This window comes from Phoca vitulina, unplaced genomic scaffold (assembly GCF_004348235.1).
Source record: "Phoca vitulina isolate PV1807 unplaced genomic scaffold, GSC_HSeal_1.0 scaffold43, whole genome shotgun sequence".
Classification (NCBI taxonomy): domain Eukaryota; kingdom Metazoa; phylum Chordata; class Mammalia; order Carnivora; family Phocidae; genus Phoca; species Phoca vitulina.
The window spans coordinates 2,480,017-2,552,105 of NW_022589746.1; the positions used below are offsets into that span (position 1 = coordinate 2,480,017).

General features: G+C 37.8%; 1 protein-coding gene across 1 annotated transcript; it reads left to right on the forward strand.

Annotated features, from left to right (window-relative positions):
• Nucleotides 1–24,156: 24,156 nt before the first annotated feature.
• On the forward strand, nt 24,157–57,351 carry TSNAX (translin associated factor X). Its single transcript, XM_032430290.1, has 6 exons — nt 24,157–24,833; nt 25,298–25,402; nt 27,719–27,833; nt 30,298–30,428; nt 51,637–51,764; nt 55,499–57,351. Exons 1-6 carry the CDS (start codon nt 24,818–24,820, stop codon nt 55,874–55,876), a joined length of 873 nt encoding a protein of 290 aa, XP_032286181.1. The 5' UTR covers nt 24,157–24,817; the 3' UTR covers nt 55,877–57,351.
• The last annotated feature ends 14,738 nt before the right edge of the window (nt 57,352–72,089 follow it).

Consider the following 72,089-nt stretch of genomic DNA (forward strand, 5'->3'; position numbering starts at 1 on the left):
AGTAGGCCAAGTGGTTTACCAGTAATATAGATAAAAATAAAACTTGTTTGAAGTCAGGTAGCTTGACTAATCACATAAGGAATTTGTTTTACACTTGTACACACCCTTCAACAGAATTTTCAGTTACTCAGACTTAAAATTGAGAAAGGCAGATACTTTCTATTGTTGATGGTTTAATTCATTTGAAAACATTGCATGACAAGAGTTAGATATAGATCCAAATCAAGGCAACATGTATTTATCAAGGGGCCATTATATGCAAGGAACTGTGCTTGAAGAAGAGGAGGAGGAGGAAAACAAAAGAGAAGGAGGAGAAGAAGAATAAAGCAAAGAAAGAGAAAAAGTATCTCCTTTGGGCTGGGGAGCGGGGAGTATTTGATCTTTCCCTGAAGCTTGTTTTAAAGAGCCCAGGTCAGCGGTGCCCTTGTAAGAGTGAGTAAAGTCAGACTGAGCTTCCAAATGACTGCATCTTTCAAAGTATGTTTCATCCAAGAAACTCACAATGTTTGACAATCAAGTTTATCTTTGAAACTGAAGAGAAACTAGACAATTTCTGCGAAGAGGAGACTCCTGGCTCCTGATAAGGAATATCGGCTGGGGGTTCCATCTCCCCAAAGCAGAAGTGAGAGTGAAGTGAGGCTCTGAGGATCCAACCTTAAGATTATGAGAAACCCCAGTAGAGGTGGGAGGATTCAAAAACTGGTGTGAGTGTGGAGATGGGATGGGAAGCAGGGGCCTCAGCCTGGGGCGGAGAATGGACTGGGTCCAGAGAGCCAGACCAGAGCTTTTCAATTCTACACTTGCTTCTCCCCCACACTGCCTTGGGAAGATCACATGGAAGTAAGAGCCGGGCCAGCTGTTGTCTCAGGAAACCATCAGGGCAGCCCAGAAGCCTGCTGGGGTGTGGTGAGGTGCTGAGGGAGACAGGTACTAACTGACCAGGCTTCCCTAAGCACCCACACCTGCACCCACTCCCACCCTCAACACCGGGACTGGTATGTCACGTGCCAAGAAGATTGTTTCTTCCCAGCACAGGAGCGTGTTGCTGTGACTTAAGAGCAAAGCCTGACCAACCAGGAGTTCCTGGGTGTGGTGGCAGGAAATAGGGCTGGAGACTGTGGCCTCGTGGTACCTGGGGTTCTCTGCCCTGAGGCTCATCTCCTCTATTATCTTAAAGTCACCGAGAGGAAGATAGACTAGGCCTGGGCACTGACTCTTCTCTAACATGTATATAGTTACCTAGAAAAACAACAAAACTGAATAGCATACACTACATGAATTCGGAAAGCAGAATTATTGGTACAGATGGATCATGAATTTCAAATAAGCGACAAATATTCTCACAGAAGATATTAGTAATATAAAGCTGGTATGAGAGGTAAAAAGAAAGAGCAGGTAGAAACGACAGTTATGAAAAATATAATAGAGCACACAATAATGATAATAATAATAGTAAGAGCTAGAATGTATGTATTATTTACTTTGTACCAGGCAATGCTCTATGCTTACACATTAAGTTCTCACAACAACTCTATGAGGTAGGTACTACTATGATTTCTACTTTACAGATGAAGAAATAGGCACAAAGAGATTAAGAAAATTGCTCAGGTTGGGGCTAGGATTTAAACACAGATATTCTGGGGGCGCCTGGCTGGTTCAGTCAGTAGAGCATGTGACTCTTGATCTCGGGGTTGTACGTTTGAGCCCCACATTGGGGTGTAGAGATTGCTTAAACATAAAATCTTTAAAAAAACAAAATAAAGATAAACAGATATTCTGGCTCCATAAAACAAATAGCAGATGGATACAGCCAAAGCAAGAATTAGTGAACAAGATTGATGGATGTGGTAGAGACGAAGTTTCACTCTTGCGTGGACAAGACTTAAGAATGGAGAATGAGAGTGATTCATAGCAAGTGTGGTAGGCTGTCGTGCTCTCTGGTACTTGACCTCTGCTCTGTTTTGCTCTGCCCAGACATTCCTTCCATGGAGGAACGCACTCCACTGGCCACTGCTGAGATCCTAAATGAAAGTTCTATGAGACGTGTGAAACAACAAGAAATAAAATTAAAGCTGAAGTTAATCAAATGCTAGTGGAAAATTGCTGGAGAAATAAGAAAGAACAGAAGATTAAGGGATAGCTATTCAAGACAGAGTTGGGACAATTTGAGAACCAAGAAAACTGGAAGAGATTGAAACATGCTAGATATATTTAAATCCACAAGCTCATAATTACACTCTCCCCTCCCCCAGTTAAGCTCCTCATAGGTCACTGTTAGAGGATGTAGTAAGGCAATACATCATTTAGAAAACTGGTAAATAAAGGGAAAGAATCAGGCATTTATTCTGCCTTTCCTTTACACACTCTGAACTCATAGATGAGAGGAAGTTGTTTTTTAGAGAAGTATTCAAGCTAATAAGCAGAGCAAGCAACTGAATTGAATATTATTCATTTGCAATAAATTAATGGATCTTATCATTGCTCATCAATAGCTGCTAACATTGCACAAAAAGAAACAAACATGTACCTCCTCGTGGAAGAACATAACACCATCTTTGAAGTAGCTGCCAAAAAATTTAACCTGAATCTCAGAAACTACCAAAACACAGATCATTGTCTATGACGAGAGAAGAACATGTTAAACCACACCATGGAAGTGCAATCAGCAAAATCCAGAGTACAGAAAACTCTATTGCATATGTAATCCAGTTTTTCAACAAATAAACAATCCTACAGTGTATTTTGTGGTTAAAAAATAAAGATACACTTAATAAAGAAACTCTCTTATAGCTCTTCAAATATGACCAGTAGAGACATTTCTGCTTGACTAGTTTTACTGATTGTATAGAATTTGAAGATGATTTCAAATAACAAGAAATAAGCAGTACATTTAAAAAACAGCTCTTAACATTAAACAAAATGTGTTTTCCTTGCCTCCTTTTCTAAAAGGCTTTTCTAAAGCCTCCTTTTCTAAAAAAACATAGCTTTTAGGCTTTTAGCATATACAGAGACTGGTAAATAAGTAAACATGTTGGTTGTTCTATTTTTCTACCATCTTTTTCAAAAGACCAAAACAAAAGGACTCTAAAATAAAATATTTTATTAATAAAAATAATAAAGAGCCACAATTTGATTGGCTGACAACTAGCCTGAAAGCAATGCAAGTCAGAATATAATGCAATGATATTTTAAATGGCTGAAAGAAAATAACTCCCAGCTTAGATTTCTTTATCCAGAGGAAATATTCTTCAACAAGAGCAAAAAAAAAAAATTTTTTTGGCCAAAAAAAATTGATAGAATTGGCCATGAATAGTCCTGCACTCAACACCAAAAAACCATATAATTCAATTAAAAGATGGGCAGAGGGGGTTGCCTGGGTAGCTCAGTCAGTTAAGCATCCAACTCTTGATCTCAGCTCAGGTCTTGATCTCGGGGTTGTGAGTTCAGGTCCCATGTGGGGCTCCACACTGGGCATGGAGCCTAGTAAAAAAACAAAAAAACAAAACATGGGCAGAGGACCTGAATAGAAGACATACGTGTGGCCAACAGACACATGAAAAGATGCTCAACATGATTAATCATCAGGGAAATGCAAATGAAAGCCACAATAAGATATCATTGTACACCTGTCAGAATGGCTAGAATCAAAAAGACAAAATACAACAAGTGTTGGTAAGGATACAGACCCACACCCATTATTCAGGCAAGAGAAAATACAATCCCAAATGGAAAACTGGAAATGCAAGAAGAAATAAAGAGTAGTGAAAATGGTAAATATTTCAGTTAATCCAATCAATACCAATTATCTAAACTAATAATAACATTAATAATAGCTTGTGGGATTTAAAATACATAAAACATTTAAAATATGACAATAGTAGCATATAAATTAAAAGGAGGAAAATGGTACTCGCATTGTTCAAGAGGAAGGTAAAAGTAACAGTAGGTTTTTATAAGTCTAGGGTATATGCTGCAATCTTTTTTTTTTAAGATTTTATTTATTTGAGAGAGAAAGAAAGAGAGAGCTTTGCAGGGGGGAGGGGCAGAGGGAGAGGGAGAAGCAGACTCCCCACTGAGCAGGGAGCCTGATGTGGGACTCTAACCCAGGACCCTGGGATGATGACCTGAGCTGAAGGCAGACGCTTAATCGACTGAGCCAGCCAGGTGCCCCTATTCTGCAATCTTTAGGGAACCACTAACAGAACAGTAAAATATATAATTGCAAGACTAAGAAATGGAAGAGGGTTGGGGGAAAGGATTTTAAAAAATTAAGTCAATCCAAAAGAATGCAAGTAAGGAATAAAGGAGTGACACTGAGTAGATGAAACTAAAAAAAAAAGCAAATAGAGAGGTGGTAGATTTAAAATGAATAATATGTCAGGGGCACCTAGCTGGCTCAGTTGGTGGAGCACGCAACTCTGGATCTTGGGGTCGTGAGTTTGAGCCCCACGTTGGGCGTAGAGATTATTAAAAAAAAAAAAAGGCAATTTAAAGTGAATATATCAAGGGGTACCTGGGTGGCTCAGTCGGTTAAGTGGCCAGCTCTTGATTTTGGCTCAGGTCATGATCTTGGGGTCCTGGGATTGAGCCCATGTTGGGTTCCTTGCTCAGTGGGGAGTTTGCTTGAGGATTCTCCCTCTCCCTCTGCCCCTCCCACTGCTCACACACACTCTCTCTCTGTCTCTATAAAATAAATAAATCTTTAAAAAAAAAAGTATGTCAGTAATTACATTAAATGTAATCATATTAACTGGTCCAATTAAAATACAAGGATAGGTGCATTGAATAAAAGAAGAAAACCCAGGTATATGCTGTTTATAAGTAACATATCTAAAATATTAGGGTACAGGAAAGCTGAAAGATGGAAAAAGATAATGCAAACCTTCATCTGAAGAAAGCTGGTTCACTGCTTTATTAACATATAAAAAGTTGATTTTTTTTTAAGCAAAAACTGCTACTGAAGATAAAGAAGTTCACTTCTTAATGAAAAATGGTTCAATTTAATAGGAATACACACACACATTTGTGTGTGGGTAAAATCCACATATAAGTATATATAATTTGTACAGAGCTAACTTGAATATATATATTGTTTCATTGCTCACTGGGTGATCAGGTTGTGCTGCAATAACCAATGTAAGGAACGAAAGAAGAGACATCGCTAAATATCCTACAGACATTAAAAAAGATAATCAGGAAGAATTTTGTGCTAAATAGTTAGAAATTTGGGTAAATGGGCAAACTCTTGGCAAAATGTAAGTTATGAAAATAGACATGAGATGAAGCACAAATATGAATAGTCTTACAATTATTAAAGAAATTCATAATATAAAAACCTTCACACGCACATACAAACACACAACTCATGGACTATTTATTTCAGTGATAAAGCCCACCAACATTTAAGGAATAAATAATGCCAATATTACAGAAATTCTTCCAGAAAAATAGAATAAGAAAAAAAGAGGGCAGCATCATTTTGATACCAAAACCCAGTAGGGAAAATTAAAGGACAATCTCTCATAAAGATAGATGCAAAAATCCTAAGCAAAACAACAGCAATGCAAATTCAGCTTTGTTTAAAAGGATAATGGATCTCAACAAATTTGTGTTTATTTATTGTGTTTGTTCCTGTAGTGAAGATTCGTTTAACATTTGCTATACTGAATATGAAGACTTAATACAAAATTATGATAAGTTTGACAGAGTGGTATATGGACACATAATTTATGACAAAGGTGACGCTCTAGAGCAGTAGGTAAAGAACGGACTTTTAATAAATTATGCATAATTGGACATCTAAATTGGAAGAAAATCAAATTTGGCTCTTAAACTGCATACGATAATCACTTCCAAGTGGATTGTAGCTTCAGATGTGAAAGGCAAAATAACAAAGCTTCTAGAAATTGAAACAGGAAAATATCTTCATTACTTTGGCATAGGGAAACACTTCTTTTTTTAAAAAAAAAAGATTTATTTATTTATTTTGGAGAGATACAGAGTGAGAACGGGGGGGGAGGGGCAGAGGGAGAGGAAGAGAGAGAGAATCTCAAGCAGACACCCCGCTGAGCATGGAGCCTGATGTGGAGCTCTCACCCAGGACCCTGAGATTATGACCTATGCTGAAATCAAGAATCATACGCTTACCCCACTGAGCCACCCAGGTGCCCCAGGAAACACTTCCTAAAAGAGAAATAAAAAACCCTAGCCATAAAGGAATAGATTTTTAAATTTAACTGTAATAAAAATAAGGACTTCTATTCTCCAAAAGATACCACTGAAAGAGTAAAAATGTAGCCCAAAAAGTTGAAGCAGATACTTTCAATACATATAACTGGCAAAGAACTTGTGTACAGAATATGCAAAAGAAAAAAAAAAATCTACAGAGCAATTTTTAAAAACATTGAAGAGGATTTAAAAATGGGCAGGAGGGGCGCCTGGGTGGCTCAGTCGTTAAGCGTCTGCCTTCGGCTCAGGTCATGATCCCAGGGTCCTGGGATCAAGCCCCACATCGGGCTCCCTGCTTGGCGGGAAGCCTGCTTCTCCCTCTCTCACTCCCCCTGCTTGTGTTCCCTCTCTCGCTGTGCCTCTCTCTGTCAAATAAATAAATAAAATCTTTAAAAAAAAAAAAAAATGGGCAGGAGACTTCAACAAGCCCTTCACACGAGAAAATATCCAAATGACTACTGAACACATGAAAACATACTTCATCAACAATCAGAAAAATGCAGATTAAAGTCACAATGAAATGGAAGATGTATTAATTATAAAATAAATCTCAACAAATTTTAGAATTGGTTTCAGAAAGACCACCTTTCCTGATCAGGATTCAATTAAACTTATAAAATAATAACAAAAGATAGATAAACAAAAAATAGCATACTTTTGGAAATTTAAAACCACATTTAAAATAACAGGTCAAAGAAGAAATTGTATTGGAAATTTAAAAATACTTAGAAAGAAATGAAAAAAAAATACATGAAAACTTGGGGGAACACAGCTAAAATGATGCTTAGAAGGATATTTGTGTCACTGAACTCAAACATTATAAGAGAAGTAACGTTGAATTTTTGTGTTAAGCAGGTGGTTTCTTTAAAGAAAAATAGACATTTGCGAAGAGGTTTGATCTTGTTTCAAAATCTTGAGGCCCTACACTGTGATTGTCCTGTTGGGACTTGCAACAGACTTCTTAGAGCATCCAAGTTAGCTCGGATTCTTTAAGAAGTATTAGATCTGCTGAGGCACAAGGACCAAGTACCAGAACTGTTTGTACTGTAGTCTGAACCAGCTAGACACAAAACAAATCTGGCAGCTTTCTCAGTCACTTGGCAAATGTATTGGAGCAGGAAAATAGGAAATTAAAAATGCTGCCTCCAGAATTCAAAGACCCAGCAACTATTGTCCCACCTTCTCTGAGGTTGTGGGCAAAAGATGAAATATCTTTTCTGTGACATGGGTGAAAATATCATGACACAGTCTCTTCCACTAAAGGCATAACTTCTGGAATGTGGCAGGTCTTGTATTTTCACAGATTTTTATTTTCGGATGCTGGAAATTTGTGTCATACATGGCATCTTGGGGGCCTGCTAGCTCTGGATCCCCCTGGCCTGCCATTATGAATGTAGTAAATTAGTGTGGTGCCCTGAAGAATAACGAGCCAGTCAATTACATGTGGCAAAGAACAAGAGCTAAATATCCTGAGTCAGGAGAGTAAATGTGTACTGCTGTCCCTATCGAATGCAAGCAAATGCATTGCCAGTGCAATTCTACTATTTTCTTCAATTATTTTTATCTATTAAAAACAACAATATTACCCTTCATAACTCAAATTTTCTACATTTCCTTTAAAATGGCTTGTTGTTGGGATGCCTGGTTAGCTCAGTCCGTTGAGCGTCTGCCTTTGGCTCAGGTCATGATCCCAGGGTCCTGGGATCGAGTCCCATGTCCGGCTCCCTGCTCAGCCAGGAGCCTGCTGCTCCCCCTGCTTGTGCTCTCTCTCCTTCTCTCTCTGTGTCAAATAAATAAAAATCTTTAAAAGAAAATAAAATCTTGAAAAAAATAAAATAAAAAATAAATAGCAACATCTTTAAAAAATAAAATCAAATAAAATGGCTTGTTGCATGGGGCCTCTCTGGCTCAGTTGGTAGAGTATGTGACTCTTGATCTCAGAGTCATGACTTTGAGCCCCATGTTGGGTGTAAAGATTACTTAAAAATGAAAAAACAAAATTGCTTGTTGCATTATCCACTGTTTCCCCTAGAACAACTCTCAGAGTGCTCATGGGCCCAGACGGCCACAAGTAATACCATTTTGCCATGATGGCCTATGGGCCGTTACCTTCCCATCCTGGAATATAAAATGATCTCTTTTGCTTCTTATTCTTATTACCAATACTGTGTCCTCCACAAATCCTGCAATCCACTCTGGTTATGATTTCTAAATCCAAGTTGTTATGTGGCAAGCAACAGAAACTAATTTAAGCAATATTAAAGAATTTATGTGAGATTCTGGAGAGCAGCCAGCAGCAAAATAAAGATGAACAATGGGGTGCCTGGCTGGCTCAGTCGGCAGGGCATGTTTGCTGGCAATTTTATTGTCTCGATCTGGGGGTTGAGAGTTCGAGCCCCACATTGGGCATAGGGTTACTTAAAAAAAAAATAAATAAAGGATGAACAATGAATCCTTGGGGAGGATAGGAACCAGTGCAGTTTCAGGGAAGTCACGGACCTGCAAGGGACTCAGCTAAAACTACCTTTCCTCCCAGGGCGTATGTGTTTTAGAGGCAAATTCTAGGACAGCAAATAGATTGATTTAGGATTATACACATAAGAACAAGTGCCTAGGGGCGCCTGGGTGGCTCAGTCGTTAAGCATCTGCCTTCGGCTCAGGTCATGATCCCAGGATACTGGGATCGAGCCCCGCATTGGGCTCCCTGCTTGGCGGGAAGCCTGCTTCTTCCTCTCCCACTCCCCCTGCTTGTGTTCCTGCTCTCGCTATCTCTCTCTGTCAAATAAATAAATAAAATCTTAAAAAAAAAAAAAGAATAAGTGCCTAAAGGAAGTAATATTAGGCAGGGCAAAACAACATATTATGTAACACAATAATAACATAATAATACAATAACATAATAATACATTCAGATACAAGTCCAGTTTTGGACATATGCAAAATTAAAAAAAATTATTTTGAGAGAGAGAATGTGTGTGTGCATGTGCCTGGGGGAGGGGCAGAGGGAGAGAGAGAGAGAGAGAGAATCTTAAGCAGACTCCACGCCCAGCATGGAGCCCCATGTGGGGCTCGATCTCACGACCCTGAGATCATGACCTGAGCTGAAATTGAGAGTCAGATGCTTAACCCACTGAGCCCCCCAGTCGCCCCTGGACATATGAAAAATTTAGAAAATGGAGGGATGGGTACATGCCATGTTCCACTACCCAAGATATTCACTGTTATTCTTTTTCTAAGTAATATTTTCCTCAATAGATTAGGAAAAATATTGTAGATACTTTGAAACCACCCAAATGCATATAATAGATTAAAACTGCCAAATAAACATGCAAATAGACATAAACAACCTTATGTTTTGGTGGTATTCATACTTCCATTAAAACTTTTAAAGTTAAAAGTTTTTTTCTCACTACAAACATATACATGTGGGTTACAGTGCAGAAATACATGCAACATAAAGGAAATGTTTCCTATAATTCTGACTAGCATCTGATCACAGATACTCAGCTGAAGCTTCTATTTGCTAGGAACTTAGTGGGCAGTTTGGTCCTAGGGTCTATGTGATCTAGAACCATTCTGATTATTACTCCTATCCTACTGTCATAAGAATCATGCCCAGTTTGGTTTTTAGGTGTTTCCTCTGGCTACTGCCTAGGATCCTATTAATCTCATTAAAACTAAGGAGTCCATTTCAATGGCAGAATCACCTACCTGCATCCCCTGACTACTGAAAACAGTCACTATAGCACTTGGAAAATTCTGATCCATCTCTCACCATTGTACTTTTCTTTTCTTTTTTTAAGATTTTATTTATTTATTTATTTAGAGAGCAAGTTGGGGGAGGGGCAGAGGGAGGGAGAGAATCTTTTTTTTTTTTGTAGTTTTTAATTTTATTATGTTATGTTAGTCACCATACAATACATCATTAGTTTTTGATGTAGTGATCCACGATCCATTGTTTTCGTATAACACCCAGTGCTCCATGCAGTACATGCCCTCCTTAATACCCATCACCGGGCTAACCAATCCCCCCTCCCCTCTAAAACCCTGTTTGTTTCTCAGGTCCATAGTCTCTCATGGTTCATCAGGAGGGAGAGAATCTTAAGCAGGCTCTGTCCCTGAGATCGTGACCTGAGCCGAAACCAAGTCGGATGTTTAATCGACTGAGCCACCCAGGCGCCCCCATTGTATTTTCCAATGCTGTAATGGGGAAAATGTATTTAGAGTTCTCTTATTGAACATTATTAAAGGATGAGTGAGTAGATGGATTTGATAAATCCAATCTAGCATTCCTATCTCCGTTTCTTTATTTTATAAAAAGGAATTATTGCAACTTCATTCCATTTAGTGTTGGTTACCACCAAGTCAGGTTTCAGATAACTGAGTTAGCAAAATATTAAAACCACTCCCAACTGCTTGAGCACCTATTAGCAAATTTGGTTCTATCTAAAATTCTTCCCCCTTCCCTAGTCTAACACTCTCACAATGCATTACTTGGCTATTCTTTAGGGGTTTGGCATAGAAATGAACAGAAGTCTTGTTTTGTGAGCTTTCTCCTTTAGGGAGCCTTCTCCCATTAGGGTTTGACTTTGTAATTGACTCCAGGTGCCTGCTGGGATGTTACCGTAATTGTAGACATAGAAGCAAAGGGAAGTGATGGGAAAGAGGCATGAGGCAATTTGGCCACCTCTTATGAGGTAACCATTCAAGGCAAGGTCATTATAAGATCTCCAAGCAAAGCAGGAACAACTTCATCAGATGTGTGGAGTGAGAGATTACACTTCTGCTTGTAAGGAATGCTCAGTGGAATGTGGAGCAGTCTAAATCATCCAAATTCTCCTCTATGTCAATTCTTGGGGTCTTCCATTCTATTCCAATTAGCGTCCTAATTTTGCATGAGGTCTGGTGATGCTTTTTTTGTTTTAAAGATTTATTTATTCATTTTTGGTGGGGGGAGAGAGAGCACATGTGTGTGCAGTGGGGAGGGGCAGACGGAGAGGGAGAGAGAGAATCTCAGGCAGACTCCCCACTGAGGATGGAGCCTGATGTGGGGCTCAATCTCATGACCATGAGATCATGACTTGAGCCAAAACCAAGAGTTGGACGCTTAACCGATTGAGCCACCCAGGTGCCCCTGTAAAAAGCAATTTAACCTTGTAGTTTTGCAATCCACAGGATCAAAATTTGAGTTTGATTTTCTGCGACCTCAGTTCTGGGGTGAGTAACCTAAAAGTTCTTTTAGCACAGTTAGAGACAGCTCCTGATTCTTTATGCTGAGCCAAGAATTGTTATCTTAAGTCTGTTACTAGCTTTCTTTAAAGTTCTTCAGCACCAAAAGAAGGAATGAGACACCTGTCACTCAGTCTTCCTTCAGCAGGCACTTCATTACAGTCGGCCTAGGTAATAAATTGAGCAACTCTTGACTCTGCATGCCATAGTCTACCCAAGAAACACTTTCACTAATCCTCGTGCCTTCAGATCCCACTAAGCTCGATAACCACTTCCTTGAGGATTGGTGCCCTGCAACTGTTCCTCATAGCAATTTCTGTACCAATCAGAGTTTTTCTTTGTACCTACACAATCCATTCTAACTAGTTTATCAGAAAAGGAATTGTTAAGGGGTTTTGGATTGGTTTCCTAAATTGAAGGAGTAATTTTAATAAGAGGAAGATGATTTTAACCCGAGCACAACCCTTGAAATCTAGTCATGATTTCATACTTAGAGATTATCCTGAAAATGTAGCTGTTAGGTCTCCCCACTCCCTCAAACATTGGAAAACACATTTAAGAAATAAACTCTGGTCTTCACTGATAATTTCCTAGAAGGGTAGCATACTCCCAACTGCCTCTTATTACATTCACATTTATATATATATGTAACATATATATATTTGAGTATAGTTGACATACAATAGTACATTAGTTTCAGGTGTACAACATAGTGATTCAACAAGTTTATACATTATGCTAGGCTCACCCTAAGTTTAGCTACCATCTGTCACCATACAAGGCTATTACAATATCATTGACTATACTCCTTATGCTGTGCCTTTTATTCCCATGACTTATTCATTCCATAACTGGAAGCCTGTATCACCCACTCCCCTTCACCCATTTTGGTTTCATTAACATTTAAAAAATGTTTTCTGTGATAGCCATCAGTGAGATCCTTCCTTCCTTCCTTCCTTCCTCCCTCCCTCCCTCCCTTCTTCCTTCCTTCCTTCCTTCCTTCCTTCCTTCCTTCCTTCCTTCCTTCCTTCCTTCCTTCCTTCCTTTTCTTTTTAGAAAGGGAGAGGAAGTGGGGCGAGGGGCAGAGGGGGAGGGAGAGAGAGAATCTTGAGCCCCAATGTGGGGTTCCATCTCATTACCTGAGATCATGACCTGAGCCAAACAAGAGTGATGCTTAACTGACTGAGCCACCCAGGCACCCCCATCAGTGAGATTCTTAATTCTCTGGGTAAATTAGTTATGTACAAGCAGATACCTTTTTGGGGGTCCTCTGTGCTATCCAAAGTTTGTGATTTCTATTCTTAGGCATTCAGAAAGGTTTGATTTCTCAAGAAATTCTTATTTTGAATTTAATCTTTGTGCCACTTGATAGACTTGGAAGAAAAAAATATTCCAAGTGATACAGTGGGCCACTGTTCCCTGAATTCAAGATCCTCTTAGTTCACTTCTAACCCTAATTTATGGCCAATACCATCTCCATACATACGGACATAGGAATGTAACAAACGTTATTATACCATAGGTTGATACAATGACATGGGTAAAGAAAAAGAAAGAAAAAATTTTTATGTAAGATACAACAGCAAGGAAGTAGAGGTAGAGCATATAGTTCTTGTTTCTGCAGCTGGTCTTGAGGCTATAACTGGCATTTCCCTCCCTTACCACATATTTCATGTTTTGCCTATCTTTGGCTAACACTGTGGCTAGTTGGAGTGTTTTGCTTAACAGGACAACTTATATCTTTATTTCCATGGGGCTTAAATCCTTAAATCCTTAGTGGTCCTGTCTGCAAAGGGCTGCAATAGTCTGCTGATAATTTTGATCACTGCACACAGTATACAACAAAGGAGCCCTGGGAATACTATTCTAGCTGTACTTCTCCCAGCACTTATTGTGAAACAACAATCCTATTTCCTTTTTTTTTTAAAGATTTTTAAAAAAATTATTTTAGAAAGAGAGAGTGGGGGAGGGGAGGAGCAGAGGGAGAGGGAATTTTTTATTTTTGATCGAGGTGGGGCTCGATCTCACGACCCTGAGATCATGACCTGAGCCAAAAATCAAGAATCAGATGCTTAACCGACTGAGCCTCCCAGGTGCCCCAGTCGTATTTCCTTTTGATAGTCAAGTTTGGTTAGTAGATTTGCCCTTACCCCCATTCCCTACCTGTTTACTGCTGGATTGCTCAACCTCTGTGCTATTGACATTTTGGATAGTTCTGTGCTGTGGCGTTGTTCTGTGCATTATAAAGTGTTTAGCAGTATCCTTAGCATCTATCCACTAGATGCTAGTAAGAACCCTGGCATCCCTAATTGTGACACCCAGAAAGGTCTCCAGCCATTGCCAAATGTCCCGAGAGGAAAATCACCTTTTCTTGGGTTTAGTCGTTTGAAGAACCCCAAAGGGACAGGTGAGAGTCTCTGTCCAGTTTTCCCAGTGAGTGCTTCTTCTCTCGTTACTATCACTTCTTGACCAGTGAAACCTATGCTTAGAATGCTGAAGATCCTCCAAATGTTGAAGGGCAATTTACTACTAGAGTGTGAAGGGCTAATTCATGCAAGGAAGGGATGCTGGGCAGAACAAAGGAATAAAAGTTCACTGCATCCATTTTACAGTAATAGAAAATCTGAGTTATATGGAGAGGAGGGTGAAAAAAATCCCCATATCCAGACATTCAAAGACAAACAATATTTTTCTAAATAACATTTTCTCCCTTATCATAAATATAATGCATACTTATAAACAATTTGGGAAATGAAAATAAAACTTCCCATAATCGTATCATTTAGGAAAAAAACACATTTAACCCTGAGACATATTTACTTCCATCTTTACAAGATTTAAAGCCTGTATTTTCAATTATAAAAGTAATACTTGGTCATTATAATATTTGAGCCTTATAGGAATTTATACTTTAGAAAATAAAAATTCTTGCTATTTCTGACTCCAGATACAATTCTTGCCCACACTTCTTTCTATATTTATAATCCTAAATTACATTTTTAAAAATTTATGAAATAAGATCTCACTCTAAATGCTGTTTTGCAAATTGTGTTTTTCTTCTGCTGATATATCTTGGATATCTTTTAACATAAATGCATTAATCTAGCTTATTCTTTTAAAAGTCAATATAGTATTCCAGCGTATGAGTACATCCAAATTTAGTTAACGCAATATGGCAGACATTAAAATAATTGAAATAATTTCCAATTTTTAAATATGATAAACAGAGATGGCAGGAGTATTGTGTGTGTGTATGTACATACATTTGCACAAACCACGGTGTTTTTAAACTATTTTTTATAAATATACAAACATATATTACATCAGGGGTCCATTTCTCAAGGTTGTGTTTGCAGTGAGCCATCTTGAGAGAGAGGTAACATCTCTCTCTAGGAAGAAGCAAGCTTGCTTACTGATTATCTATAAAAGTAGTGGATTCTCCAATTCAGTGTTCTTCGGCTATGATACAAATACACTATGTGCACAGAATCCATCTGGGCTTCTCTGCATTGCTCTTGTGGAACTTGGGGAGCAAAGGCAATAAATAGAACATGATATATTGCTTGTCGTAAACAATAAAGTTCTTTATCTCTGACCCAGGAGTCTCACATCCTCTGCCAGCATCCATGAAATACTAATAGGCTAACTTATTAGCTTCTAAGTAGGGTAAACTTTCAGACCCTGACAAAAGTAATATATTGTAACTCTGTGAGATGAACACTAAAATACTTTTGTAAAACATGTTTATAATGGTTACATAATTATCCTTCAGATGGGTGCATCGTAATTTATACAACCTAACTTTACCTATTAATATACATTAAATTGTTCCCAAAATTTTGCTAGTCTTATGTTGAATTTGTATTTAAGTCTTTGCCTACATTTCTAAAAGCTGCCTAGGATAAATTTCAAAAAGTACAATTGCTACTAGGTCAACTAGTATAAACATTTTAAAAAGTCTTAATACAAGCTGCCAAACTGCTTTCTAGAAGAGTTGCTCTATTAACTTTATTGTCCCCAGTTCACTGCACACATGTGAACAATATGTTAAAAATGTTTTTCTGTGTATTTTTCTATGCTTAGTTGTGATCAAACTATATTCACCTTTTTTCACTTAGTCATATACTTCTGTGTGACAATATCTTAATATCATTTCCAAATACCTTAGTCATTCATTTATTGTTCAAATATTATTCACATTTTTCCTTCTTTTAATGCAGCCCTAAACATCTTAAATATCTTAAAAGTGAATCTTTGTACATAACATTATCCTTGACACAGACTTAGTATTCAGGCTTTTCTGGCTCAAAATAATATTATCTATCTACTAGTTAGATACCCAATTTGATACATAAAAAATAAAGATTCCACTGACACTATTTACAAAAAGTGTAAAAGTTCATAGCGTAAAGCTAACAAAAACTATAAGGAACCTAGAAATGAATCTAACCAAAGTTAAGTAAAATTCTATTCATGGAGAACATAAAAAAAGTAATAAATCAAGAGATACAGTATAGCCATAGTTTATAGAATGAATAGAAAACTCACTGCCATAAATTCTTCCCCAATTAATATATATATTCAGTGCTCTTTAACAGATGAACAAAGTTTTTCATAGAACTTAATAAGCCAATTAAAAATGGAGAGGAACCATATGACCTAGCCATTCTGCTCCTAGGTATATATACCCAAGAAAGCTGAAAGCATATATTCACACACAGACTTGTAGGCAAAGGTTAATTATTCATAATAGCCCAAAGCAGAAACCCAAATGTCCATCAACTGATGAGTAGATCTACAAAACCCAGTGTACCTTTACAATGGAATATTATTCAGCCATGTAAAGGAATGAAGTACTGATAGGTACTTTGAGGTCGATGAACCATGAAAACATTATGCTATGTGAAAGAAACTAGACATAAAAGACCACACACTGCATGATTCCATTTGTATGAAATATCTAGAATAGGCAAATCCATAGAGGCATAAAATAGATTAGTGGTTGCCAGGATCTGAGGAGGGAGGATGGGAAGTGACTGCTAATGGGCATGGGTTTCTTTTTGGGGTGATGAAAATATTGTGGAATTAGGTAGTGATGATGGTTGTACCATCTTGTGATACGAAAAATCACTGAGTTACACACTTTTATTATTTTTTTAAAGAAGTCTTTTTTTTTAAGATTTTATTTATTTATGCATGAGAGACAGAGAGAGGCGGAGGCAGAGGGAGAAGCAGGCTCCGTGTGGAGCAGGGAGCCCGATGCGGGACTCGATCCCAGAACCCTGGGATCACGACCTGAGCTGAAGACAGACGCTCAACCGACTGAGTCACCCAGGTGCCCTGAGTTACACACTTTTAAATGATGAATTTTATAGTGTGTGAATTATATCTCAATTAAAAAAATTGTTAAAAATGATAGGAAAGAGTACAGGTATATATATACATGTAAATGTATATAAAAGGGATAGAGGAAGGATATAGGAATATAGAAGGGATATAGGAAGTGCCAGGAAGGACATGGTTGCCATTTTAGATAGAATTGCTAAGAATTTATGTTTCTAGATAGATTCTATTGCTGCTATAACAAATGATCATAAACTCGTGGCTTAAAGCAACACAAATTTATTATATTTCTAGAGGTCAAAAGTCAGAAAAATTTTATTGGGTTAAAATCTAGTGTTTGCAGTGCTGCATTCCTTCTTGAAGCTCCAGGGAAGAATCGGCTTCCTTGCTGTTTTCCAGCTTCTTGAGATTTCTGCATTTGTTGCATCATGGCCTCCAGCGAACAATGTCATCATTGTTACTTCTTCTATCGTCATTATCTCCTTTTCTGACTCTCCTGCTCCCACCATTCACTTATAAGTATGTTTGTGATTACACTGGGCCCACTTGGATAATCCAGGATAATTTCCCTATCTCAAGATCCTTCATTTAATTACATTTACAAAGTCACTTTTGCCATTAAGGTAACATATTTATAAGTCCCGGTGATCAGGATGTGGACATCTTTGATTTTTTTTTTTTAATTTAAATTTTAGTTAACATACAGTTCAATACTGATTTCTGGAGTAGAATTCAGTGATTCATCACTTACATACAACACCCAGTGCTCAGCCCTCCTTAATATCCATCCTCCATCTAGCCCATCCCCCACCTCCCCCCCTTCACCAATCTTCCCTTCTAAGAGTTTCTTAGGCTTTGTTTCCCCCTCTCCTTTTTCTCTCCCTTCCCATATGTTCTTCTGTTTTCTTTCTTAACTTCCACATATGAGTGAGATCATATGGTATTTGTCTTTCCCTGACTGACTTATTCCACTTAGCATAATACATTCTAGCTCCATCCATGTCTTTGCAAATGGCAAGATTTCATTCATTTTGGTGGAGTAATATTCTGTTGTGTGTGTGTGTATATATATATATATATATATATAACATCTTTTTTTTCCATTCATCAGTTGATGGACATTTAGGCTCCTTCCATAGTTTGGCTATTGTTGATAATCCTGCTATAACATTGGGGTGCATGTACCCCTTTGGATCTGTGTTTTTCTATCCTTTGGGTAAATACCTAGTAGTGCAATTGCTGGGTCGTAGGGTAGTTCTACTTTTAACTTTTTGAGGAACCCCTATATTGTTCTCCAGAGTGGCTGCACCAGTTTGCATTCCTACCAACAGTGCAAGAGGTTTCCGCTTTCTAGGATGTGGACATCTTTGGAGGGCCATTATTTGGGTTACCACAGAAGGCCTCCATGAGAAGGTGCCATTTTCAGTGAGGATATGAAGGAAGAACAACTCTTGAAGAAATCTGTGGAAAGAGCCATCCATGCTAAGAGAACAGTAGGTGCTAAGTCTTTGAGGCAGGACCATGTCTAGCCTGTTTGAGAACAAAAGGTTAAAGAGGAAGGAGCAGAGGTAGCAAACAGTAGATGAGAACAATGTAATGAGGTGGTGGTTAGGGCCAACTATGTAGGGTCTTGTAAAAACTTTGACTTTTTCTCTGAGGGAGAGGAGTATCCTTGCAGTTTTAAGTAGAGGAGTAACATCATCTATATTTTAATGGAGTCATTGACTGCTGTGTGGAAAATTTACTGAAAGTTGGGCAAAACTGAAAACAGGACACCAGTGTGTATTGGTTATCTATTGCTGCATAACAAACTACCCTAAAACTTAAGGGCTTTAAAATGAGTGATTGGTTTTCATGATTTTGTCGGTTGGATGGATGGTTCTTTTGCTCCATGGTGGTGATTGCTGGTGTCATCTTCCTGTTGCGTTCAGAAGGGAGTTCAGCTGGGACTGGAATATCCAAGATAGCTTCACTCACATGGCTGGCACCTCAGCTGGGTTGGTTGTAAGGAATGGGGGCTGATCAGGCCTCTCTCCCCAATAGAATAGTCAGACATCTTACATGGTGGCTTACGGATCCAAGAGAGCTAAAACAGAAGCTGTTGGGTCTTTTAAGGTCTAGGCTTGGAATTGACGCAGTACCACTTCCTCCATATTCTATTAGTCAAAACAAGTCAAAAGGCCAACTCAGTTTTAATGGGAGAGAAAATTGACTCCACCTGTTGATGAGGAGGACTGACATCTATATTCAGTTAGGAGAGTACTGCAGTATTTCAGGTGAGAGATGATGGTAGTTTGGGTAATGGGAAAGCAGAATTTGGGGAGATTGGTTGTAATATGAATATATGTGGAAGGTAGAGCCAATAGGATATAGTAATGAATAGTGGCTTAGTCTGCTTGGGCTGCCATTAAAAAATACCATAAACTGGGTTGCTTAAATAACAGAAATTTATTTTCTCACACTCTTGAGGCTCGAAGTCCAAGATCAGGGTTCCAAGATGGTCAGGTGGTGGTGAAACTTCTCTTCCTGGCTTGCAGATGGCCACCTTCTTGCTGTGTCCTCATATGGCCTTTCCTTGGTGTATGCACATGGAGAAAGAGAGCGCTCTCTCCCATTTTTTGTAAGGTCACCAGTCCTATCAGATTAGGACTCCATCCCATGAACTTACTTAACCTTAATTACCTCCTAAAAGCCCTATCTCCAAAGATAGTCACATTGAGGGTTAGGGTTCCCACAAAGCCATTTTGGGGGATGCAATTCAGTCCATAGCAAACAGGAGGTAGAATGTGAAAGAAAGAGGAGTCAAGGATGAGTCTAGTTTTTCAGTCTGATCAATTGGAAAAAGAGATTTACATTAACTTAAATAGGGAATAATGCCGAAGATAATGAAGATAATAATGCTGTTTGGGGGGACTGGGATGTTCAATTTTGGACATGTTAATTTTGAGATAAATATTAGACACTCAAGAGATAGGTGAATAAGGTAATGGGATATGGGTTTTGACTGGATATGAATTTTCTAGACCGGAGACATAAAGTGGGGTTTTATTAGATTATTGATGGCATTTAAAACCATCAGAGTGAGGGGAAACAGGGTGGCTCAGTCAGTTAAGCATCTGCCTTCGGCTGGGGTCATGATCCCAGTCTTGGGATAGAGCCCTGCATCAGGGCTCTCTGCTCAGTGGGGAGTCTGCTTCTCCCTCTTCCTCTGCCACTCTCCCAGCTCATTCTCTCTCTCTCAAATAAATAAAATCTTAAAAAAAAATCAGAAGGAGGTCAACATGAGACTAAGTGTAATAGAGAGGAAGTCTTTTGAGAAATTGATTGTTGAGTTTGGGGAGATGAGGATGAACAACAAAGGATTGAGAATTGGCTAGTGAGGGAGAAGGAGGGCCAAGAGAATGTGGTGTCTGGAAGTGGCACTAATAAGAACTGTGTTAAATGCTGCTTATAGGTCAAGTGAGATGAGGAATAAGTATTGATCACCAGATTTGGCATTGTGGAAGTCATTACTGATATGGCAGCAGGAATTTCTGAGCAGTGATAGCCTGATTAGAGATGAACCAGGAGGAATGGGAATAGAGGTAGTATAAAAGTTTTACTGCAAAGAGGAGAGAGAAATGGTGGGTAAGTTGAGGTAGAAGTGGTTAGGAGACTCTTTTAAGATGATGTTATGACAGCAAGTTTGTATGGTGATGGGAATGATGCAGTAGAGAGCAGAAGAAAAAAAGAATAATATAGGAGAGAAAGGGGAAAATTACTAGCACACAGGGAAGAGAAAATACCCCAGCTATTTGCATGGCCCACTTATTCACTTCCATTAGATCTATGCCCACATGTCCCCTTCTCAATGAGGTATTTTCCAATTACCCTATTTCAATTGCAACCCACCCTCACCCCTGGCAACCCTATCCTTCATCTTTTTCTTTCCTTCACTTTATTTTTCTCTATACCAGTGATCAATTTCTAATGCTACATACTTATTTTGTCCTTGTCTGTCTCATCTCACTAGAAAATAAGCTTTATGTGAACAGGGATCTTTAATCCTTAGAACAGTACCTGTGACATGGTAGGTGCTCAAAAAGTATTTGTTGAATCGTTAAGAAAATGGCTGTGTCCTCTATGGCACAAACCATATTGCCAGGCATAAATTAGGCATGGAAATATTTGTGAAGATTATCAGATCTGTAAGGTTAAAGTACTTCACATCTTTTTATAGATTATTAAAAATAAATTTAAGCCACATTGTTTAATGCTCTTCTTAAGTATGTCTATATATCTCCATGTATATACCTATAGGATTTAAAATGAATGTTTCCATCACTCTTTCCAAAAAAAATTTTAAACAGCTTTATTAAGATACACTTCACTTATTTACAATTCATTCATCTAAAGTGACAAATTCAATAGTTTTAAATATATTCACAGATATGTGCAACCATCATCACAATTTTAGAATATCTTTATCACCTAAAAAAGAAACCCCATATACTTTAGCTATCCTTCTACTCCTCTGCTCCATCTCATGCCTCTCAACCCAAGAAACTGTAAATCTACTTTGTATAGATCTGTGTATTCTAAACATTTCAAATAAATGGAATCATATAATACGTGATCTTTTGTGATGGGCTTATTTCACTTAGTATGTTTTCAAGGTTCATTCATATTGTTAGCATGGATAGTATCTCATTCCTTTCTATTGCTAAACAGTATTCTATTGTAGAGATGTTTCACATTTTGTTTACCTATTAATTTGTTGCTGGACATTTGGCTGGTTTCCACCTCTTCATTATTGTGAATAGTGCTGCTATGAACTTTCATGTACAGGGTATACACTTAGCAGTGGAATTACTGGGTCATATGATAAATCCATGTTTAACTTTTTGAGACTGCCAAACTGTTTTCTTACAGTGGCTACACCGTTTTACATTCCTACCAGCAATGAGAGTTCCAATTTCTTCATATCTCCACTAACACTTGTTATTTATTAAAAAAATTTTTTTTTATTATAGCCATCCTCCTGATTGTGGTCTCTCATTGTGATTTTGCCCATCCCTTTTTATTCCCTCAAATACCAGCTTTCCCTCCAGTAAAGAACTGGAAGGAAAATAATTTTCTCCTACTATATCCTAGAATTGCTTGAAAAATAAATCTGTGAATTGGTATGTATACACTTCACAATACCACTTCAGACCCTATAGATAGCTTTTAAATATTATGGTTATTTTAAAAATGGTCACTCGAGATTCTGGCAATTTCCCATACCCTCCCTCCCCTGAATTTATTTAACAGCTACGTAATAAGATAAAGGCTAACATAGAAAATATCTTGGGAACATGTATTTCTTCTCTTAGGTGATTATATGCTTTTTAAAAACCTCAATCCAATTTTGATATCAGATTTTTTTTCCTATAAAGGTGACAAATGTGAGAATTTATAAAAACAGGTGCGCTGGAAAGCTTACAGTTTTATTCAGAGTCAAATGTGGGCAATTAAAATGCAACAAGAGGAGGAGGACGAAGGAAAACCTTTCCAAAAAGTAAGGTCTTACCAAAAATGTTTACCTTCCGCTTCCCAACTTGGGGTGGTAGTTTTCCTTTAAAAACAAACAAAAATATGTTTTGCCAAATACCAAAATTATGTGTATGCATCTGAAGCAACGAAACAAGAAGACAGGGCGCCTGGGTGGCTCAGTTGGTTAAGCGACTGCCTTCGGCTCAGGTCATGATCCTGGAGTCCCGGGATCGAGTCCCGCATTGGGCTCCCTGCTCGGCGGGGAGCCTGCTTCTCCCTCTGACCCTTCTGCCTCTCATGCTCTCTGTCTCTCGTTCTCTCTCTCTCAAATAAATAAATAAAAAAACAAAAAAACAAGAAGACAAGGTGGAGATGCCTTCTGCAGGTTACCAGAGCTTGAAAGGTATTTCCTGACAAAGGAGCAGCTGCAGATGGGACACCGGGCAAAACTGCATATGCAAATAAGTGCTGGGAAAGTGTCCCTGGGATTCACCTCCTTTGGTTACTTTGAGAAGTCATTACAGGTTATGAAACTTTGTGTTCTAATGCAAACAGGTATGGGAAGCAGTGAAAAGCAGTTCAAGTAACACAGCTGTAGTTAAACACCTGAACAGTAGTGGTGGCTGGAGAAAGAAATATGGCTGATCCAGGTTTTGGACAGTTGGGGTCTTCAGAGCTGCTATTCCAGTAGAATTAGGAAAAAATACCCTTTTCTCAGACTGGTATAATAAATATTGACCCTAAAAATGTTCATAAGTTACTGGCTTCCTTGGACCTAGAGGGAGTCACATGAAAATGATTCTATTTATATCAGAGGATTCACCCCCCCCCCACCTCCCCTGGTCAATTTCTCTCTAATCAGAAAAGGGGGATACTGGTGGATGTCAGCAGGCTCAGACCTCCCACAAACTCGGAATTATTTTCCCCAAATCTACAAAGCAAGAGTCCTGAGTAGCCTATTTTATCCGCAAGGAAATTGTTTAATCAATTCATATATTTGAAGAGCTGCAAAGAAATGGATGGGTGGTGGCTACTTTCTTGCTTCAGAGTTGGGAGAGACTCTAGAGATAAGCCAGAGCAGAAAACCTTCCTACTACACACTCTCGTCTCAGGTTTGAAAATACCACCGTATTCTAGCCAAACTGTTTCATTTACTATTCCTTTATTCCTAAATTAACGAGGAGGTATTAACAAGGACTGTGTGTACAATAAGTGCCCACAATATGGTGACTATTAAGAGACAGCGTAATAAAATATACTCGTGTTTTCCCCACTAGACCTAGGCCACCCAATTTACCAAGCCCTACCCTGGGTTTATATCTAGAAGATGCTGGATTGCTACTTAGTTACCCATCCTGATGATGGGAAGCGCATTCTTCAACAAACACACTGGCTTACAGGCGCTGTGGGTTCCGGGGGTGCGGGGGGGGGGGGGCTTATAAAATGCATAAAGTCTAATAAGATATGGCAGTACCTGCCCCAAATAAAAAGCTCACAACTTGGTGGTGCACACCTGTTATTACCAACCTCTCTTCTTTTTTGGAGCACGACGCTGGAAAAGGGTATGATGGCTAATGTTTAATTGAGCATTTACTATGCGAAAAGACATTCTTCAGGGAGCCTTCGTATTAACTCCATTTGGTTCTCAAATAAGCCTACGACGCAGGTACTATTCTATCCCTATTGCACAGATAAACAGGACAGAGGTTAATTACCCGCAAGGTCACACACCCGTGAAACGGAGTAAAGCGAGACCCCGCGGAGCGGGAGGCGCAGAAGGGCGGGCAGGGGCAGGGGGAGGAGCATAGAGGGCGGGCTTTACCTTCGTCAGGACGCCGCTAACGCCATCCGCTCACTGATTTGCATATCCCCATCTCTTTACCTGCTAGCGTCACCGGTAGGGCTGGAAACCCTCCGTAGGGTTCGGCCTCGATCCTGAGAAGACCTTCCCATAGGCGATGGAGGGTTCGCTTCTTCCTCACAGCCTGGTCGGGAGAGCCGGAGGGCCGGTTCCCGCAGGCGAACTACAACCCCCATTACTCCCCGCGCGGAAGGCTGGGTCCACGCGGAGGGAACGTGGAGGTGTTCCAAAGGTGCCTTGAGGGGGGAAAAAAAAAAAATCACGTACATCTTCCGCCGCCTTTCTACCTTCACACAGGCCTCGCCTCCATCATCTGTTTTATCAACAGAGCGTGCAATGAAGCGTGTAGAGTCGCTCTGTCTTCAGGCGCAGCAGAGGGCAGGCACGACGACGGCGCGCGGGCGCGAGGTCCCCGGGCCGCGCGCGGGGCGGAGCCAGTGGCGGTGGGGCCGGAGCTCAGGCCGGAAGTGTGCGAGGGCGGAGGAAGAGGCGTGAGTGGCTGCGGCCGCGCGCTTCCGGGCAGTGCGTCGACGTCGGCGGGCTGCAAAGGGGTCCTCGGAAGGCTCTCCGGCCAGCACCTTACGCATTCCGCTGGCTGCAAGGCCCTCAGTCTCCGTTCATCTCGCAGTAGGCCGTGACGACATGAGCAGCAAAGAAGGTGGCGTCCTCAGCGGCCCTGGGCGTTATTTTGTCAGAGGGGGCGGATCTCCATCCTTTTTGTCGGATTTTCCACTTCTCTTCACCCTTGAGGGATGCCCTCTCCCCATACAGGCTCAGGGACGGTGGCCCCGGTGATTTCCTGGCCACATTGGTCTTCTTTACACCTCGCCTTTTTTTTTTTTTTTAAATCCTCGAGCTGTATTTTTTAATCTTAGTTCGGTAATTGCTCCACCTTGTGCCAGATCAGGGAAGCCATTGGTGGAGGCCCGGGTGAGGTGAGCTTAAGGTTTGGGGGGAAAAAAGGCAGGGCTGTTGTTCTGTCAGTCCGCTGAGAGAGCCTCTAAGGCGAGGGCCCCGTGGGCGCTGGTTTGAGAGAAAGGAAGGGGTTAGCAGACCTTACGTTTTGTCAGCTCTTGATGGTGGAAGAGTCCTATCCAACTTTTTTCTCCTTCTCTACGTAAGGATCAGGAGGGTTCAGGAAAAGGAAGCATGACAATTTCCCACATAACCAGAGAAGAGAAGGGAAGGATGTTAATTCATCTTCACCTGTGATGTTGGCCTTCAAATGTAAGTTCTCTGTAACGGAAGTTGGCGAAGGGAAGAGGACGAAAGAGGTTGTAGCGAGGATAATTTAGGCATGTTGTGCACACAAAAGAACAGTCCGTCAGAATGTGAGATATGCCTGTGTGACTCTTTTTTACTTTTCCTGGAGGTTTGCTGGGGTGCTGGGTCTGCCATTAAAGTCGAGATCACTCAAGTGTTGACTTTTTTTTATTACAGTTCTACAGGTAAACATTAGTTAACTAACATCAGAAATGCCACATAACTAAAAATTACTGTGTACCCGGTATACAAATATGTATCAGCTGTATATGTCAGGTATATATACACACACATATATTTGATTAGTTGACTCTTAAGCATGTATTGGTTTTGTTTCCTCAACTAGACTTTTGAAGACAGGGATTACAATTTTTGTTTTGACTGTTAACACTTTGCACAGAGTGGGAACTCATCTATTAGTAAATCATATACATGTTAAATACACACTATACATATATAATGTGTATGTGTGTGTATATATGTTACAGTCCTCCTTTTAACTTGGTCAAGTTGCTCCTCATTTCAAAACAAAACATAAAACAAAATTCTCCTTCCTGTCATTCTGGATCCACCCTCCTATAGCTTATGGCTTCTGTGGTTCAGGAACCTGAGAATGCCTGAGCTGTTGATTCTAACTCCCACTTATCTGAAGGCTGGATTGGGGCTGGAGGATCCACAGCAATTGACAAGTTAGGCCGTCTGCCAACAACCAGCTCTCAGTCCTCACATGGAGCCCCCCATTGTGCTACTTGAGTGTCCTAACGTCATGGCATCTAGCTTCCCCAGTTAGCAAGGAGGAAACCACAATCTCCTTATGTCCTGATCATAATACATGGTCACTTTTGCTACATTCTGTTTGTTAGAAATGAGGCAATTTAAAAACTGCTTCATGTTTAAAGGGAAGGGAATTAGGTTCCACCTTTTGAAGGGAGTCTCAAATAATTTCTGGGCATATTTTAAAACCGCTGCACCTACAGTGATCTTAAAAGGTTAAGACAACTTGTAATCGAGAGTGTATTGATAAAATTGTATACACAGTGGAGAAAATGAAGTGGGCCGGGTATTCCCTATCCTTATACTCTGACACACCCTATACAGAGCTGCTTGTTTCCAAGCATATGTTGCTTTTGTATGTTTCTGTTTGCCTTTTCACACATAGTTCTTTAAGCTCGAGGTTGCTTCTAAATTGCTGCCCCCATTGTCCGTCTGGTGAACTATGGTTTTCTTCATGACCTAGCTCAAGTATCTTCTTCCTTGGAAGCTGTTTTGATTTTTCTTTCAAGCAGATTTATTGACAGACATTGCATTTATTCATTATCCATCCATTTAGTTATGAAGTATTTATTGAGCGTCTACTCTAGAATGTGTTAGTAGTAAACAAGAAAAATGTGGTTCCTGCTTTCGTGAACCTTTACATATATTTATTATGTATTTTATTTATTTGTTTACATGTTTGTCTTTAACTGGACTATGCTTGAGGATAGGAATTGTCTTATTTAACTTTGTAATCATAGTATCTAATTCACAATGGTCATTAATATTTATAATAAATAATGAAAGCTTTTGATTGCCTTTAAGTATCAGGCAAAATCCCAGCTTAATTATTATCTCAGTAATAAAAGAGCAGATGTATTTGGTCCTTGTCAACCTGTTAATTTGGTTAATAGTTTACTCAAGTTCTGGGTTTTTTTAATTCATGCAAAATACATCTGTACTCCCTGTAGGACAGGCAGTTTGGTAGGTCTTTGGCATGACAGTGCTTCTGAAGGAAAGTGGTGACTAATTAAGAGTTAAGTGGTTTATGGGTATTTCAGTGACTGGGGCTTGGAAATTCAGAAAGTTAATGTCCTTAAAAGTTATAAACTTTTAATTAAAAAAAATCCAGGTTTTTGTGGGGAGAGATAATATTGCATGTGGTAGGGTGATTAAAAAAAAGTTAGGTAACTTAGGTAGTTGGAAGTAATTTTTGTAAGTCTGTGATAATTCTATGATAACAATCTCATATTTACTAGATGAGGTGTTTTTGTTTTTGTTTTTAACAATATATACATCTTACTGTGAGGCTGTGAGTGGTAAAACCCAGTTAAAGCATACCTGTGTTTAAAGAAAGAATATTTTGGTTACTAGCAGTCTTTGATTTCCAGATACTTTAAAAATAAATGAGATGATATGCTCTTCATTTTTATAAAGTAAGAGTTGCTTTATTGTGCGTAACAGTGCTGTTTGATAGGCTTGAAGCATAGAATGTGCATGCTTATGGTTGTAATAATGTGTTGTTAGCATTTCAGCAGGAACTTGATGCAAGACATGACAAATATGAGAGACTTGTGAAACTTAGTCGGGATATAACTGTTGAAAGTAAAAGGACAATTTTTCTCCTCCACAGGATTACAAGGTGAGTAAATATCTTAAAAATTTGTTACAGTTGCATACAGTTTGATATGTACTATGTATTTTGTAATGCTTTATACCTCAGTGGACAGTAACTTGCTGTTAGAATATTCCATGATTTATTCTATGAACCCTGGGATCAGAAGAAGTTAGCAGCAAGTAGATTTTTTTTTTAAAGAGAGTCAGCTAGCATGAGCTGAGGGGGAGGGGAAAAGGGAGAGGGAGAGAGAGAATCTTAAGCAGGCTCCATGCGCACTGTGGAGCTAATGTGGGGCAGTCCCACAACCCTGAGATCATGACCTGAGCCAAAAACCAAGAGACACCCAGTGGACTGAGCCACTTAGGCATCCCAGTAGCAAGTAGGTTTTAAGAATAAATATTTTAATCAGTATAGGAAGGGAAAGTTCTTATTTTCAGAGCAGCTAGGGATTTTGTGTTAAGATCACTCAGTGATACAGGTGTTTGTGAAAATATTAAATTTCTAATGGTTTATTAGAGCCCGTTAAAGCTTTACTAGTTGATACATGCAAAATTTTATATTAGATCAGTGTTGAAATCTGCTTTATTTATCTTCCTATTCATTGTTTAACTCATTGCAATCTGCTTTTCTGCCTCACAACTATTGAAATTGCCCAGTTACTCTCCTATTGCTAAATCTAGTGCATACTCTTCTTATTTTACATTTTTGTAGCATATGATACTATTGACTGCTTAATTCTTCTTTAGAACTTTCTTTTCCTTCAGCTCTGAGGCATCTTTTCTTTGAAATTTCTTTCTGTAAGATTATTTTACTTTATTTTTCTAGGTAGGCTCTGTATATATCCTGGATTCCTTGGTTGCAAATAAAAGAAACCAGCTTATGAGGCGCCTGGTGGCTCAGTTGGTTAAGTGTCCAACTCTTGGTTTTGGCTCAGGTCGTGCTCTCATGGTCAGGAGATCGAGCCCCATGTTGGGCTCTGCACTCGGGTGGAGTCTGCTTGAGATCCTCTACTTCTGTCCCCCCCCCCCCCGCCCCCGCTCATGTGCGTATATGTTCTCTCTCAAATAAATAAATAAAATTAAAAAAAAAAAAGGAAAGAAACCAGCTTAAACTACCCTAAGCAGAAGAGGGAAATGAATTACAGAGATTCAGGAATATCTTATGAATGCAGCTAGGTATCTCTATCTTCCATCTTTGCTTCGTGTTTACTTCCTATTTCATTTAATTGGCTTTCTTTGCTTCTCTGTTTTACCTGAGATTAGAAGGTGCCCACCCGCTAACTAACTCCCAAAGAGAGACTCTTGTTAAAAATTACAAATGCCTTTAGAAGGATTTACAGTGTATGTCTTATAAAGTGTTTAAGGAAGTCCAGATATAATTTATCATCTTTTTATTATTAAAAATATTACTGGGGGCATGGGGGTGGCTCAGTCAGTGAAGCCTCTGCCTTTGGCTCAGGTTATAATCTCCGGGTTCTGGGATCGAGCCCCGCATCGCTTCTCCCTCTCCCCCTCCCCCTGCTTGTGCTCTCTCTCGCACTGTCTCTCTCTGTCAAATGAATAAATCTTTAAAAAAAATATTACTGAAGTATTCTAATCACTCATTTACAACTTTTTTTTCATTTACAACTTTTAAGATAATGTGCTAATAGTTTAATTTTTATACTATTTTATTTATTTTATTCTATTAAGTGGAAGTGAATTTGCCATACATAGATTTACTGGAATGTGGCACTGTTAACTTTGTTTTATCTTACCTGACTCTAAAATTAGTTTTTGCTTATTTTTTTAATGAGTTCTCAGCTTATATTACAGAAAGATTTTAAGTTATTCTTGAACTTGAGCTTGTATTATGGAAAGAAGCAACACTGTTTCGACTAATTATGAACACTTTTTCAATACAAATTGCAATTTTAAAAGAATTGGCATCAGTATGCAGCAGTTTAAGAAATAATAGAACTGTGACAGGGGATCTTAATATTTTAGAAAAAGCCATGTTATTGTGTAAAGTCATCTTTTAAGTATTTCTCCCATCAAAAACAGTACATTGTTACAGTAAACTTAGAAAGTTATAATCTTTAGGAAGATAATAAATTGTATAAAAGTAAAGATACTGAATGAAAGAAGTCAGTCACAATACCCAAAGACAGCTACTGTAAGTGGGCAGATTTCATATTTTATACACATATTTTATATATATATACATATATATGTATTATTATTATTATTATTTTTTTTAAAGCTCTTTGCCCAATGTGAGGCTTGAACTCCTGACCCTGAGATTAAGAGTCGCATGCTCTACTAACTGAGCCAGCCAGGCATCCCTGATTTTACGTATTTCTAATAAAATATAATTGTGGTTTTGAGTTAGAAGCATCCAGATACAATATTTATTTAGCCCTGTGTTCATTGGTATTTAGATTATTTCAGTTTTTCACTAACAAAGCATCTGGCTGATATTCTAAAAGTTCCCAATATCTTGATTATAGTGCTCCTGATACGGAAGAGATATTGACTGATTCAGAAATTAAATTGGATGGTGTTAGACAAAAGATATTGCAAGTAGCCCAAGAGCTCTCAGGAGAAGACATGCATCAATTTCATAGAGCCATTACTACAGGTAAGTGTAGGTTCACTTCAGTGGTAATATTAAAAAAAAAAAACAGCAGTGTGTTACATGATTAATGTGTGAGTTGCATGAATTTTAATTGACACTTGGTGAAATGTTATTGGCTTTAAAAATTGGGACTTTGGAATAATAATATAAAGATAATCCAAAAACATTTAATTGGCTTTATTATTCCAATTATGTAGAATAGTCATTGATAGATTTTAATAAAGTCATTGAAAAAACAGACCTAACAGAATGAACTGTATTCTTGATTGTGTAGGGTGTATTTAGACAGGGCACATCTCATTTCCCACTGTGGGTATATCTCTCTGGTGGTTCTGAGTTTCAATTTAAGTAGGCTTATAAAAGAGAATATATTGCCTAGCCAGGTGGACCCAGCATCTCATAATTGTGACTCCATACTGGAATTTTAGGATAGTACTGGGTTTTATATAAACACAAATCACTTTATATATATACACAAATCGGTCACATAAATATTTAAAGTATGTGGTTCTTTTCATCCTTTTCTTAATGTGAATTCATTGACAGGAGAGATACTATATAATTCAAAAAGGTAAAGTCAAAGGTTGATTGATATTTATAGAAGAATGTGAAAGTTCTCTGTTTCTATCATATAGCTGATTCCACTGAACTCAGAGCATTTCAGCATGAGAAATGAATTTACGTGGTACCTGCTCAGTGTGTCCGGTTTTGCTATGAATTTATGTGGTACAATATGAATTTATGTGGTAAATGCTCAGTGTGAACATTTATAATTTCAACTTGTTTTTCGGAAATGTCAACCTACAAATGAATTTATGTGGTAAATGCTCAGTGTGAACATTTATAATTTCAACTTGTTTTTCAGAAATGTCAACCTGTAGTATGTTTAAATGTCTTTTGTTGTTGCTCAGTAATTATATATATAGTTGACCCTTGAACAATGGGTCAGGACTAGGGGTGCTGACTCCTCACACAGCCATAAATCTACATAAAACTTTTGACTCCCCCAAAACTTAACTACCAATAGCCTCTTATTGACTGGAAGTGGTACTGATAATATGAACAGTCTGTTAACACGTTATTTTTTTTTTTTTTTAAGATTTTATTTATTTATTTGACACAGAGACACAGCGAGAGAGGGAACACAAGCAGGGGGAGTGGGAGAGGGAGAAGCAGGCTTCCCCGCAGAGCAGGGAGCCTGATGTGGGGCTCTATCCCAGGACCCTGAGATCATGACCTGAGCCGAAGGCAGACGCTTAATGACTGAGCCACCTAGGCGCCCCTAAAACAAGCCTCTTGAATAAAACATGAGAATATCTTCGTGATCTTGTAGTAGAAAAGATTTTTTTTGAAATGACACTAACATTAACTGATAAAGGATAAATGGATCAATTGGATTTCATTAAAAGTAAGACATCATTTATCAGAAGACATCATTAAAGTGAAAAGGCAAGGTGAAGTCTGAAGAGAAGACACATACATATCTTGGATAAAGGACTCACATAGAGAATATATGAAGAATTCCTACAAATCAACAAGAAGACATGCAATTTTAAAAATTGGGCAGGGGTGCCTGGCTGGCTCAGTGGGCAGAGCTTGTTATTCTTGATCTCTGGGTCATGAGTTCGAGCCCCATGTTGGGTGTAGAGATTACTTTAGAAAAAATGGACAAAAAACTTCAACAGGGCCTCATAATGAATATTCATATAGCTAATAAGCATATGAAAAGGTGCTGAGCATATTCACTAGAGTCATGCAAAGTAAAGCCAAATGAGATACCATTTACTCACCTGCAAGATTAAATTATAAAGGGTGACAATACCACTTTAGAAAGCTTTGGCAGTATTTAGCTAAAAATATGTGTCTACTGCATGATCCCTTCTGGGGATGTACCCAATAGTGAGGCTCATGTTACCAAAAGACACATGCAAGAAAGCTGGTAACAGCTGTAGTGATAATATCCTAAAACTGAAAAATGACCCAAGATGTCCATCAACAGGAGGTTGGATAAATAAATTGTGGTATATTTGTACAGGGTAATAACTACATAGCAATAATAAATGATAAGCATACATGCCAGCAAATATGAATCTCACATACATTCTCTTGGGTGAAATAAGCAGACACAAAGGAGTATCTGCTGTATAATTCCATTTAAGTGACGTTCAAAAAGAGGCAAAATTAATATAAGGAGTTAAAAGGCAGGATAGTGGTTACCTGGGAGTGGAGGTTGGGGGCAGGGGTTATTGATTAGAGGCATGAAGGAACCTTCTGGAGTGATAGAAATGTTTTGTACTTTTAGCTGGGTGGTGTTACATAGTGTACACATATGTAAAAATTCACTGAGTTACATATTTAAGATTTATATAATTTATATAAATTGTAACTCATTTTTTTTTTACAAAGTCACTATTGACAAATTCTTAGTTCCTTTTTCCAGAGCAGTTCTTTATATCAGGAGATCATATCAATAATCTCTTTATGGTATAGGGGTGCTTGGCTGGCTTAGAAGAGCCTGTGACTCTTGATCTTGGGGTTGTGAGTTTGAGCCCCACATTGGGTATAGAGATTAGTTAAATAAATAAAACTTAAAAAAAAGTCTCTTTGTGGCAGTCTTGTGGTGAAAATAAATGCCATGTTTAGTGAAAACAGCTATGCCATTTGTATTGATGATATTCTTTGTCAGAATCCTTTTGGTGAGGTTTCTCTTGGGTACCCTGACATTTCTAGTTGTTAGGCAGGGCAGATAATGTTTTTTGTTTGTTTTGTTTAGATTTTATTTATTTCTTTGACAGAGAGAGTGAGAGCATGTGCACAAGCAAGGGGAGTGGCAGGCAGAGGGAGAGGGAGAAGCAGATTCCCCGCTGAGCAGGGAGGCCTATGCTCTTGAGCAAAGGCAGATGCTTTACCCACTGAGCTACCCAGGCACCCCATGGGGCAGATAATGTTTGTGGCAATGTTTGCCTTGTTCTATTTGATTTCCTGAAATTTTTATCTGCCTCTTCTAGTGGAAGTGGATTGGGAAGGAGGTAAGCTTGAACATCTAGCACATTTCCCTTTGTCAGTTCTCAGGGTTGACTGGAATCCAAAAGTGGCATTTTTAGGCTGCAGGTATGTTATAGATCTTTTCAGGGATATAGATCAGGAGCGGTGGTATTGGGGTGCCTGGCTGGACTTGGTCGGAAAAGCATGTGACTCTTGATCTCAGGCTCCTGAGTTCGAGCCCCATGTTGGGAGTAGAGGTTACTTAAAAAAAAAAAAAAAACACAATAAACAGGAGCAGTGGTGTTTATCATTTGTTGATATGTGAGTATTATACTGCCATGAGGAGTCCCAGTGATGTATTGCTATCGTTCCTCCCTGAGAGCTGGAGTAGTAGCTTGAACCATACTAGCGACAGATCCATGGCAGACTTATATTTCAGTCAGAGTGGTCCTGCCATGTATAAATAGGTATGCATGTATAATCCAAAGGGCTACTGGGTGGCGGAATTGGTGGTGGGGAGCAAGTTGGATCTCTCTGTTTCTAGAAAGTCCTTGATCTGAAGAAGCAGTATGGTCTAAATGTCTTACTGCATCTACAGCTTCTAAGTATCCTATTAACTTGGGTAACTAAAGGCAAGAGTTTGAATAACTTCCATAAGCTTGATCATTTTCCTGTTATATCATGCAATAAGCTTATCTTGTAAAAATTCATGGCAATGTAATACATATAATAAAAGCTGGCTACAGTAGTCTTCACTTTTGACTTCAGTCCATGCTTAAAACTTTTGTACTTCTGTAAGAACTGGTATATTTTCCTCACAATGTTGGTGCTTTGTCATGATGATGTGTTTAGATTAAACTTCTCAATTCCATATTAGTTCAAGGTTAAGCCCTGCTAATCCTGATAACTTAAAGTTCTGGTGGGACAGCGTAGATTTGCTTTATTTCGCCCAGTAATCTATTTTGTATGTTCTTTGTCAATGAGTAAAGTGTAAGGAAAGACTTTAAACAAGAGCGAGGACCATATGGATAGTGACATGAAAAGAAACCTAGAAAGTTGCACTTGGCTTTTAGAACAAAACAGAGAAATGAAGAAAAAAGATAAAAGGGACATTTCATTGAATCAATAGAATGTTTCTTAAGTCAGGAAGGAGACAATGGACTCTTGGAAAGAGTTTAGATAGGGCATTAATAAAATGGAAGCAGTCTTCAGATTTTCCCTCTTCAGTGTATCATTGAGGATTATTTGAAGCAATTCCATTTTAGGCCTTTATCTATTTTTTGTAAGTTTTTTTGAAGATTGCCTACTCATGGGTTAAAAATTTAAGGATTCCTTGTATCTCACTTTTCTGTAGTTAAGTCCTTAAAATAAAATGAGATTCTTTGGGGCGCCTGAGTGGCTCAGTCATTAAGCGTCTGCCTTCGGCTTGGGTCCGTGATCCCAGGGTCCTGGGATCGAGCCCCACATCGGGCTCCCTGCTCGGCGGGAAGCCTGCTTCTCCCTCTCCCACTCCCCCTGCTTGGGTTCCCTCTCTCGCTGTGTCTCTCTCTATCAGATAAAAAATCTTTAAAAAAAAAAATGAGATTCTTTAAGCTGAAGCAATAAAATTGTTTTTTTCTTAAAGTTAAGGAATAAAGCGTTAAATACAGAGGTAACTGGGACTTAAAATTTTGCTGACAGGTATTTTGTTTGATAAAATAAGGTTACTTATAATTAGAGTAGCATTAACAATATGATGTTTATGAATAGCTTGCTGCTTGTAATTGTTAAATGCTTGTTTTGGTGTTACTCCAAATAGTTGTTCTTTTGACTTGAAGATAAAACAATTCTGGCATTGAACTAAAGGAGTTCTGTGCTTTTCCTCATTAAGAATAGTGCTAATGGCACGCAGAGCATTTCCCTAAGGGATACTTGTGTGAGCTTAAACATTGAGTATCCTCCTAATAATTGAACAACAACAAAAAGTTAGGTCTGTTTTCTACGCATTTCTTATCAGAGTAGATTGCAGATCGTCCCAAGGGATGGTTAAACAAATGAACGAATAATTAGTTGCTTGAAATAAGTCACTTAAAAAAATATTGGGTTCTGTCATGTTTTTGTTTTGTGTTTTTCTCTTGTTGAAAAATTAACAGTTGGGGGAATATGTTCTCCATCTCAAAGAAAAAAAAATTTTTTTTGTTTAGTTTATATCACTCTGATAATGATAAAAATTATCATTTAATTTTGAGACATTTTGGTGTACATAACTAAGTTCAGACCCAAACTAATATTTTAATTCTCCTATTCAGGAATGTGAATGATGGGTTAAGTGGATGTTTTGGGCCAGTTAGAGATTTGTTTTTAAGCTGTTGTTCTTTATGACCTTTGCAGTATCTCTAAGTTATAGATATTCTTACTGCTAAATAAGTGGGAAAATTGAGTTACACAGGAGTTAAGCAACTTGCCCAAGATAAGCTAGTAAGTGGTACCATTGGTTTCTTACCATATGGATTTAATTTATGTATTGACTTTAGAACCTACCTAACTCCTAGTAAAGGCTTAATCTTGCTTTAAGTCCCCTTCCCCCCAATATTAGGGTTTTCCTTACAAACCCAGCACACATTATATAGCTCTTATGTTGCTATTTTTGTCCATAGCACTCAAAACCTTCTGACATACTATGTAGTTTCTTTATATATTATATTGTCTCTTTCCTGTATTAGAACGTGGATTCTACAAGTCTCTACAGATGTTGTTGTTGTTCACTGATGTATCCCAGACACATAACAGGTGTTTGATAAATGTTGAAAGAATGAAGAACAAAACTATTTTAAAAGGACTTTTATTTTTTTGTTCAACCAAATCCTTTATCTGATGATTTGCTTTTGCAAATTTTTATTTGACTTTTTGTTCCTTCCAAAAGAAAACGTGTTTCCAGTGGCTGTTACTGATACATGATAGTAGAAACAGGATCAGTATTAATATTTAGGAAATTCTAAACTTTATTATATCAGTACAGAGAAGTTTGATACAGGTTCAGCCTATCAGCAAAATTCAGAAGGCTCACTGAGAAAATGAACTAGGATACGAAGAGTCATAAGCCTTTGTAATGATAGAAGAATTTAGTGACGGGAAAGATACGGTTGAAAATTGAATTTATCTGATTATGTATGAGATTCAGTATGCCAGAGATGTTATGATAAAGCTAAGAACTGAAACAGATGAATAAACCGTGACATTTTGGTGGCTTACCAAAGCAGGAGTTGTTTCTTTCTCACTTTAAAGTCCAGGCTTTGTGATGGTAGTTTGCACGTGCTCTGCCAGCTTAGTCATTCAGGGACCCAGGGTCATGGGGCTCTGGTATTATCAATACATGGTTTCCAAGATGAGCTAGGGCATCAAAATAAAGCCGGTGGGTTGTGGGAAAGAAGAGTGCAGGGTGATGCCTGAGGTGTTTGTGGGCCAGCCCTGCAAAAGATAGATCACGTCTGTCCACATTTTATTGGCCAGTCACGTGGCCACATCTAACTTCAAGGGAGAATGAGAAATATGGTCTCTTCCTGTGCCAAGGATAATGAAATATGTTTGGTGAATAGTCAGTTTTTCTCTGCCCAGTATGGCAATTTGATGTCCATTTGCTTTAGTGGAAATTCCAGGTATATGCGTGATGATGGATTTAAATTTTTTTTCTGAATATATTTTAATTTTGTTTGAAAACATTCATTTTACCTAATTTGAGAATAATTTTATAACTGAAAGAATGGTTAGAGGATACCTAGTCCCGCTACCTCATTTTCTAAACGAGCTTAGTGATGGTATTGGAATTGAAATCTGATTTGTTTCATCTGCTCTGATACATTTTCTGCTAGACCACCTCTTCTCTGATAGCTAGTATTTAGTGCTTTTTCCTATAATTGTTTTTTCCAAAGCCAAAGGCTTTTACTTGACTATCTCAGATCCTGTATTTGGTTAAAGAGACTCGTACTTCCGTTAATTTTACCTATACATGTAAGTAAAATAGTTTAAATTTGCATTTAAATGTGAGATGGTTCAGTAGACATTTTTCCTGACTATTTTAATCACAATTTAGGGGTGCCTGGGTGGTTCAGTCAGTTAAGCATCTGCCTTCGGCTCAGGTCATGATCCTGGGGTCCTGGGATCGAGCCCCATGTTGGGCTCTCTGCTCGGTGGGGAGCCCACTTCTCCCTCTCCCTCTGCCTGCCGCTCTGCCTACTTGTTCTCTCTCTGTCAAATGGGTGAATAAAATCTTTTAAAACAAAATCACAATTTAATAAGTGTATATGTCATAGTGCAAACCCCTGTGGTGAATAGTATGACTATGAGAAAGTCTCTGTAGGCATTTTCTGGGTTACAAAAACTCCGTTTGTAAACATTCTTTTAGATAAATGTCTGGTTTGTACAACTTAGACTGTCCAAGTATGAGGTCTTTTAGCCTAGTTTCTCTTTTCACCTTTGAACGTTCCTATTTTCTGAAATCCTGTTTGAGAAAGCTACTTTTTTGAGCTGAGGTCTGTCAGTTGATAAGGATGGAGCTAAGTAGGGAACATGGAAGAGACAACTTCTTGTTTAGTTTTGTACAAATGCACCAAGTCAAAGAGCATCTTATTCCACGACAAACTATTTTAATTTAATATGCCTTAATAGGATAAACAGTAGTGTTCCATTAATATAATTTGCCATTACTTAGTTTTTAAAATTTTATTATTTATTTATTTATTTTTAAAAGATTTTATTTATTTATTTGACAGAGAGAGACACAGCGAGAGAGGGAACACAAGCAGGGGGAGTGGGAGACGGAGAAGCAGGCTTCCCGAGGAGCAGGGAGCCCGATGGGGGGCTCAATCCCAGGACCCTGGGATCATGACCAGAGCCGAAGGCAGACGCTTAACGACTGAGCCACCCAGGCGCCCCTGCCATTACTTAGAATTATAGTGCATGTTGGGCTATTTCAAAAGAACGGCCTCTTTTAATGTGAGTTAATACACTGCAAAGAAAACAGTAACAGAAAAATCACTGATTTCTTTGAAGAAGTTAGAAAATGTTGTCTAGGGGCGCCTGGGTGGCTCAGTTTGTTGGGCGGCTGCCTTCGGCTCGGGTCATGATCCTGGACTCCCGGGATCGAGTCCCGCATCAGGCTCCCTGCTCGGTGGGGAGTCTGCTTCTCCCTCTGACTCTACCCCTTCTTGTGCTCTCTCTTTCACTCTCTCTCTCTCTCAAATAAAATAAAATTAAAAAAAAAAAAAAAAAAAAGAAAATGTTGTCTAACAAAAATTAATCACCTTCATTCTTTTTTTTTTTTTTAAGACAAATGATGGCATATGCATTGTGAGCTTTATTTTTCCAAAGATAATGCCCTCATTCTTATTTTAATTATTCTCATTTCAGTTTAATTCAACAGTTTCAGAGGGCCCTTGTCCAGACACTTATATTATTCCGTATAAATCCTGCAGTGTAGGTAGATGTCTGTTCTTCACAAATAGGAAATTGAAGTGTAGTAAAGTTAATAAATGACCTTAGTTCACACAGCTAATGAGACTGAGTTAGCTTTTGAACCTCATTTCAGGTCTGCCTTTCTTTTATGCCATTCTCATACTTTATTTGGAGGAAGGCTAGAGGCAGGGAGGTAAGGAGGCGTGGTCGTCATTCTAGGTGTGAAATGAATAGAGCCTCCAGGTTGGTGTTAGCAATGTGGATGGAAAGGGAAGAACATACTTAGAGGATATGGTTTTTTAAAATGTGCAAGAGAAAGGAAATAGTCTCAGGACAACCTTTAGGTTTCTGGTTTGGCCAGCTGGTTGTATGGGCATGTTATTTAAGAGAAGAAAACTGGAGGGTGGAATGGGTTTTGGGATGATTAATTGGAAATTATGGGGCATCCAACTAGGTGCCTAATAGGCAATTGGATATATGGGTCTGGAGAACTGATAATACAATACAGGACTGATCTTCAGTTACAGCCTTAGAGTCATCAGCTTATCAGCTGCTGTTGGGTTTATACATATGAATAAAATTATCCAAGGAGAGCATAGGGTGAGAAGAAAGTCAAAGACTTGGTCCTGTGGAACTTTACAGGGAATAGAATATTTGATAGAATAAGATCCCAGAAGAACCAGGAGAGGGTGGGATCCAGAGCTTAGGTGGATTGACAAGCCTTATAGGAGAGGAAAGCCACCTCTTCGGAGATGGGCAGTTAAGGATGGGTATAGAGGTAGGCAGTGGAGGAAATTTTTGCTTAATATCTCTCTTTTTCTGCTGTGTGCTAAAGGAAAAAGGATGGGAGGTGAGGCAGTGGTTTGGAATTGATGGGAGACTGGAGATAAAAGAAGGACTGTGAGGGGAGTGGGGGTCAGAACTTAACCAGGGACATTTATTGTGATTGTTAATCATTTTTGAAAGTTTACCTGATCAATAAATTTGATCTTTTCTGTATAACAGTAGGAGTGAATGAGATAGAAAGTTAGATTAATTTGTGGTTAGGGTTTTGCTAATTAGTTGCAGCAGGATGACAATGGGAGAAGTAGGACAAGATACTCTGCTCAATAAACTACTATGGCCATTTTGGTTGTTAAAAGAATACCTCTGTGTCTGTTGGTAAGTAGTATATTATTAACTGTGATGAGTAGCAAAGTCAATAAATACGAATTTCAACATATCCGGTTTATCTCCTAAGCCAAACAGGCACTGTGATTCCAAGATACTGTAGTAGTTTGTAGTTTGCCATAGTAAAATACCACAGACTGGGTGGCTTAAACAATAGGAATTTATTTTTCCCCATTTCTGGAGCCTTAAAGTCCAATATCAAGGTGTTGGCAGGGGTGGTTTTTTTCTGAGGCCTCTCTCCGGTATAAAGATGGCCCCTTTCTTTCTGTGTCCTCACATGGTCTTTCCTCTGTGCACAGGCATCCCTGGTGTTTGTCTCTCTATGCTAATCTCCTCTTTTTATAAGGACACCAGTCAGGTTGAATTAATCCTCTGAGTTACCAGAGTTAGGGCTTCAACATATAAATTTGGGGGAGGTACATAGTTAAGCCCATGACCTACTTTCTGGTTTTGTGCAGTGCAGCCAGGGGGCAAGCTGTAAAATTAATAATGTTATTTTGGGGTGGGGAGACTGGGGAGTTGCTTTGAGTTAAGTCCAGAGGTGCAGTTGGGGGGATTTGTGTTGTGCAGCTGATCCCCCCCCTTCTGTAAACCTCTGAAGAAATGCCCTTTCTAAGGGGACAAGCAGGTAGCATTTGGGAAGTCTGCCAGGAACCAGGGATATAAACAGGTGTTTCATGCAAAGCATATTTCCTCAGGTTGCAGTAATAGTCTTTGAGGTAGGTTCAGGAGAGCTTTACTTTAGTTGAGACATACCACCTGATGGTGAGGGGAGAGGTCTGGGGGGAGGAATCTGCCCTAGGTCTTAAAGAATGACCGAAGGACAGCACACCTCTCCCACCTGATAAGTGACATCCAAACCTTTCTCTTTTTCTTCTACTCCCTTTATTTATATCTCTTGGCTAGAGTGGCTAGAGTGAGGATGATGAGAGAGGAACAGAGATTTGATGAGTAGTGGAGAGAGTAGAAGTAGAGACAGGCCTGTGAATCCCCACATAGGCAGGATCCCCAGTCACTGAATGACTGTCATTTTAATGGAGGAAGTCAGGGGAAGAGTTTGATGATGTTATCAAATCATGCCTCAGTGGCTTCATTTAGTTAGAGAAAGACAGATTGAACAAAAGACTTTTCCACCAGCATCTAAAAATCAAGAAACAATTCGATAAGTAACTTATGTTTATATCTTATGGCACTTGGTAAGCAGTTTTATAATAAATATAGTTTAATATAGTAAGACAATAAAAGAATGTATTTAGAATTTGGGGTTTATACTGATCTATATAATAATTTATGTTCCTGTTAAATATTTTGAATATCACTGCAAGGGACAAGGGAGTTGAAAATGCTGACAGGAGATGTTTAAGGGATTACTGTGGTGATTAAGTGAGATAGGAAGAGAATGGGATCCTTTGGTATTAGCAGAGTCCTCTTGGAGGGATTTAGAAGATCCCCAGATTACTATTAACTTTTCTACTCATTCAGGTTTGCTTTTTAAACAGATAAAATTTACTCACTGGGGTGAAGTAGAGAGAAAGAGAGCCTTTGCGTCATACAATCCTGGGTTTATGTGTTTGCTCTGATATTCCTTAGATCTGTGACCTTGGAGCATACAGTATACAACCTGTTTGAATTTCAGCTTTCTCACCTGTTATGTGGGAATAGGAATAGCTGCCTCCTGGGTTGATTTGAAAACTGAAGTATGTTTATGGAAGGCATATAACCGTTAACAAATGTTTATTCTCTTCTCTTCTAGAATTTAGCAGAATTAATCTGTAATAGTGTGCTAAATTTTTAAAATTTATTCTCATTTTGGGTTAAAAACTCAGTAGTACTTTCTCAGCATACACTCTTCATTGTTAAAGTAAAAGCCATGCTCAAATAGACAACATCCAAATTAGACAAAATCCAAATTAATGAAATTGTGCTTAAGTTTTACTGTTGGTAGTATAATTGCATGTACTTTATAAGACTAAGGCTTATGGATGTATTTTCAGTGTATAATTTATGTATTTGTGGGTAGATTTTTTTAGCAGAGTGGCATGTGACTCAAACCTGGATCTGACTTGACTTTAACATTTCAGTGATCTAATAAAGCTAACTTCTGAAAAAATTCAGGTGGTAGTCTTAAAAATAGTTATAAATGCAGTTCTAAAAATTGACATGCAATTTATACACCATAAAATTAACCCACTTAAATTGTATAATTCACTGGTTTTTAATATAACCACAAGTTGTACGCTGTTACCACTAATTCCAGAATGTTTTCATCATCCCAAAAGGACACCCCTTACCCATTCGCAGTCACTCCTCATCTTCCTTCCCCCCACGCCAATTTGCCTAAGCCTAGGCAACCACTAATTTACCTCCTGTCTCCATGGATTTGCCTCTTCTGGATATTTCATATAAATAGAATCATACAATATGTGGCCTTTTGTGTCTGGTTTTTGTCATTTAGCATAATGTTTTCAAGGCTCTTATATATGTCGTAGCATGTATCAGAACTTTATTCTTGGGATGCCTGGGTGGCTCAGTCAGTTAAGTGTCTGCCTTTGCCTCAAGTTATGATCCCAGGGTCCTGGGATCGAGTCCCACATCAGGCTCCTTGCTCAGCCAGGAACTTGCTTCTCCCTCTGCCTGCCACTCCCCCTGTTCGTGCATGTGTGCTCTCTCTCTTTGACAAATAAATAAATAAATCTTAAAAAAAAAAAACACTTTATTTTTTAAGGCTAAATAATATTCCATTGTACATATATACCACATTTTGTTTATCCATTCATCAGTTGATGGACATTTGGGTGTTTCTACTCTTTGGTTATTGTGAACAGTACTGCATTTGTCTACAAGTCTTTGTGTGAACCTCTGCTTTCAGTTTCTTGGGTATATACCTAGGAGTGGAATTGCTGGGTCATATGGCAAGCAATTTTTTAAAACACTGAAAGTTTGGAAAGAGAGTTGAGATGCAAAATTTGAATTTAGAATGAAGCATCTGTTTTGTCTGTTTACCTTTATATATGGTTTTTGATGGAGATTTGGACTAGATATATATTGCTTAAATATTATAAGAATAAGTAAAAATAATCAGAAGTCTTTAATTGGGTTTCCTTGTATATGTTCTAATAGGGGAACAAGGAGAAAAATAACAAATTACATAAAAGCAACCTACAGACTTCTCTCTTACTGGCAGCTGATTCTGTAAATAATTCTAGTTGGATTTCGTCCAAGGTAAAAGCAGAAGGGGAAGACATTGTTTGATGGAATATGGCAGTAGGTTGAAATTTTTCACCTTGGGGATTATTCACTGAAAATAGCGGATGTCCTTTTCATCAAGTTGAAACATAACTTGTTTAAACATCCTTTTACCTAGATGTGACCAAAACTGCTTTTCAGTGTTTTGGGCCAGATGTCCTTGAACTTTCTGTGTGGTATATCATGAAACCTAATTGCCATGGAGCAGAAATGGCCACCTCATCTCTGAAGTAACTTTAATCAAACACATTCCAAGGACAACTTAAATAATGACTTTAAATATGCTTGAAAATGCAATGTTTGACAGGCATCCGTATTAAAATAGATTGACACCACAGATGAATTTTGAGGGCTCTTGTTCTGTACCCTCTTTTTTCTCCCATAAAAAATAAATCAGATAACTTTAAGACCTCTAATTCTGAACTTCATCAGTTTGAACTTTAATCTTGTAAGAATATTTCTTTCTTAATGGACTTAAATCCAAAGTACTATAAATTAAGTATAATTAGATTATTCTGAACATTGGAATACCAGATTTTAAAATATTTTTGTCAAAGCACTTATAATTTCATAAAACCAGTGAGGAAGAACAGGGGAAATTATTTTAAAGAATTTACTAAACATTTGAGTCTCTTCTCAAGGTACTTTTGGGGGTGGTGAAAGGAGAAAGTTGTAAAGGCGTCCTTTCCTTCAAAACTCTGTGGTGCAAAATATAGGTGTTCATAACTCAGAGCTGGCTGAAACATTTAGCTGACGTGTAAGTTTTATGTAATGGGTATGGAGAAATGAGTGATGCCTTGACTGGTCATATCAGAACATTTAAACTTTTTTTATAGGTAGAAAAAGATTTGAGAGAAGGCAGCTTAGGCGCGGAATAGCATGGAGTCATGAAAGTATGGTATGAGAGACTAGAGAATAAAGTTGAACAAAGCACGGAGAATAGCTGAACTGGGGATTTAGTGGGAGAAAAAGTGATTAAAAGTGATTATGTTTTATGTGGAATTGAATGTAAAGAAGCAGGTAAGGTAGGAAGGACATGAACTTTTGAATTAGATATGTTTTTTTATTTTGTGACATGGGTGAATTTCTTAATTTCTCAACGTCTGTGAGCCTCAGTTCATCTATAAAGGAAGAGTAGTAATACAGTCATGTAAGGTTATAATGTACATGAAAAAGATGGATGTAAAGTACCAGATACATTATCTTACATATAACTGACACTCGGGACTTAGTAAGCTACTACTCATATTTTATTTATATTTTTAAAAAGTCTTGTTGGAGGCTTCTGGTATACATGCAAAAACAATTAAAAGCAGGGATTTGAGCAGATATTTGTATACTCATGTTCATAGCAGCATTATTCGCAATATTCTACCAAAAGGTGGAAGCGACCTAAGTGTCCATTGATGGATGAATGGATAAACAAAATGTCATATGTCCGTATCATGGAATACTCTACAGCCTCAAAAAGGAAGAAAATTCTGACACAATCTACAACATGGATGAACCCTGAGGGCATTGTGCTAACCGAAGTAAGCCGATCACAAAAGGATAAATACTGTACGATTCCTCTTCTATGAGGTACATAGAGTAGTCAAATCCAGAGACTGAAAATAGAATCCTGGTTGTTAGGGGCTTGAGGGAAAGGGGATTGAGAGGTTGTTTAATGGGTATAGAGTTTCAATTTTGTAAAATAACAGTTCTGGAAATAGATGGTTGTGATGGTTGTACAGTAGTGTGAATGAATGCCATGGAACTATGCACTTAAAAATATCCACTTAAAATGGTAAGTTTTATGTTTTTACCTTGTTTGTTGAGTTAAATACTACTTCATATGCATTTATTTGTAAGAATGCAAACACTTTAGCAAAAGCATACTATTAATTTCTATGTCATTTAGCAGTGCTTTGTTCCAGAAGCAAATGACGTTCCTATTTAGTTGCCATATCGTTTAGTTTCACTAAACGGATTTTTTTTTTTTTCTGATATTTCAGTAGGAAGAATAGTTCCTACCATTCTGAATTTGAAAATTACCATAGAGATCATTGTGTCTAGTACTTCTGTTTTACAACTGAGGGGCAGACATGGAAGTTGGTTGTACTTAGTTGATTTTATTAACTACAAATCATTAAGAATGTATTCACTGGAACTGTTTTCCATGCTTTGGATTGGCTCAACTGGATAAAATAATTGGACAACTAATGAAGTCAGCCAAATATTTTTTTCCATTCACAGAGGAATATTGTTTTACCATATGTTCTCCTGTGGATAGCTTCTTGGTTAAATAAAGTTTATTAAGATTCAGGAATAGTTTTTATAATACTGGTTTGCTGTATTCACTGTTTGTCCCCCTCTCCCTCCATAGTTGAACTCTGGAACTTAAAATTATTTTTCTTTGATTATGGAAGGCATTTCAACTGTATGGTCCCTATTCTGAATTTAGGTCCATTTCTACCTTTGGATGTCCCAACAGTCCTTACAGGAATCTTAAACAAAGGGACATCTACTCTGGGATGCTATCTTTCTGCATCATGAAGTAGGTCCTGGAATTTCAGTCTTTTTTTTTTTTTTTTAAAGATTTTATTTATTTATTTGACAGAGAGACAGTGAGAGAGGGAATATAAGCAGGGGGAGTGCGAGAGGGAGAAGCAGGCTTCCTGCTGAGCAGGGAGCCCGATGCGATGCGGGGCTTGATCCCAGGACCCTGGGATCATGACCTGAGCTGAAGCAGACGCTTAACAACTGAGCTACCCAGGTGCCCCTGGAATTTCAGTCTTGAACAGGATCAAGTCCTTAGGATTTGCCCTTGCCAGTGTTTATAATACAGCAATATTTGTTCCCACTAGAATGATTTAAGCCACTTTGCTTAGAGAGCTGAGATGGTTAGAATCCTTTTGATGTTGTTTTAAGTAGCAGGTTTTCCCTGTTTCCCATTGGTTTTTTTAAAAATTTATAATTATATATATTATATTTTAATTATTTATATTTTGTGTTTTTTTCAAAATGGGCATTTTTCTCTTGATTGAATGTTCTCATAAAACATAATTTAAAATAAAATTACTAAATAGTTTCTAAAAAATGGACCTACCTCACTTAATCATGTTTTTCTGCCTGTTTGCTCAAGACATATTAGCCTCTAGAGGTATAACTATGAGCAAGGTAGTCAAGGTATTGCCTTCCTAGCAAGGGATCAGTGCTAGACATTAGATAAGGAATTTTACATTATTTAAACACACCTTTGATTAGTGCTATAAAGGAAGGGCATATGGTACTAGGAGAACATATAATAAGGGTTTGGCTTAGAATGGGGTGGTGTCGGGCAGTTTCTTCAGAAGATGACATTTCATGGAACTTGAAAGGATTAGTAAGAGTTTATTAGGTGAAGGAGTGAGGAGAGCATGGAATGATGCTGAGGGAACAGCATATAAGATCCCTTGAAGCAAGAGAGAGGGCACAGTATAGATGAGGAACTGAAAATGATAGGGTACAGAAGGAGAAGGAGAGATGACAGAAGTTCTGTGTTATATACACACTTATGTTACGTGCATTTGGCGAAAGCATTCTGCCTTACCAGGTATGCCATTCTGCCATTTCACAGTCGAGATTCTCCAGAGAAGCAGGACAGAGAGAGTGAGTGAGGGATTGATTTATGTATTTTAAAGTTTTGGCTCTTGTGATTTTGGGGGCTAGCAAATATGAAATTTCCAGAATAGACTGGCAGACTGGAATTTCAGTAAGGAGTTGATGTTGCAGTCTTGAATCTGAAATCTGCAGGCTGGAAATACAGCCTGTTGCAGTTGTGGGGCAGAATTGCTGCTTCTTTGGGAAACCTTATTCTTTGTTCTTAAGACCTTCAACCTCTCCTTACCCTCATTATGGAGGGTAACCTGCTTTATTCAGATTTATTGATTTAAATATTAATCACATCTAAAAATATTTTCACAGCCGTATCTGGACTGATGTTTGACCAAACAAGTGATCATCTGGACTGATGTTTGACCAAACAAGTGATCACCATAAGCAAGCCAAATTGACAGATTAATCATTACGCACAGTATTGCCATAGGAGAATAGAGAGTAGGCTGGTTCAGTTTAGGAGATAACCTCATTTCTGATATCTTCTACCTTGAATTGCACATTGGAATTCATACCTTGACTATCAAATCAGCTTGAGATTATAGGTGTATAGATGTGATTATCCTCCAATTTCAAGCTTACATTGGCTTATACCCATTAATCCAAGATAATGATTGCTTGGCAATGTCAACCTTAGCTTGAAGGTTCAGGAAAATTTATGTTGCCACCTTCAGTTGATACGTGATACAGTCACAGTTCTTATGCTCTCTCCCATCCCTATCAATTAACACGTGTAGAACAAGAACCTTGCCACTTGTGTTTGATTCTAACATTTAAAGTACTGCTATTTTTGCTTAACATGGCCCTGAAAGGTAAGCCAACTGTAGGAATTTGGGGACAGGTTATATCTAAAATATTGAAGTAGTGATTTATACTAACAGAAAATTCGTATTGTAGACTACATACAAGTTTTGTACTTTGCTTTTAAGGATTTTAAGAACAATTCTGACATTACACAAATATGGGTTTGTGTACCCATCTTTGAAATTTAACCTTTTGTGAGTTATAACTTGCCTATAGCATGAGTTGAGGCTGATGTAGGTGGGGGATGAAATTAAGCATGTCTTATTAAGCCATGTTAATGATTTTGCTCTGTATTCTGAGAGCCATGGAAAGCATTTGGGCTTTAAGCAGGGGAGTGATGGGATAGTTGTTTATTAAAAAGACAAACATTCAGTGGTGTGAGAATGGATGAGAAGAAGTCAAAAAGTGGATGCAGGGAAGGCCTTAGAATTGGCAAAACAAAGAGGGGGACTGCATTTGGAAGGAAGATTGTGAATTCATTGTTGGACATGTTGATTTTGAGGTCCCTCTGATGGGATTGTCAAGTATGTATTTGAATATATGTGACTCTAAGCCAGAGATGTAAAATTGAGGGATGGCAGGGGTAATTGAAGCCAAGTGTAGGTGAATTTGAGAGAGCTTGGGACTAATAGAGGCAAAGAGTAAGAAGATCTGTCCAGAGAGGTGGAAAAAAGGGAAATCAGGAGATGATGCTATCAAAGGGACCAAAGGGAAACTTGTTTAAAGAATTCCTCCTGGGGTCCCTGGGTGGCTCAGTCGGTTAAGTGTCTGCCTTTGGCTCAGGTCATGATCCTGGGGTCCTGGGATCAGGTCCCCTGTGGGGCTCCCTGCTCAGTGCGGAGTCTGCTTTTCCAACCTCTTCCCCTCCCCCCTGCTCATCCATGTGTTCTCTCTGTCTCTCAAATAAATAAATAATACATCTTAAAAAAGACCCAAAGAATTCCTCCTTTAAAGTGGTCAAAATGCTGACTGCTGCTAAGATTGAGACCGAAAAAAATGTCCCTTAACCTTATTAAATAGTATAATCTTTGTGAGAGCTGTTGTGGTGTAGAGATAGGCTCAGGGTAGGATGAAGTAGGTTGAGAAGTCTGAGGTAAGGTTATTGAGGAATGTTGTAGCCAGCTACTTCAAGAAATTTAGCTCTGAAGGGGAAAAGAGAGATGGGGCAATAGTTGGGAGGAAAGACCAATAGATGGGAGAGATCTGAGCATGTTTGAATATTGACCATTAGCATCAGATAGAGAACATAAGGTGGAACATTGAAGGGAGAATCCATTTTAAGCTTCCTGCTGGGATTGCATCTTAATCCTGATTGTAGGTATAGTGACTGGCCTCAAAAAATAGAATACCTCCTCTATAGTGATAGGGGTAAAGAAGAAATAATATAATTATTTATTTTCCTAATTCCCTATTGTATTCGTCAGGGTCCAACAGGAAACAAGCTGTACAGTAATTTGAATAGTGTAAGTTTAAAGAATGAACTTTGTAAGGAATTACCTGATAAGAGGAAAAGTATGTTCTAAAAAGTATAGGAATCTCAGAGGGGGCAGCCACTACCCCAGAGTTAAGGCAGGGCATCTAAGAAAGGAGCAAATCCAGAAGGGTATACCCCTCACCCCCTTGAAGGCATGGCCCATTGAATGCGGACAAGTCTGCTCACTGGGAAGCCACACTCAAGGAAATGCCGTGTGCTACTGGCCGCCTCAAGCAGCTGGTTGCCTCCCATGGAGAAGGCTGCTAGGAGGGACACAGAACAGGGAAGAGAGCTTTTTCCTCCTTTGCTTTCCTAACAGTGCTCTCTACCAACAAAGTTTAATATTGTGCCAGCTGAAACGTTTTAAAGTCCACCTCCATTATCTGAAATAGTGGAGCTGAGGGGCGCCTGGGTGGCTTAGTCTTTAAGCATCTGCCTTCTGCTCAGGTAATGATCCCAGGGTCCTGGGATCGAGCCCCGCATCTGGCTCCCTGCTCAGCGGGGGAGCCTGCTTCCTCTCCCACTCCCCCTGCTTGTGTTCCCTCTCTCGCTGTCTCTCTCTCTGTCAAATAAATAAATAAAATCTTAAAAAAATAATAAATTTTAAAAATGAAATCGTGGAGATGAGAGACAGTAAATTGACAAGTGACATCAATTATTGATCTTTTAAACTTTTTCTACTTTTTTGCTGTAATGATGATAATGATGAATACCCTTGTATGTAAATCTTTGTGCACATATCTTCTGTTTAGCCCATTCATAAGAGCTGACCATGGTAGAGCATATTCAGAGATGCAATGAGTGGTCCTTAGGTTTTGTTCTTCCCTTTTGTGTGCATGAAGTTATTTCTGGAAGGAAATGAGAAGTACAGATTGTCTTTGGGAAAGAGAACTGGGTGGTCACCTATTCTTAAAACTAAAATTTTACACAAATATTTTTTATTGTAAATGTAAAAGATGTTATCTGTTCTGTTAAACTTAACTTTATTGTTTCATTTCTCAGCATGCTACGGTTTATGAAACAGTGTCCTATTCTATCATGTCCTGTTCTGTCAGCTGACAGCACCGATTTCTGACCTTGCTTTAACATCACTGTGGCTCAAAATGAGTCAGGATATTTTCATTTAGTAGTTTCCTCTTACTGCTATCAAAACCAGGTCATCTACTTCCCTTTGTTTCTTTGACCCTTACGTGGCATTTGATGTGATGATACCACAGTGGGGTGAGTCTGGCAATGTTGCTGCCAAGCCTGACTTTGAGTGTCAGCACCGGGAGGGCTCTTCACAAGAAGTGTTAGAGAGACAGCTTGAGTGTGATGATTCTACTCAGTTCGGATTTTCTTTCTGTACTCAGAATTCATTCTCCTCTTCTTGTTTTTAAAACAAAGCATTTACAAAGAACACGAAGTTTCTTAACTCAACAATAATAACAGTCATTTTAAGAAATACTTTTTCCCTATAAATATCATCTTATAGATGTCATAGTAAAATAACATTGAAAATTGTGGCTAGAGACTTTAGTTGTGTTAAAACACTTGAAAAAGTATTTATAGCACTCTTTTTGACCTTTACCAAAATTTGTTTTTATTTCAGTGTTAATTTTGTAGAACTTAGATCTGGTACAAAATTGTATTGCTCATTAGGTTTTTTGTTTGTTTTTTTAAACTTAAATTACTAAAGCAGAAAAGAGTTACCTATTCTTAGATCCATTCTGGAGTAGGAGGAGAAAAACAGTATTTTGACACTTAATTCTGTATTATATAGTGCTTTCTGCCTATTAAAATTTCAAGAAAGATCCAAATGATGTTTAATTTTATGCCTTGTTTGATTAAATCATTATCTGTTTTGCTGCTTCAGGGAGCAAAAAATAACCCACTGTATAGTTTCTGTTAAAGCCTAAAGACTTTTTATAATAGCATTTTCTTAAATTCTTTAAACAGTTTTTTTTCCAAATATCTTTGACGTTTCTCTGTAGAAAGAGAGTAGAATTTTAAGACTAATGACTCATGAAGTAGAAAGAGCTTGAATACATTTGAATTTGAGCTGTCTATAAAGTTCAGTCACAGAAATGTTTGTTGTGTTCAGTACTAATCCTTATCATCTATCCCCAAGTAATTCTTTGTAGTCTAAGTATTGAATCCAGTGTTACCATTATACTCAGCATCCATTAAGCTTTAAAAAAAATTATTTATTTGAGAGAGAGAGCGCGAGTGGGAGGGAGAGGAAGAGAGAATCTGAAGCAGACTCCACACTGAGCGCAGAGCCTGATGCAGAGCTGGATCTCACAACTGTGAGATCAGAACCTGAGCCGAAACCAAGAATCGGACACTTAACTGACTGAGCCACCCAGGTGCCGCTCCATTAAGCTCTTGCTGAGCTAGGTGATGAGCAATTTGAAGTTCTTTATTAATGACAGTCTGACTAATTCAATGGTTGTTCCTTAGTAATTTTCTTGGTTGGTATTTCAGGACTGCAGGAATATGTGGAGGCTGTCTCTTTTCAACACTTCATCAAAACACGATCACTTATCAGTATGGATGAAATTAATAAACAATTGATATTTACAACAGAAGAATATGGAAAAGAAAATAAGACCGTAAGAATTTAAAATCATTTCACATGTATTACATAATTTATATAACAGTATAGTGATGGTGGGAGATTTGCTGGCTAACAATGCTGAGAATATTGAGATGGCAGCGTCCTTTCTAAAGTGTGGTTTCATAGATACCCAACTAAGGAAATGGCCTTTTAAAAATTTTTTGCTAGTGGATGGAACAAGAATAACTGTGGCTATGTTGGGGGAAAATAATACTATTTATCTAAAGCACTGCTAAGTGATTACTGATAAGTCAGCTTTTGGTTTTATTGTGTTATTTACAATGTGCCCTTTGTAAGCACTATCTCATTTAGTTTTTTTATTAACCGTATGAGGTAAGAATTGTCACCCTCATTTTACAGAGTAGGAAACAGGCTTTAGAGAGTTGAAATAACTTATCAAAAGCCACACAACTAATTAAGGGTGACAGCTAAACTTTGAAACCAGGTGTTTTGAAATCTAAGCCAGTGCCCTTGTCCACTCTGCCAATATTTCTCGAAGTGCTACAGAAACCCCTGCACCAAGTATCTACCTCAAAGGAGTGTTTTATAGGATTTGATTTCAGAGTTTTAAATTAGGCAGTGTATAGTATATGACAAGTGCTCACTAGTTGTCTTTATAAAAGTTAATATAAAATTGTTACTATATAGGGAGAGCTGTTAATCACTTACTAAATTCATAAAGCTTGTATCTGAAAATTATGTAGCTGTTCTGAATTAAGAAAAGAGAAACTTTTGCAGTTTGATTTTTAAATAAATACTGTTTTTTCCCTGGGTTTCAGTATGTAATATTCAGGCAACAAAAGGTGAGATTTTGACTATTTGATACTTCCTGAGATACCAGTACACTTAAGGATACAATTGGACAGTTTTTCCTATCTTAATTTTTCATAATTTTTTATTACTTTTTTAAACATTACTCAGCCAGGATGGTCAGGCAGAAGATGGAGGAAGCTGTAGAAATAATGTTTTCTTGAGTATTAACTAAAATGTTGACATTGAAAGGTCAGACTTAATTTGGCATGACAAATATAACTTTCTCAGTTTTTAAAATTATATGAAGTTCATTACGGAGGACATTCATTTTTGAGAGGTAAAATTCCTTTAGATTTTTTATTTATTTAGGGAAGATTGAGTTATGGAAAGAAAGTAAGCCTATTTGATCTTGCTTCTTAAATATATTAGAGAAGTTACCACACCCTCTTTCAAGTTCTTTCTAACTCAAAATGGAAATATCAGGGCAAAAATGTAAAGAAAAACTGAGAGTAAATGCATTGTTCTCAGGATTTAGGTAGTAAATTATTCAAAGATTATGGTGTCATAAAAATTCATATATACTTTTCAAATTAAGACCACATTCATAAATAATTTTTCCTTTTAGTGCTAAAGATGCTTGGTGCTGAAAATTCTGGGAATTTGATAGGGGAAGGTATTTTGTTCTGACTTGCCTACTGAGAATATTGTCAAGACCATTTAAATTTTTAAAAATGTTTTACTAGGAAAAATTTCAAGCATACAGAAAAGTAGAGAGAATAGTAACATATAGACACCCATGTACGCACTACCTGGATTCAATAATTGTTAATATTTTGCCATATTTGCTTTATCAAAATACTTTTCGCTATACTACTTTAAAGTCAATTATAGATGCCATGATATTTCACCCCTAAATACTTCAGACACATCTTGAAAAATTGCATTTCAAGTAATTTTCTTTTCTCTAATTTCTAATACACATTATCAGTAAAGCAGAATTTATTTCCTTGACAATTAGTTGAAATTTGTTAAATTTTTAACATGCTTTTTTCTCTAAAATCAACTTCTTAGTCATAACCAGGGAACTCTTTCTGTCTAATGATAGAAACAAAGAACATTAATATTTGCTTAAGCCAAAGTTATTTTTATAAACAGCCTATAAAATGCAGTCTAAAATGCATCTACCCTTTCTAAAAAGATGCCAGTTCTCGTAACAGTTAATAAAGATAAAACAGGTAGTTTTATGTCATGATGTTGTTTCAAAGGCATCAGAAAAATTAGGAAGCTGACTTTGGGTACTTACTTGGTTCTGTCATTAACTAGTTCTATTACCTACTGCATTTCTTGGACCTCACTTTTTATATCTACACTGAAAGGATTAGACCAGATGGTCTCTGAAGAGTCCAACGATATCGAGTGATGTTAATAAAACCTAACTTTGACTCTGTCATTTCCTTGCTTAATTCTCAGTGACTGTCTGTTACCCATAGGTAAAGTTCACCTTCCTTAATGTACTTTCCTTCTAGAGTCATCCTATACTACTACTCATTTTAAACTTTACCCAAGGAAATAACTCATGAGTCCCTCAAATACACAACACCATTCTCACCTGCACACCTTTGCAGTTCTTTCTACCTAAAATGTCTTCCAGTATGATTGCAACCTCACCCAGCTATGTCTCATACAGACTTTTAATAATAATGTAGGCCTCTCCTCTTCCAGAAAGGCTGCAGTAGAGAGAGGGAAAAGTTGATGTGGAGAGAGGAGATGGACGTGATGGTGACGGTGATAGCAGCTAACATTTATTGAGTATTTACTCTGTGTGGGCATTATGCCAAGAACTTGGTAAATGTTATCTCATCCTTAAAATAAACCTCTGAGGTAGGTACTGTTATCCCATTTTACAGATGAGGAAACTGAGGTTTTAGAGAGATGAAATAACTTGCCCAAGGGCATACACCTTATGAAGCAAGGTCCTGGAAGAGGTGGGAGGAGATGGGTCAAGGTCATTTGGAAGAGTTAACCTCAAACAAGAGGAGGGACAACTCATCATCTGAGACTGGAGGATAGAAGGTAAAGATGGATGTGGACATAAATAAGTTTTTTTTATTTTGTTTTGTTTTGTAGGATAAGGTCATTCAGAGAGCTTGTGCCAGGTGATCTGGCAAATGGCCAGGTCAGTGAAAGTAGACAAGATTGTCTACTGAGAGTGGAGAGATTTGGGATTGTGTAGGGGGCTGAAGAGAGTGGTAAATGTTTGGAGTAGTGTTTGAAGAGACAGGAGAGAGAACTATAGGAATAAGTAAAAGGGATTGGTGAGTATTTGTAGCAGTACCAACTCTGTATAGTTGTGATTACTTTTCTTTTTCTTTTTTTTTTAGTTTGGTGGTACTCAGCCACTTGAATAAAGCGCTAGCATGAGTAGGTTTTAACAGCGATTCAGGTTTGTGTCTTTGTTGGGCAGGTGCAGAAAAAAACAACAACAAAGGAGTCTAAAGGAACTGAGGAGGATGTAGCAAAAGAATAGTAAATCATGGTGGTCAGTGCTAAGTGGGGATAGAAGAGGCCAGAAAGGGACTAAGTGACTTAGGAAAACATGAGTGGATCACAAACCTGGAGGGTTTTCTGATTTGTCATTTAAATAAGTAAGTGACTGTCATGCAATAAAGTCATTAGGCTTTTTTTAAGAATGTTTTAATTTTACTTTGTATGTCAAGTGAAGTTGGGAATAGTTAATTTTAAAATGATACAGTATATTAGATTACAAAATTATCTTGAAGTCATTTACTTCAACTTTCTACCCAGGGCATGAATTCTTCTTGTAACATCCCAAATGGTCATTAAACAAAAAAGATCTTTTTATTTAGAGATTAGTATGACTGATCTGCTCTTGATTTTGTACCTTATAATAAATACATGCATATTCACTCTTTTTCACGTTGTATTTTCTTTGTGTGTGTGTGTTTTCTTTACCAGCCCTCCTCTGATGCACAGGATAAGCAGTTTGGTACTTGGAGACTGAAAATCACACCTGTTGATTACCTGCTGGGAGTGGCTGATTTAACTGGAGAGTTGATGCGGATGTGTATTAACAGTGTGGGGAATGGGGACATTGACACCCCCTTTGAAGTGAGCCAGTTTTTACGTCAGGTTTATGATGGGTTCTCATTCATTGGCAATACTGGACCTTATGAGGTTTCTAAGAAGTTGTATACCCTGAAACAAAGTCTGGCCAAAGTGGAGAATGCTTGTTATGCCTTGAAAGTCAGAGGTTCAGAAATTCCAAAACATATGCTGGCAGATGTCTTTTCAGTTAAAACAGAAATGATTGATCAAGAAGAGGGCATTTCTTAGAATACCATACTTGGTGGTTATTCTCTTGAGAGACCAGTTTGTAAGACTGTTATTTAGTATTTCATTTGACTTTATTGTGGCTTTTACGTAGAAATGTTTTCAGTTGTACTTGTTTTAAATTGTAAACAAGCTGTACATAAATTATGGAGACGAATCATTTCTTATATCTTACTCATGAAAGTTTGCATACAAATGTTTGCATATATGCCTATTTCAATTTTTGCTGGCTAAGTTTCATCATTTATCTTTGTAATGTGAACATGCTTAAGAGTGCACTTTCTACCATACCTATTTTAATTTACATTGTGTGAAGTTTGGAGTGGTAATATTTAGTGGAAGCCATTTATAATTTAAGTTGGTGATTTTGTTATATATAGAAAAGATGTCTTAGTTATATATCTGGACTTGAGCTTCCTGTTTAAATTTCTTGGTAATATTTTGCCAAGCCTCCAATATAGGCTTTTCTATAGAACAAGAATTAAAAATTACTAAGTTATCAATAGGCTTAATTTTATGAGGTATAATAGTGAGAATTCATATTATATTCTGGCCAATTTTTAGGCCAATTTGAGTCCATTTGAAAGAGCCTTCCAGAAAAATTGACAGACACCCAGACTTTAGTTTTTACATTTAATTTTTATCCTTTATCACAGAAAGTCTGATAGTGAATTGGAGCTAACGTTACAATATTTTCACTGGTGTTTGAGTTCAACTATATAATTGTACATAGATCTGAAAAGCTTTTAGTAATGATTATTTAGCAATTCTTTTGTTGTCATCATATTACATTAGGCATGTTTCTTATAGATGCATCTATAAGAAATTACATTTAAATAATTATAATGAAGTTTGAAATTTTTAAAATACTTAGTTAATTCAAACCTTAATAGTTGTCCAGTTGTGTTACTTGATAGTATAAAAAGTTGCCAAAGAAAATTTATCATGTACAATTCAGCAATAAAACAATTGTCAACAGTTGGGAATAACAATGGTAGTCTCTAGTAATACTTGGAATTGGAATTTGCCTACTGAAATTAGTTATAGATTATTCCCTGTGATATGAAACTGACTTGAGCATGACACTATTGGCTGACAACCAGACGTTTCCATTTGGTTTTGAGTTTTAAGAATCTAGATACTGGATTTTATTTGTGGAAAGACTTGCTCTGTTTGCAAGGGCTGATTCTTTGAAAGTGAAATTTTCAAAAAAAAAAAAATATATATATATATATATCATGTAAAGGAAATGAAACGTAGACATGCCTAATAAATTAGGTTGGCTGGTTTGTTTTGGTGGTAGTAAGTTGTTTGGTTTCCCTGTTTGAAGGCATTGCTAAAATATAGTCTCATTACATATTTTTGTTTCTTTGCCACTTGAAGTTAAATTTATAATGTTAAAAGTAAATAAATGGATTGATGAATGTCTTACAGATGTTTAAAACTGAAGTCTTTAAATAAAATATTAAAAGATAAAAGTTAAGCTTATTTTTTGATCATATTGAGAAATACTTAATGGTTGTGGAATTTTGGGGCTAAATAGGAAACCTAATGTAGACTAGCGTAATGTGGAGATTTATTATTTCTTAAAGTAAGTCCAGAGGTAGGGAGAATTTCAGGAAGGACATCTCTTCACATCAATCATTGACCCAAACTGGGTAACATTCTCATCTTTCTAAAGCAGTTAGTGGAAAGGAGAAGGAGATCACTTTGATCACTCAAGATACCTTTTTTCTGAGAGGATAAGGGCAAACACAAGAAACCGAGTTAGGGCATTGTCATCATAGGAGGAGGGGAAAATGGCCTTTTGGGTAGGCAGTCAACAGTATTTACTACAGGTGGATTGGTGCCATTGCTGTTGATACATTTCCACATTGCATATCATACTAATATGGTGGGTGTTAGACCACACATAGTAGAAGATCTCTAAGTATATCTGAATGTCCCTCAGTTTTAAAATACTTGCTCTGATAGCATCATCTGTTGTAATGTTTTTCACCTTTACTATAAAAAGAAGCTGGTTTAGGTTACATGGCAAGTTACTGACAGAATTCTGAAATAAAATTGGGTTATTTCCTTCATTCATGCATAATTCCTGCATGTTTTAAATCAGTGGGTTTCAGAATGCACATTGCAGAGCCTTAAGGCTTTTTGAGGATACCTCAAAGAAAGATGCTATGTAAATGAGGATTTGGCAGAATGGATTTAAAAACTTGATTCAAACTCTTTGCTCTCTACAAAGACTCACCTTAGATTCAAATACACAAATAGATTTAAAGTAAAAGAATAAGATATTTCATGCGAATAGTAACCAAAAGAGAGGTACACAACATAGACTTTAAGGCTAATTTTTTTTGTTTTTGCTGGAGACCTGAACAACATGTACTGGTTAAAGGCCTGCTCCATTGAGAATATATGGCAGTTAAAAACACACACGCACCTGCACACACACACATTAACCGCAGAGCCCCAGGATACATGAAGCAAAATCTGAGAGAACCGAAAGGAGAAATAGACGATTCAAATAGTTGGAGACTTCCATACCTCTCTTTCTTTTTTATTTATTTATTATTATTTTTATTATTTTTATTTTTTATTTACTTGACAGAGAGAGACAGCGAGAGAGGGAACACAAGCAGGGGGAGTGGGAGAGGGAGAAGCAGACTCCATGCCGAGCAGAGAGCCCGACGTGGGGCTTGATCCCAGGACCCCGGGATTATGACCTGAGCTGAAGGCTGACGCCTAAAGACTGAGCCACCCAGGCGCCCCACCTCACTTTCAGTAATAGAAGAATAAGACTGATGAGTAAGGAAATCGAGGACTTGGACAACACTATAGACCAGTTGGACCTAGACCTACTCAGAGCACTCCAACCAACAACAGAAGACACATTTTTCTCAAGTGCATGTGGAACATAATCTATAAAATGTCAGGTTACAAAACAAGTCTCAATACATTTGAAAAGATTGAAACCATACAAAATAAATGACCACAAATGGAATGAAATTAGAAATTAATAACAGAATTAAATTGGGAAAATTCACAAATAGGTAGAAATTAAGCAACATATTTCTGAATAACCAGTGGATTAAAGATGTAATCACAGGGAAATTAAGAAATATTTCAAGAGGAATGAAAAACATAAAACTTACGGGATGCAACAAAAGCGTTACTCAGAGGGAATTTCTTGATAGCTTCAAATGTCTACATTTAAAAAGAATGAAGTCAAATCAATATTCTAACATCTGCCTTTAAGAAACTAGAAAAAGAATAGCAAACTAAACTACAAAACAATTAAAAGAAAGGAAATAACAAATATTTGAGTAGAAATAAATGAAATAGGAAATTAGAGACTATCAGACCAAAAAATGGTTCTTTGAAACGATCAACCAAATTAGCACGATGGGGGTAGGAATTGGGAGTGACTGCTAGCCAGGATGGGATTTATTGTTGAGGTGATAGAAATGTTCTAGAATTAGTGGGAATGGTTGCACAACCATGTGAATATACTAATACCTATTGAATTGTATACTTTAAGATGGTGAAATTTATGTTTTGTGAATTGTATCTTTGTATTAGTTTTTTAATGCTAAAAGTAGATTGCTTTGTTGAAATTTTGCTACAAATTGCGTATGAAACTGGGTATGATACTTTGCTTGTGGGGGGATTTTTTTCTAAAACGATTTGTTCAGTTTCTTTAATTGTATAGGACTATTCAAGCTTTTATCATTTCTTAATGGTAAGTTTCGATAAGTTATATTTTTCTCAGGATTAGTCCATTTTATCTTTTCAAAATTTTTTATACAAAGTGTTGTTAGTATTATTACATTTATATCCTGGCTACATCTGTATTCATAATATATATTTGTGTCTCTCTGTTTATACATTTTTCTTAGTTGGTTTTGCCAGGTGTATCTCCATTATGTTAGTCTTTTCAAAGAGTTACCTTTTGCTTTTTAATTTTTATTTTTCTTTCTTTTTTTAAATTTTAATGTCAATATGGATAACATACAGTTATATTAGTTTCAGGTGTACAGTATAGTGATTCAGCTCTTCTGTACATTACTCAGTGCTCATCGTGATAGGTATACTCTTAATCCCCGTCACCCATTTCCCCCATACCTCTTCCACCTCTCCTCTGGTAACTGTCTATTCTCTATAGGTAAGAGCTTTTTTTGGTTTGTCTCCTTTTTCTTTGTTCATTTGTTTTGTTTCTTAAATTCTACATATGAGTGAAATCATGTGGTATTTGTCTTTCTCTGACTTATTTCACTTAGTATTATAGTCTCTAGATCCATCCATGTTGTGTCAAATGGGAAGATTTCATTCTTTTTAATGACTGAATGATATTCTATTGTATATATGTGTGTATACACACACACCACTTCTTTTTCCATTCATCTATCGATGGACACTTGGGCCACTTCCATACTTTGGCTATTGTAAGTAATGCTGCAATAAACATAGGGGTACACATAACTTTTTGAATTAGTGTTTTCATATTTCTTGGGTAGATACCCAGTAGTGGAATTGCTGGGTCATATGGTAATTCTGTTTTTAATTTTTTGAGGAACCTCCATACCATCTTCCACAGTGGCTGCACCAGTTTTTATTCCCACCAACAAAGCATGAGGATTCCTTTTTCTGCGCATCCTCGCCAACACTTCTTGTTCCTTGTGGTTTTGATTTTAGCCATTCTGACAGGAGTGAGATGGTATCTCATCGTGGTTTTGATTTGCATTTCCCTGATGATGAGTGATGTTGAGCATCTTTTCGTGTGTCTGTTAGCCATCTGAATGTCTTTTGAGAAGTGTCTGTTATGTCTTCTGCCCATTTTTTAATTGAGTTGTTTTTTTGGTATTGAGTTGTATGAGTTCTTTATATATTTTGGATACTAACCCTTTATCAGATATGGCACTTGTAAATATCTTCTCCCATTCAGTAGGTTGTCTTTTAGTTTTGTTGATTGTTTCTTTTGCTGTGCAGAAGCTTTTTATTTTGATGTAGTCCCAATAGTTTATTTTAGCTTTTATTTCCCCTGCCTCTCAGAGAAATTACTATCTGTACTCTCTTCTAGGATTTTTATTTCAGGTTTCACATTTAGGTCCTTAATCTGTTTATTTTTGTATATGATGTGGGAAAGTGGTCCAGTTTCACTTTCTAAGTGGTCCAGTTTCATTCTTTTGCGTGTCGCTGTCCAGGTTTCCCAGCACCATTTGTTGAAGATTGGCTTTGTTTCTGATAGTCTGTTTTCTATTTCCTTGATTTATACTCTTATTATTTACTTTCTTCAGGTTTATGTTTTAATATCTTTAATGATTATAGTATTTTTTACATTCTTGTTTAGTTTTCTTTTTTTTAGATTTTTTTCTGAGTCTTGAACGTTGGTTTTTTAAATTCATATCAATAAATGCTTCTGGAGTGCTTATTAGTAAGATATGGTGCTAACTAGTCTACTTTCTTTATAGCCCTGGATTGATCCACCTTGATTTCCTAGTTTTAGAGGTCTAAATGTCCCTCCCCCCCCCCCATTTGGGAATTAGTAGTTGCCTGATTAGCTATTATTGGCTGATGTTTATTGTTTTTCTCCCCAATTTTGATGTTAATTCTGTGGCTTCTCTTCGTATTCATACAGTCTTTCCAAAAGCCTATTCAGAAAACTACAGCCACATCTCAGCCCTTCAACCTCACAGCCACATCACCCATACCCAATCCAGTGATGGTGGGGGGGGAGGGGTTGTGTGTGAAGGGAGATAAAGGGGGACTGTGAGGACCACGGGGGTGGGGAGGCTGTGACCTCGTCTCCACAGGCCTGCACTCCCTTGGTCCTTGGCCTCTGCCCTGCCTCCAGGGCCCTCATCCCCAGAGCCCCTAGCCGTTCACTTGGGCTGGGGGGCAGGGCCCAGGCATCAGCCCCACCTTATGCCTAGGCCAGCCTAGACCTTCTCCCCATCAGCCGTGGGCTGCTTAGGAATTAGGAAATAGTGAGATTTTCTTTTGGTCATTTGTTTTTATTTTTAAAATTTTTTTGAAGATATTATTTATTTATATGAAAGAGCAGAGCTAGAGAGAGAGCACGAGGTGGGGGAAGGAGCAGAGGGAGAGGGAGAAACAGGCTCCCCATTGAGCAAGGAGCCTGATTCCTTGAGGGACTGGATCCCAGGACCCTGGGCATGACCTGAGCTGAAGGCAGACGCTTAACTAACTAACCCAAGCGCCCCAGTCATTTGTTTTTAAACAATAAATGAAGTTTTGTTGAATGAATGTCCCAAAGTTGTCCTCTAATAAAAGTTCTTATTTGTAGAATAACATTGATATTTTAAGTCAGACATTACCTGTTGTGACTGTTCCTTATGTTCATATAATTTATGTCTTAAGAGAAAGGTTTTTTGCTTTTGTGGAATAAAGTAAATATATATAGTTAATTTTCAGTCATACCATCTTCAAATTTTAGGGTAAAAATGTTCTTTTTTTTTTTTTTTACCTTTATTATCATTTGATATTTTTTTTCCAGCTTGAGATATAATTGAAGGCAACACTGTAAGTTTAAGGTGTACAAAGTTGATTTGATACATTTATAAATTGCAAAATTATTACCACCATAGCATTAGCTACCATCTCCATCCCATCACAGTTACCCTTTTTTTTTTTTACATCCATTATCATAGTTACACACCATTTCTTTTTTGTGGTTACAGCATTTAAGATTGACTCTTCTAGCAATATTTAAGTATATGAAACAGTATTATTAGCTATAATCCATGATGTATAGTTAGTTGTTAGTCTTTGTGTACCTCTGAGCAAACTCCCTGTTTCTCCCACTCCCCAGTCACCACTTTATTCTCTCTGTCCTTTTAGACTATATAAAGGTGATATCATATAGTATTTGTATTTCTCTCTCTGACTTAGTTCACTTAGCATAATGCCCCTCAAGGTCTTTCCAAGTTATCACAAACGGCAGGATTTCCTTTTTTCTCATGGCTGAATAATACTATATTGTGTGTGTGTGTGTGCATTGCATCTTTATCCATACACCCATTGATGGACACTTAGGTTGCTTCCATATTTTGGCTATTGTGAATGTGTAGTGAGCATAGGAGTGCAGACATTCTCAATAGCCAGTTTTCATTTCCTTTGTATATATACCTTGAAGTGGGATTGCTAGATCATATGGTAGTTCTTTGTTTAATATTTTTGAGGAATCTCCGTGCTGTTTTCCATAGTGGCTGCACCCATTTACATTCCCACCAATAATGCACTAGGATTCCCTTTTCTCCACCCCCTCACTAACACTTATTATCTCTTGTCTTTTTGGTTATAGCCATTCTAACACGTGAGGTGATAACTCATTGTGATTTTGATTTGCTTTTCTCTGATGATGAGTGATGTTGAGCATCTTTTCATGTGCCTGTTGGCCATCTGGATGTCTTCTTCAGAAAACTGTTCAGTTCTTCTGCCCATTTAAAAGAGTTGTTAGTGTTTTTGCTTTTGAGTTGTACGAGTTCTTTATATATTTTGGATATTAATCCCTTATCAGATATATGATTTACAAATATTTTCTTCCATTCAGTAGGTTGCCTTCTCATTTTGTTGGTTCTTTTTTTTTTAGTTTGATTTAGTCCCATTTATTTATTTTTGCTTTTGTTACTTGTGCTTCTGCTGTCAAAAGTGTTAATTTCTTACTGGTCTACTGTTTCTGGGAAAATCGTATTTGTAACCCATCTTGGTGATCTTTTGACTAGTATATGCAGTTACATATGCCAAATCACAAGTGTTGCCTCAGGAACCATGACAGAACAGTATCTAGGCAGTACAGGAACGCAGTACTCAAAGTCCAGAGCTTTTTTCCATATTCATAATGCAAATAAAAGCCTCCCAAACTGCCTAATATAATGCACACATGCAAACACATTCCCACAGTAGTTTCTGGAACACCTCTTAGTACTTGTGTGTGGAGGTAAAGTGGATAGAAGGCTACAGCAACACCAAATAGGCAGAACCCTAATGCCATAGGTTCTTTAGGAATAAAGATTTGGGTCACCCACCAGGTAGATGTTTTGGCCAAAGACACAGGGAACATAGGATGAGTAGTAGAAGAAAATTACAAATATCAATGGTCACTTCAAGAGCAGTTGAAGAAACAAGGACTTCAGTGACTGCATAGCTTCTCCTTGCTTTTTGTATTTTATGTATTAATCAGTTGTGTCCTTTTTTTCTTCCTTTCCTTTTACCTCATTATTTTATATAGGGTGTGTTGTTGGTGGTTTATCTTTTACTTTAGTTTTCAAGTTACAGGATGGTAAAGGCAGGTTGTATTAAACTAAAAGAGGAGTGAGCCTCAAAGACGGATGGTGAGTGATAGCACTTCATTGGAGAGATGAAGGAACATGGTGAAGACACCTTGACTGCATGGGGGTAGTTGCTTCACTTTAGGTGGAAGCATGCTATTGTCTGGAAGTTGAAATCTAGCAAGCAGGGTGTGCATGAGTGCCAGGTAACCAACGGAGAGGACTATGCTGGGCATTACCTGTTGGTACCAGACCTGCCTTCTAAACTCTCACTCTGCATTGTAGGGGCTGAAGCCTGGAAACCACATTTCCTTGATTCTCTTGCTAAGAGGGTTTTATTTGCAGTCTACCAAGGAGAGGCCCATGCAACATCTGAAAACAAAAGAGAAACAGAAGCCAGTATTGTTCCCTCAGCATCAGAGAGCAGGCCTACAGACGCGTTCAGATGGCATACGTGAGGTTTTGCAGGAGCTTCTGCATTCTGTTAATCATCTGCTTCTGTGCTGCAGGCAGCTGAGATCATCAGCTGTGGTTTCCTGCAATTCCTGTGACTTGTGGATTTCCTGAATTTGCTGGCAGCTTTCCCTGACCTCCCTTTCACCCAGCCCTTCCAAGGTTTTGGAAGCACCTGTATTAAATCCTTTCCTGAGTGTAATACCTAGAGTGCTTTCTGTTCTCCTGGCCCGAGTGCTGACTAATAAAGACAGTTTTCGGATATGAAATGCAGATGGTTCTTAATCATAGGAAGAGATGCCTAAGCGCTCTCATAAGAGAAATGCAAATTAAAACCACAATTTGTCACTTTTTACTTCTCAGATGGGCTCAGATTTGAGATGGATAATACTATGGGTGTGGGGAGAATAGGCACTCCTGCTGCTATGAAAATGAAAATTGATACTGATCAATGAAATTGACACTTTTCTATGGAGGTATTGAGGCAATGTCTATCAAGTTTATTCATACATTTATGAAATTACATGTTAAAAAAATACTCATTACAGCATTGTTTAACAGAAAAATGTTTGAAATATGAGTGTTCTTTTATGGAGGACAAGTTAAAATAAATTATGGTACGACCATACAGTTAAGTGCCATAAAGCCATTAAGGAGGAGACAGTTTGGCAGGTACTATTATGGAACTGATAATAGCAGAATGTAAATATGCCACTATCGTGGGAAAGAGTTAAAAGAAGATGTGTGTATGTTTTTGTCAATGCACAGAATAGCCCTAAAAAAAAATACAACATGACAACAGTGCCTGTTGGGTGCCCACCTTTCAGATATGAATCAGTGAGCAAGGCTGAAAAAAAATAGGGGCACATTTATAGGTTTTCCATCACGTAAAGAGCTCAAAAGTGAGGATAATGTTGGCATTATTATTTTTTATTAATTTTGTTTCAGTCTTCTCTAAGGAAGATTTGAGATGTAAAAAGACATGGGTTTGCGGAAGGTATACCAGAGAAGCCAGAAACTTTGTTTTAGGTAAACTGTGAGAATAGCTGCTAGAATCAGTTTTTGATCCCGAGTTTGGTAGAATACACATGAAGCCTTGTTTCCTGACTTTCCACAGCTGGTTGATTTATACTTTTTATTTTTATTTTATTTATTTTTTTAGGTAGGCTCCCTGCCCAAGGTGGGCTTGAACTCATGACCCTGAGATTGAGGTACCCACAGCCAGCCAGGCATCCCTGATTTACACTCTTTAAAACCATGTTTGCTGGGGTGCCTGGGTGGCTCAGTCGGTTAAAGGTCGACTCTTGATTTCGACTCAGGTCATGATCTCAGGCGTGTGGGATTGAGCCCCACCTTGGGCTCCGTGCTGGGTGTATAGTCTGCTTAAGATTCTCTCTCTCCCTCTCTCTCTGCCCCTCCGCCCCAGAAAAACCCCAAAACAAAAACCATGTTTGCTTACTTACCTAACTGAGCCACCCAGGTGCCCCTGCTCCAGGCTATTTTTAAAAAATTAAAATGTAATAGAGTTTTCCTCCACCTCTCCATCCCTGGAATAACTGCCAACCACAAGATTGAAATATATATTCTTCTGATACATATTTTTATGTTTTTACTATATATGTATTGATCTGTAAACAGTTTGGTTTACTTTTAAAATTTACGTTAACAGTGTCATAGTATATGTATCTTTTTGCAGCTTGATTTTTTCATTTAATATTAGGGTTTTGCAAATTTATGTACAGCAATACATGTAATTCTAGTTCATTCATTTTAGCTGCTACCTGGTATTATACTTTTCAGGATAAACCAGTTATCCATTTCCCTTCTGCTGTAATCTGCTGTACCCCAGCCCACTCCTCCTCGTTTTTTAATGAGTTTAGCTCCTGGTATACTCTCATTCTCTTTAATGTTAGGCCCATTTTTTTTTTTAATCCATTGGCAAGTTTAAGATACATAAAGATAACTCTTCTAATATACTAGCTTCTCACATATTTGAACTTCTTTCTTCGAGTTGTATTTCCTCCACTGTACATCTGCTGTCCACTCCCATGGTTACACCAGGACCTTCCTGCCACTGTGTCCTTGTTAACTCGTATTCTCAATTGTCTGCATCCCATTCTCTGCCTACCGCCTATCTTTTTTATCAGTTTATGTTTCTAATATCCTAACCAACAATTTCTTAGACCCCCCTGGGACCTTCAATCCATCAATCCATTTAAGTTTCCACTGCTCACGAACCCCTCAGTAGCCTCCTTTCCTTTATTTTCCACCTCAAATTTCATTGTTCATTGTTACTGCACCCCTGCATACAATGGCAGCTCTCTTGTTCCTCTCTTACTTCATCATACTCATTGGCAAAACTAAAACCCAGATTAAATCCATCTCTGACTACTTCACACCTACCTTTATGACACTGAAAATAATACAGGAAAAATAGACAACCACACTGACAGCTCATTTCAAGTTTATGACCAAGAATTTCATGTGGATCTTAATACTGCCTGGCAGTCCTACTGTGTTTCTTATTCCATTCATTCTTCCTGTCTCATAGATGACTATTTCACATTGTCCCTTCCTTCCTTTAACTCCCATATCACCTCCTTATCCTCCCACTTGGCCAATGGTGATGAAAATGGAAGTAAACAGGAGAATCTCCACAAGCTCATCACATTTCTCAGCCAGCACACACGTTCACATGCACTGCCTTCCTGTCTCCTACTGTCTGTGCTTTTCTCTAGGGTCAACTCTACACTTGTGTACTAGGTTCAACTCTACACTTGTGTACTAGGTTCCCTCTTACCTGTCCAAGGACTGCTCCAGCAATTCTTGCCTCTGTCCTGAAAGACTGATTTTTGCCTTCCTACTGGAGCTTCCCATCAGCATACACATGTGCTCTTATTGTGCATATTAAAAAAAAAAACAACCCTCTTTCTCCCCACTTCGTGAAAGAGATGTATGTACTTTCTGAATCCAGATCCTCTCCTCCCATCCTCTCTTGAGCATCCTTAGACTTTTGTCCCTGACATTTCACCAGAACTGCTCTTCTCCAGGTGTCCTTTATATTGTCTAGTTCAGTATATAACCTGTCCTCATCTTACTCCACCTGTCAGCAGCATTTGACAGAGGTGATCATTCTCTGCTCCTTGATACACTTTTCCCACTTGCTTCCAGCCATCACACTCTTAGTCTTCCTCCTGTTTCACTAGCTGGACCTGGGTCCTTCTCATCCCCTTAACCTTCTAACGTTGGACTGCCTAAGGCTCAATCTTTGAACCTCTTCTCTAGCTACATCCATCCCCTCAGTGGTCTTATGCAATCTCCTGGACTTAAATATATTTATATGCTGACAATTCCAGCCCAGACCTCTCTTTTGAACTCCCAATGCATATGTCCAATTCCTATTTCAGCATTTCCACGTGAATATCTACTACACATGTCCAAGTTAACATGTCCAGAACTTAGCTGGTCTCTGCTCAAACCTGCTCTACACATTATCTGCTGATTCTCAGTTGATTCTAGTTCACGATGCATAATAATACTCATCCTTGACTCCTCTCTTTGACTCACATTCCACACCCAATCTGTCAGGAATTCTGTAGGCTCTATATTTAAAATATATCCAGAATCCAACATTTTTTTATCATCTTGGCCCAAGCTATCACCATCTTATACTTGGATTATACAATAGCTTTTGTCTTCTGCCCTTGCTTCGCTGCAGAGATGCCTGAGTGATTTTTTTAACGTGCAGTCAGATCACTTTGCTTCTCTGTTAAAATCCCAGCAGTGGCTGCTAATTCATTCAGACTAAAACCTGCAAGTCCTTGCAGTGGCCCACAAGACTCTACACAATCTGTCTGCACCCACTCCCCCACCCTTCATTTTAATCGAATATTCTCCCTTTGACTCACTGACCTCCAGGTTATGGATCTTTACAAGGTCTGTTTCTTCTGCCTGGTTGCTCATTTTCCCCAGGTATCTGCTTGTTAATTCCCTCATCACTTTTAAGTTTATGCTAATATGTCACCTTCGTAATGGGGCTCACCTTTATCTAATTTAGATTGCCATTTGCCACCTACTCCCAACTCAGTACTGCTGCCTTACACATTTTCAGAGGGTGGCATTTCATAGACTGTAATATGAATGTCGTCTTGAAGTTGTAGAAAGTAGCATTCCCTTATTACCTAAGTAATATATAACTCACGTATTATTATTTGTTTCCCTTAGCTAATAAGTAAGCTCCTCAATAAGAGGAATGTTTGTCTCTTTGACTCACTGGTGAGATCCCAAACATCTTGAACAATCCATGGCACACAATGGGTACTTAGTGAATATTTGTAGAATAAATAGATTATTTTCAAGTTTGTATTACAAATAGTACTGTAGTGACTATCTGTGATGGTTAATTTTGTCTGTCAACTTGACTGGGCGGTGGAAAGCCTAGACAGTTGATCAAGCATTATAATGGGTATGTCTGTGAAGACCTTTTTGGATGAGATTAATATTTGAATTGGTAGACTGAGTACAGCAGATCGCCCTCTGTAATGTGGGTGAGCTTCATCCAATCAATTGAGGACTCAAATGGAAAAAGGAGGGAATTCCTCCTCCCGACTGCTTGAGATGTTGGTCTTTTCCGGCCTTCAGAGTCACGACTGAAATCCCAGCCTTGGTTCTCGAGTCTGCTGGCTTTTGAACTAGAACTTGCACCAGGGGCTATCCTGGTTCTCAGGCCTTCAGACTTGGGCTGGAACTGCACATGGGCTCTCCTGCGTCTTCAGCTTGCTGACTGTCTATTGTGAGATGTCTCAGCCTCTATAATTGCATGAGCCAATTACTTATAATAGTCCTTATACACACAAATACACTCCCCCACCACATACCCAATTGGTTCTATTTCTCTGTAGAACCTGAATATAATATTCTTAGGTTATCTTCTTGTGAGCATGTGGAAGAATTTATCTAGGTAGTTTATCTAGGAGTGAAATTGCTTGGTCTTAGAGTATATGTCTATTCAATTTTATTAGGTATTACCAAAGTGCTTGTAGAAGTTTGTGTTTCCATGTAATTTTGGCAGTCCTGATGACCAATCTGATGGGCTTTAAATGGTATCTCTTTTAATTTTTATAGACCTTTCTGCTTATAGTTTTACCTATATGAAATTGCATTTTTGCCAAAAACTAGCAAATATTGGTAATTTGATGTGGTTTAATCTAACAGTGGATATTTGTACAATTTAAAGTCTTTACCGTTCATATTTCTTCTTTTGTAAATTACTTGTTCATATATTTTTTATATTTTTCTATTAGATTGTCTTCCCAAATGCCCTGTAGTCTCTCCCTCTTTTTCTTGAATACTTCCTCCTGGTCTGTGGTTGGGAATATGTTGTTTTCCTCACACAAGAATGTTTTATTTTAATGCCATCAAATTTAGCCGTCCTGCATGATTTGTCTTTTTATTGTCTTATTTAAGAATTTCATCCATGAGGTCATAAATATATTATCCTGTATTTTTGTCTAAAAGTTTTTAGAAGTTTAAAGTTTTGCTTTTTCTCTTTAGGATTGGAATAAATCTGTATTTATTTTTATTTCTTCTTTCTTGGTATTCCAGTGTATGTCATGTAGTATGTAGTATGGAGAAGAGAAGTTATCTTAGTTTTCCATGTGGATTGAAAACCTTATCTTTTCCCCATTGATCTTCAATGCCAACTCTGTTATCTCAAGTTCTCATAAGAAACATGGGTTTCTTTCAAGGCTCCATCTTTTCTATCTCACTGGTCTATCACCTATCCCTATACCAGTAAGATACTCGTTTGTTACCATAAATTTATAATGAGTATTGATAAATGAGAGGACAACTACTCCCACCTTGTTTTTCTTCCAGATTGTCTTGATATTCTTATATTATTTTATTTCTTTCAATATTTGCTAGAATTCTGTATTCTGTTTTAAAGTTAATCTGCTAGTGACTTTGTTTTCACTTGAAATATACCTTTTCATAAGGAGGAAAGTATCTTTAGCTTTGTTCCTTTTATACAGGTTGAGTTAGTCAGGGTGAGCTATGTGGAATTGTAGGAATTAATAATCACCGGAGCTGGTAGGGAAAAGTCAACATCCCAGGCAAGCAACGGTCACAACTTAAATCAATCTATATTCTATAGCAAACTTTGTGATTTTCCTATAACTGGCATGCTCCAGTAAGAGTTATAAATCCATAGTTCCTGGAACAATTAAAATAAGTATTAATATTACAGGAAAACTCATAATGACTATAAGATAGACTCAATTTAAATTTTATGATCACAAACCTGTAAGTTTTTATTAACCATTTCTTTATCTACTGTGTCCTGCTGTAGGTTTTTGATACACTCTTTAAAGAAGTTCTTGGGGCATCTGGGTGACTCAGTTGGTAGAGCATGCAACTCTTGACCTCGGGGTCATGAATTCGAGCCCCATGTTGGGCAGAGAGCCTACTTAAGAACAAAACAGAACAAAACAAAAAACCTTAAAGAAACTTAAGGAAGTTCTTGTCTTAGTTTGCTAAGACTTTTTTGTTTTAAAATTATGATTATGTTATTTCTAGTAAATCTTTTTCTTGCATCTATTAAGAAGGTCAGATAGTTTCTGTACTTTTAATCTATTTATATGGTGAATTACATGAATAGATTTTTTTCTTGTTAATTAATAGATTATTCTTGTATTCCTGGAATAATGCAAGGATTGTTTTTTTTTTCTTTTTAAAAATCTAGCCCCTGGGTGGCTCAGTCATTTAAGCATCTGACTCTTGATCTCAGCTCAGGTCTTAATCTGGGGCGCCTGGGTGGTGCAGTCTGTTAAGCATCTGACTCTTGGTTTGGGCTCAGGTCATGATCTCAGGGTTGTCAGATTGAGCCTCGCTCAAGGCAGAGTCTGCTTAAGACTCTCTTCCTCTCCCTCTTTCCCCACCCCCCATGTGCTTGCTCGCTCTCTCAAATAAATAAAAAAATCTTTAAAAATCTACACTCTGGGGGTTGCCTGGGTGGCTTAGTCGGTGAAGCATGTGACTCTTACTGATTTTGGGGTTGTGGGTTTGAGCCCTATGTTGGGTGTAGAGATTACTTAAAAATAAAATCTTAAAAAAAAGAAAAAAAATCTACACTCTGGTTTGGTTTTGCCAATATTTTATTTATTGCCAATAAATAATATTTATTTTATTATATTTATATTATTTATTTGCCAATAATTTATTATTTATTTATTGCCAATATTTTTATTCTTGTATCCATTTTTACAAATGAGATTGGCTTTTCCTTTTCCTTTTTTGTCATTCTTCTCTGGTTTTATTATTAGCATTATATGAGACTTGGTGGGATGGGAAACTTTTCCATTATTTATAATAATTTTGGGGGCAGGGTTGTACCTATGAGTCTTTGTCTGGAAATAATTTAGCTATGATACTGTATTGTGTTTGCTGTTATATTTGGATTTTTCCCTCTTCTTACT

Bases quoted from the DNA above. Each gene is read 5' to 3' on its own strand.
- TSNAX (XM_032430290.1), top strand. The intron at 25,403-27,718 runs GTAAGTTCTCTG...ATGTGTTGTTAG, and splicing joins TGTGATGTTGGCCTTCAAAT to CATTTCAGCAGGAACTTGAT. The intron at 27,834-30,297 runs GTGAGTAAATAT...TCTTGATTATAG, and splicing joins CTCCTCCACAGGATTACAAG to TGCTCCTGATACGGAAGAGA.